The sequence below is a fragment of the Solanum verrucosum genome, unplaced genomic scaffold (genome assembly GCF_900185275.1).
Source record: "Solanum verrucosum unplaced genomic scaffold, falcon-dt-bn FXZP01000272.1, whole genome shotgun sequence".
Classification (NCBI taxonomy): domain Eukaryota; kingdom Viridiplantae; phylum Streptophyta; class Magnoliopsida; order Solanales; family Solanaceae; genus Solanum; species Solanum verrucosum.
In genome coordinates, this window is record NW_026019949.1 from 425,212 (window position 1) to 497,300 (window position 72,089).

The 72,089-nt window shown below is 36.2% G+C and overlaps 1 pseudogene; it reads left to right on the plus strand.

Annotated features, from left to right (window-relative positions):
• Nucleotides 1–3,024: 3,024 nt before the first annotated feature.
• On the plus strand, nucleotides 3,025–28,831 carry LOC125813667 (uncharacterized; annotated as a pseudogene).
• Nucleotides 28,832–72,089: the final 43,258 nt, after the last annotated feature.

Below are 72,089 nucleotides of genomic sequence, written 5' to 3' on the forward strand. Positions count from 1 at the left end.
CCTTCCTGACCGCCCTTTGTTTGCACCCCTGAACCTTAATTGCACTGTAACTTTCAACGGGCTAATCCTTGCTCGCCGAATGTTGTCAACGATTCATTGAAATGCCCTTCCATCGCCGACATGCCAAATTTTTCAGAGATTTTCGAGCCAATCCTTTTGGCAAGCCAGATCTAGCTCGCAAAAGAGATTCGGTGACTCGTCGACCGATTCAGCGAGTCTGTCTGCACCTATTTTTATGTGCTTTTGATTGAATTATTTCTAACTTTTCTTATGTTCTTGCAGACATGGCTAGACCAAAGGTTGCTGGTAGGGACATGCCACCCCAAAAAAGGGCAAAAGGAATAAAAATCAATGACGATGCAGCTACATCCAAAGACAAGGCCACCAAACTTCCCATAACTGGTGGGAAAGGCAAGGGAAAAGGAAAGTCACCTGGGTCACCGAAGGCTAGCTCCGACAATGACGGTATCCACGACACGTACCTCACTACTTCTGAGTGTCATGGTGAGCACCGGAATGATCTGGTTGCAGCTTCAGAGCCTGAAGATGATGAACTATTGGCAGCACAGAGGGTTGAGCTGCGATAAAAAAGGATGAACGATCCATCTAGGATCAGGACTCCTCAACCCACCACTACTCCTCCAATTCCAAAGCAAGTTGTGATCCTAGAACCACCAGTACAGGGTCCTCCTGCCAAGTCTATCAACAGACTGAAGACTGAGGGGCTAAGGAACATTATCGAAGCGTCAGTCCACTGATAGGGTGATTGACAGGTACCCAGAGATTATGAGTTGTCTGAAGTCCCAAAAATCCAGCTTTTCATAAAGCCTCGTGGCCCATACATCCCAAGTTGGGTTTGAAAGTTCTACAGTGCTTACAGTACATTGGTAACGATTTTTTTATCTTTTTCTGATGTCTTGCTATAACCCCAATTCTTGGGGTGTGATTATGGTTTGATTTAGCTGCTGGGTTTTGTTAATTCATAGTTTAAATGTTGTTTAAAAGTGATTTCATTCAATAAATGTGGTTGAATATAAAGGGTTGTAGTTGTAAATGCAACTCTACCTTTGGGTTTTTGGCTTGCTGGAGGGAGAGGTTTTAAAACCAAGATTACTAATTTAATGGTCGGTCGGTACTGGATTTTCATGGGTTAAGCTCGAGAGAGTGAATCCTAAACCCTTTTCCACACATTCAGCTCGAAAGAGTGAATGGACTAAAGCATATGTTGTTCTTAATTGTTGCTTATTGGTGTTCGAGATAAACCAATTTGATTCAGGCAAAATTGTTCGAGAGAAAGTTTATCCCCACTAAAGTCTAGCTTTATCACTGACTTACAACTATTTAATATCAGTTGCAATCACCCATTTTTCTACCTTAGCCCATAATCCAATCACATCCCAAGAACCCGTTTCTTTATTTGTTTTATTCGTGTTGTTTGTTGTTGTAGTTGATAATTACAATCAAAATACACTGTTATTTGACAATTCTGTCACCCCAAACTTGAACCATGCTTTTATTCGTAAATGTTTTTACCTATGATTGACTTGAACATATTCATGTTTTTTTATTGATTCTCAAATACGTACCACTCCCTTTGGGATTCGACCCCAACTCACTTAGTTGGGTTACATTACTGACTAACGATCGTTGGCACTTAGTATTGGATGAAGTGTCCTGATACGTGAAATCAGAATGCAGCTCGTGTGACTTAGGAGTGTTTTACCATAGCTTTTCTGGATAGGTTCTTCCCAAGAGACTTGAGGGAGGCTAAAGCTTAGGAATTCATGAATTTGAGGCAAGGTACGATGTCAGTCCATGAGTACGGACTTAACTTCACCTAGCTCTCCCAGTATGCTCCATATATGGTTGTCGATCCCAGGGCACAAATGAGTAAGTTCCTATTTTGGGTATCCAACTTGGTGAAGACGGAGAGCAGGAGTGCTATGTTGTTAGAAGACATGAATATCTCTAGGCTTATGACTCATGCTTAGCAGGTTGGAGAGATAAGCTTAGGGAAATGTCTAAGGAGAATAAGAATGCTAACATGGAAATATGATTACTCTGAGCAGAAATCGGGTGGTGGAAATTGCTCGCAATTTCAGCAAAGGTATACAGCCCCAACACCTTCATCAGCTAGTGCTCCATCCCCAAGGTTTCAACAAGATCAGAAAGGTAGGGAACTATGTGTTAAGTCTCAGGGGAATTCTTCTGGTAATAGAACCTACCCGGCTTGTCCATAGTGTGGTAAGAACCATCAGGGCGAGTGTCTTGCAGACAAGGTAGGATGTTTTGGGTGTGGTCAGTCTGGTCATAGGTTGAGATATTGCCCTTGTTCTAGACAAGGACAAGGAGGGAACAATAACAGGGCTCAGTCTACAGCTCCAGCAGCACAAATAGGTCAACCAACTCAGCAGGGTGATTTATCGAGTAAAGGTGGCGGGCGATCAACACCATAACAGGTTGTATGCTCTCAAGGATCGTAGGGAGCATGAAGATTCTCCTGATGTAGTCACTGGTAAGTTATGAGTCTTTAATGTAGATGTTTATGCTTTGTTAGATCGAGGGGATACTCTTTCCTTTGTGAGTCTCTATATATCAGTAAACTTCAATGTCTGTCTAGAAACTCTTTCATAACCCTTCCTAGTGTCTACCCCACTTGGTGATCCAGTTATGGCTAGATGGGTAAACAGTAATTGCCATGTCTTCATCTCTCAGAAAGTCACCTCAGCAGATCTTGTAGAGTTAGAAATGGTAGACTTTGATATCATTCTAGGCATGAATTTGTTACATTCTTTCTATGCCTCAGTCGATTGTAGGATTAGGATCATTCGATTTCAGTTTCCAAATGAGTCAATCATAGTCTGGAAGGGTAGTAGCTCAGTGCGTCTAGGTCGGTTTATCTCTTACCTTATGGCCAAAAAGATGATCTCTAAAGGGTATGTCTATCATCTTTTTTGGGATAAGGATTTAAACACCGAAACCCCAACTATTGAGTAATTTCTAGTAGGTATCAACTTTCCAGATATGTTTCTCAAAGATCTTCCTGGAGTTCCTCCTAAAAGGATAACCGACTTCACAATTGATTTCCTTCGAGATACCCAACCAATTTCAATTCGTCCTTGCAAAATGGCTCCAGCTGAGCTCAAGGCATTGAAAGAACAATTGAAAGGTCTTCTAGATAAAGGCTTCATAAGAACGAGTATCTCTCCATGGGGTGCTCTAGTGTTATTCATGCAAAAGAAAGATGGTTCTCTCGGGATGTGCATTGACTATCGTCATTTGAACAAATTCATAATAAAGAAAAAGTACCCTATCCCCTGAATTGATGACTTAGTCAACCAACTTCAGGGTGCTAGTCATTTTTTTGAAGATAGACAAGACAGTCTCCTATATTGCTTCAATCGAAGGGTGCAGTTCATCAGCAGAAAGTTGAGCTTTTCTCCTAAGGGGGAGATGGTGTGCTTCGCTACCTAGGTCTCTTATGTGTTCCTAAGGTGGGTGAGTTAAGGCAGCAGATCCTTACAGAAGGCCATAACTTTATGCATTCTATTCATCCATGTGCCACTAAGATGTACCGTGATCTGAGAGAAGTCTTTTGGTGGAATGGTATGAAGAGGGATATAGCAGATTTCGTGGCTAAGTGCCTTAATTGTCAACACGTGAAGGTAAAACATAAGAAATGCGAAGGTATGACTCAAGAGGTTAACATTCCTACGTGGAAGTGGAAAGTGATAAACATGGACTTCAATACGGATTTACCTCGTACTCGCAAACTACATGACTCCATTTGGATGATAGTAGAAAGAGTTACTAAGTCCGATTACTTTTTGGCTGTCAAGACTACAGACTCAACGGTGGACTATGCTAAACTCTACATTAATGATATAGTTAGGTAACATGGGGTTCGTTTTTCTAGTATATCAGATAGAGGTGTTTTGTTTACCTCTCATTTTCTGGAAATCATTTTAGCACAACATTTCATCCGTAGACGAATGGTCTGGCAGAGCGTACCATTCATACCTTAGAGGACATGTTGAGAGTTTGCGTTACTGTTTTCAAGGGCAGTTGGGATGATCACCTACCTCTCATAGAGTTCACCTACAATAATAGCTACCATTCCAGTACTCAGATGGCCCTTTATGAGGTATTATATAGGAGTAGATGTAGATCTCCGATTGGTCGGTTTGAAGTAGGTGAAGCAGCATTGATTGGGCCAGATTCATTTCATGAGGCTATGGAAAAATTAAGCTCATCAAAGATAAACTTAAGACATCTTAGAGTTGTTAGAAGTCCTTAGCAGATGTTAGGCGAAGGGACTTAGAATTTGAAACCGATGATTTGGTTTTCCTGAAGGTGTAACCTATAAACGGGGTGATGAGATTTTGCAAGGAAGGGAAGCTCACTCCTAGATATGTAGGTCCTTACACAATATTAAAAGGGTTGTAAGTGGCTTATGAGTTAAAGTTGCCAGCAGAACTAGCAATGGTTCACCCAATCCTTACATTTCATTGTTGAAGAAGTGTGTGGGTGGTCCAACATGCATAGTACCATTAGAAATTGTGGTTGTGAAGGATAGTCTAACATATGATGATCTCCCAATTGAAATTCTTGATTGTTAGGTTCGTAGATTAAAAAACAAAGAAGCCGCTTCAGTTAAGGTTTTGTGGGAGAGTCAGTCTGTAGAGGGCGCAACTTAGGAAACAGAAGTAGCCATGAAGGCCAAGTATCCTCATCTCTTTCCTTACGATTCCGTTTCACCTTCAGGTAATAGTTCCTCTCTAGTCTCCAAGTTTACTGTTGCAAAAATTCAATCTCGGTATCTTGTTCCTTCGGTTGTTCTTGCATTTTCAACATATTTGCATGATCTTGGAACTCAGTTCAGTCATATTTCAGTTTCCAGTACTTAATGGTAGGGATTGCAGCTCCTTCCCTCCATATGCAGCTAGTTTAGACTTTATTCGGGGACGAATGTTCCCAAGGGGGAGATAATGTAACACTCCAGATTTAAAAAAACCAAATGATAGATTCTGCAGAACCTGCAGGTGCCACCGACGAAGGTCACCTACGGACCATTGGTTGGTCTATGGACCGTAGGTGGGGACCGTGGTTACCACCTCAGCTTTCCCTACAACTCCAAGAAAAGGGTTGACCATTAGAACGACCATAGGTAGGACCACTGTCTGTGGTCCAGGGCCGTAGTTTGACCCCCTAGCCTTCAGCTCCCAGACTCCAAAGGACGAGATGACAGGATGGATCGTAGGTCCATCCACGGTCCGTCAGTCAGGCCCATCGTTTGCCCCAACAACTTTTAAGTTAGGGTTGTTTTGGTCTTTTCCCCTATGCGTTGGACACCTAAACTAAGTAGTTTTGGTCAGTTTAAGCCTAGTAACTTAATCAGATCTTTCCCTAATCAATTTGTTCTCTAAAATTCACCAAAACTAGAGTAAAAAGAGAAGAAACAGTCGACCAAGCCCTCTCCAAGAACGCAACATGTTTTCTTCAGTTCCAGGCCTGAAATTGAAAGATTCCCTTCGTGAAATTCGTCATCAGGCATGTGGGATTTCACTAGTGGGTTCCTTTCACCCAATAGGTACCTAGAATTCAATCAAATTCTTGATTCTCTATATCATGCTTAGACCTAGGGTTTCTAAAACCTTAGATATTAGTTATGATTTAGTTGTTAAAGTATTCCTAATTAGATTAGCATGTCTTTGTGGAATCATTGCTTTGTTCCTTTCATGAAACTCAGAATACAAGTTGTGTAGATTCTTTTAGTTCATGAATTTCACATTCTAGGTTAGTTAAAACAGATATACATGCTCCAATTTTTAAATATCACATTATCAGTATATAATTGTTACATTCGCAGATTGTGCATGTCAGTATTTTGACCTATTCAACATTTAGTATTTCAGTCATGATGTGTCATATACATATTCAGTTGGGAGTAGACTTAACACCGAGTAGGACTAGGGTTCAGCGTACCCGCATACTCCCAGAACTAGTGCCCCAGTAGGTTTATAAGTCCCCTTTGTGGGCATCATATTTATTGATCACGCCAGTCATGCCTTTATACCCTCTACAACGTATATTGTTTCCTCTTGATTGGGTGTATGCATCGGACACCATGTTTAGCTCACACGATTTTATGTCGGTTAGTAGTAGCTCCCACAGTCAGACTCTACTGCATTTGACCAGGTTTTCAGTTATATTTCAGTATTCAGTCTCAGAATATTATGTACTTGGTCATTGCATTCAGTTTAGTTCATTTCTGTATATTTCAGTATATACATTTAGTTAACTAAACTCTTAGAATTTTATATAAATTTAGATCAGTATTGGGTATTCCCCACCATTCAGTTATCTCATAATTTAACTTCCGTATTAGTTTATTTTTCATAGATATATTCAGTTTGCTTATGATATGCTAGCTCAGGGTTAGCTTGGGGTCACTCGTGATCCTAGATCCTGTGTTTAAGCCCAGGGCATAGCCTTGGGGCGTAACAAAAATGATTGATTGCATCAGTTATTGAGCATTTCGTAGACTCTATTGGTTCGAAGTTGAAGGTAGTAGGGTTTTTCCCCTTTGAGTATAGAAATGATGATGCAAGGTTGATTGATTCAGTACAATCTTATAACGGGCTTATCAACGACTTTTATGAAGATTAGGTTTGGTCTAGGCGACTAACGGTGATGTATGGAAGATTGTGTGTAATTGTATGGGGTTATGCTGTTCAAATTATGGTGATTAACTCTACTAACGGATGGGATATAGTTCTACATGATTATTAAGGATTTTGAGGGGATTTATACTATGACGTTGATAAAACTATATAGACTGTTGTGTTGTGTTACATAGACATTTGATGGTAAATAAAGGTTATATGCTTATAGTATACAAAATTATTAGGGTGACCAAGATCTCTTTAAGTTTTGACATGGGGTATATGATAGGTTGAATGATAATTGCAACTTGGTATGTGAAAGATTGCATGGAATTGACATTAGGTGTGATTCAATAGCTTTACCTCGATGAGAAAGTTCTTCCAAATTTGAAATTAGTATTATCATCCTTGGGTGTGACACTTAGCTACCATGAAGTTCTTACACGGAAAGAGAGGGAGCAATAGTTCAAAAATTTTGGAGGCGAGTATGTTTTTTTCTAAGAATACTTTGATACTAGAAACGGTTTGAGAGTAAGGTAAATGATCGGAGTGATTGTGATATTTTATTACTATAGAGAGTGTCGCCTTCCGTAATTTGATATGAAAAGTACGTGAGGTGTGATAAAATCGAGTATGGGTATGATCATAATGGGTATCATACCGATGAATTGCTGGTAGCTAAAAATCAAATAAATGGAGTCAACTGAATGGAAATGTTTTATATAGGGTTTTTGGAAAACATATCTAGTGTTATTCAACAATGGTTCTGTATATTCTTATGTGACCATATATTTTTTCATAGACATGAGTTGGAATATGATTCACTACCTATGCCCACACATGTTTTCATTTCTATGGGTGGATCCCTAATAGTGGATCATATATACCGAGCCTCGAATGTCCTCTTGATAGGGTATGATGTTGGGGCAGACTTGGTTACTTTAGATATGACACATTTGGTATTTTCTTGGAGCAGTTGAAGTATTCCGGTGGTTCTACATGTATTTCTTTACTTATGTGAATTTATAGAAGAACTACAATGAATATCTGTAGTTGTCCGGCAGTCTAAAGATTTATCTCGTCATTGATAACATTCAAATATAGTTCTTGAAAAGAAATATAAACGATCGTATGTAATATATATTACCCAACTATGAGTCGGGGTCGATCCCACAGAAAATATAGAAGAATATTGTCAATAGCAAATATTTAAGTCAATAGTCGTTATATAAAAATGGGTGGATTTAAATTGAAATAAAATAAAAACAATAAAAAGATAGCTTTGAACTAAGTATTTATTTATATTCAGATTATTAAAAGTAATTAGGAATGTGTTCCCCACAAGCTCATAACGCAGTAATCCTAATAATAGTAATATTTTTCTAGTGTATACATGCAAAGTGATAAGTTAGGTTTCTCTAAATCCTTGGTCCTGCATCTAGAGAATTTCACCCCGTACCTTGGTCCGACTACGTGTGTATAATTTACTTCCTTACCTTCACCTCATAATAGACATCATAATCGATGTTTGGCTTAGTTATTACTTCACACCAATTGACACTAGATTATTAGATAGTATCACACTAAATCTATGTTGATAATTTTTTTCTTGTTGATTACCTCCTTGGTCCGGCAAGTAGCAACAAGGCGAGTTCTAACGTTGGCCACTGTTAAAAAGACTTTTAAACGAAAGAATTATCAATGCATGCTTCAACACTATTCACGAATTACGTAGTTATTATTCATACTTTGTTAATCGCTTATGGTTCCCACAATCTTAGTTATGAAAGTTAGCTACTCATTATCTCAAAAACACAATCAAAATTCATTAAAATAAATATGTTTGTGTTAATCATAAAAAGTTAAGAACAATAGCTAAACTATCTTTTATTAATCATGAATACAAATAAATAATAAAGGAAAAGAAAGAATAAACCACAATTCTCCGCCCTCCACGGCGGCTCTTCCAAAGTTCCTAAGTTAGAAGAAAATTTATATTGCGTCTTGTATCTTGGTTCTTGGCTTCCATAATTATTTTTATGCACTATTTATAGATGTAGGAAACCCTAAATAAAATAATTGAATTCAAATTAAAGTAGGGGTCCAAAACCAAAAGGAATTGGAGTCGTTTTTCTTTTTCGCCGCGTGATTAGTAGTGCTTGATTCTGCACCGTCATTCATTAATTGGCCAGTGCATTGAGAGACTGCCATGTGGCAACTTATTCATTCAGCTTAATTCTTTTGCAATTCGCAATATGCCCCTGTTATATAAATATAATATTTTATTCACTTTAATCCATTAATTTGTCTGCTTGATTTCCCTTTTGAACCTTCAATCTTTAATTCGTTTTAGCTCCAAACTTCTCCAATTTTCCACCAGTTTAATCCTACAAATAAAATACACAATTTAGCACAATCCATCAAATTAATGCTCAAAAAGGACAAATATAAATAATAAATGTGAGGAAATAATGATTAAAAATATGTATTTTTAGCCTCATATGAACACACCACACTTAATCTTTTGTTTGTGCTCGAGCAAACATTAAAACTCATCCCAAGAAAAAAAAATCATACTAGTAATGTCATCACTTTGGTTTATACAAACAATTAGGCCATATACCAATTTCAAAATATCAAGTAGACTTCTCAATCATTATGCAAGATATCCAAATAAACAACAAACCTCTAACCTCCTAACCTCAAGGAAGGACAATGAACTCATTAAATTTAAGATTGCTCACCTACTCTCATCAAAGAAAGTTAATAAAATCACCTATCTATTATGAAATAAGTTCCCTCACAAGAAGAAATAGTCCACACACTCAAATCAAAAGATTGAATATAAATTAAGGACTTAGCATCAAAGAACACTCTCACACTCACAATGAAAATTCATATGTATGCGCAAAGAACCATATGCTATCCCATTATGTACATCTCCACTAATTAAGCCTGATTGAATAGAATCAAATAGGACTTTAACAGGTTGTAATGTAGGCTAGGGGACGGGTAGGAAAACTATATAATAGTATCTTACACTTGCTTAAGCACTTTGCAATTTTAGACTTCATCACCCATTATTTTCTTCTCTTTATTTTCATCCCTCTCTTCAATAATTATTTCACAAGTAATTCTCAGCATCTCAAGAATGTTTCAATCATTTTTATTTTTATTTATTTTTTTAGTTTTCCTTCATAATAGCCACCCTCAATTTACGTATTTTACATGTGTTAAGGTGCACGATGTCCTTGGAAGGACCAAGGCAATCATCAAGGTAACTTTTTTTTTTTCATGTCACATTCTTTTGTTTTTTTTTTGTTTTTTTTTCATATCACATTCTTTCAAAGAGGGATTTTAAGCACTTTGTAGCTATCATTGATTACTCAAACATCTCTTTTTCTGATAAGTGATAATTAGAATAAGTCTATGCTATAATTCTCAAGGAAGCAAGGTGTAAAAACTAGGGATTCAACAAAATAGTTGAGGGCAAAATATGGCTACCAATAAAAGGCTACAGGCTCAAAAGGGCTAACTAGTGATAAAATATCTGAAAAGGTAAAAATTTACTAGACAAATCAAAGAAAGCCTATTATCATCTCCTAAACAAAGCAACACTTTTTATTTCGCTTCAATAACATGCAGGGCAAGTTCTAGACTAAGATACAAAACATGGAATAAACAAAATCTCACCACACATGGCACAAGTATCAATTAACATGGATCAGTTCCACATCTAAGAGAGACAGGATCATAACAAACTACAAAATAAAATAAGTTATATACAAAGTTGCAACCATGAACCTAGATGTCAAAAAGTTTGCAATTTCACTAGCAATCAAGCATTCACAAGAAAGTACTACTCAAATTTAGGCCCAAATAGTAAGTATCACGTAACTCAAAAGTGTCTTTTCTTTTCTCTCCAAATAAAAATAAGAATAAAAATAAAAATAAAATTTTAAAATAAAATGTATTCCTAAAAAAATAAAAAACACTCGGTTCAAAGGGACTATCCTCAGGAAAAGAACCAAAAACAAAAGTCAAGGAACCCATCCTAAAAAAAGAAAAACTCAATAAAACGGTAAAAACTAAGAATTCATTCCTCCACCCCACACTTAAAAAGATACTATGTCCCCAAAGCATTAAATAAAATTTAAAAGAAGGGTTAGGAAAACTCCCTGAGGCCTTTAGGCCTACCTAGTAGCATGTTCTCTTAATTTTCATCAAGGGTCGTCATCCAACACTTAAGCTCAAATATGCTCCTTTTTTTTTTGGTACTCAGACTTCCCCTAATCTGCAAAAAACAAGAAAAGAAAAAAAAAGTGATACTAATAAAATTAAAATAAAATAAGAAGTTACACTCCTAATTGGGTTCCCTCCCAATAAGCGCTTAATTTAACGTCGCGGCACGACAGCATCAATTTTACTATTTTTCCTTCCACTTTGAAGATATGAATTGTACCCCTAATTTTACATCAATTTTTCTATTATGCTCAAGGGGTGGTGGACAAAAATAAAGGTCCCAAACAATAGATATCGCATTATGCACTTCTTAGATCCTAAGTGAGAAATGTAATTCTCCGATGTTGAAACAATAAATTCAAGAATATAGACACATTGTTCCTCCTCCGTACACTCTTCTATAGGCTTAGATGGCTCGATTAATTTCTCATCATCTAAACATAATGTGGAAAAATGATTGGAATGAGGTTCAATGCACCCTAACTTATGAATTGTATTATTTTTTTCACCCTCATGTTTACACATACTAAAGTTTTTTAAAATAATATTGTCTACTTCATTGCATAACTCTAGTGCACTCTTCTCAACAGTGACAAAATCAATAACAATATGATCAAGCAATTGTCCCTCAACTTTTAGCTCTTCAAGTTGACTTATAAGTATTTTTTCTTCCTCACACATATTATTATTAAATTGTTGGGTGTCATATGATTTAATCTTTGCACTAGACTCACAATATAAATAATAGAGATCAAATTCAAATTTATATTCATCACTGCACTTACATATTAATTTATAGCAAAGTATTAACAAATCTTCCATGTCACCCTACAACTTATCTTGTTAAGAAAAAATTCACCTATAAGAATGCATAATATCAAAAGTGCAAGAATTGCAAGCGCACTTAATACTACATACTTTTTCAGATGACATCTCAAGAAGAGTAAAAGAAATATGATAATAAAAAAAAAATTAAAACTAATCCTAAGAAACAAAAAAGGACTACAAGTCAAAATAAATACTAAAGACAATTTCTAAGCCACATTCCCCGACAGCGGCGCCATTCTTAATAACATTCAAATATACTTCTTGAAAAGAAATATAAACGATCGTATGTAATATATTTAACCAACTATGAGTTGGGGTCGATCCCACAGAGAATATAGAAGAATATTGCCAATAGCAAATATTTAACTCAATAGTCGTTATATAAAAATGGGTGGATTTAAATTGAAATAAAATAAAAACAATAAAAAGATAGCTTTGAACTAAGTATTTATTTATATTCAAATTATTAAAAGTAACTAGGAATCTGTTCCCCATAAGCTCATAACGCAGTAATCCTAATAATAGTAATCTTTTTCTAGTGTATACATGTAAAGTGGTAAGTTAGGTATCTCTAAATCCTTGATCTGGCATCTAGAGAATTTCACCCCATACCTTGGTCCGGCTACGTGTGTATAATTTACTAATCCTTACCTTTACCTCATATTAGACATCATAATCGATGTTTGACTTAGTTATTACAGCACACCAATCGACACTAGACTATTAGATGGTATCACACTAAATCTATGCTGATAATTCTTTTCTTTTTCATTACCTCCTTGGTCCGACAAGTAGCAACAAGACGAGTTCTAACGTTGGCCACTGTTAAAAAGACTTCTAAACGAAAGAATTATCAATGCATGCTTCAACACTATTCACAAATTATGTAGTTATTATTCATACTTTGTTAATCGCTTATGGTTCCCACAACCCTAGTTATGAAAGTTAGGTACTCATTATCTCAAAAACACTATCACAATTCATTAAAATAAATATTCTTGTGTTAATCATAAAAAGTTAAGAACAATAGCTAAATTATCTTTTATTAATCACGAATACAAATAAATAATAAAGGAGAAGAAAGAATAAACCACAATTCTCCGCCCTCCACGGCAGCTCTTCCAAAGTTCCTAAGTTAGAAGAAAATTTATATTGTGTCTTGTATCTTGGTTCTTGGCTTCCATAATTATTTTTATGCACTATTTATAGATGTAGGAAACCCTAAATAAAATAATTAAATTCAAACTAAAGTAGGAATCCAAAACCAAAAGGAATTGGATTCCTTTTTCTTTTTCGCCGCGTGAACAATAGTGCTTGATTCTGCACCGCCATTCATCAATTGGCCAGTGCATTGAGAAACTGCCACATGGCAGCTTATTCATTCATCTTAAATCTTTTGCAATTCGCAATATGCCCCTTTTATATAAATATAATATTTTATTCACTTTAATCCATTAAGTTATCTTCTTGATTTCCTTCTTCAACCTTCAATCTTTAATTCGTTTTAGCTCCAAACTTCTCCAATTTTCCACCAATTTAACCCTACAAATAAAATACACAATTTAGCACAATCCATCAAATTAATGCTCAAAAAGGAAAAATATAAATAATAAATGTGAGGAAATAATGATTAAAAATATGTATTTTTAGCCTCATATCAGTCATCGTAATCACGTTTTGACTATGTGTGATTGAATGTGGGAATTATTGTGTTTAGTTTTGTCGTTCTTAACGGTTGTCTACAATCTTAGGAACTGATCTAGCATTCATACTGTGTTATGAGAGGTTATATATACCTGGTTTTATCTTTCCCTGGGTAATCACTTGATCATGTCCTTCTTTGGCTTAGAGAAGTTGGATCCTCCCTTAATGAGTACATGATGTATAAATATCATTTTTTATAGTTTAAGCTCGTGGAAACATTATGCTCTAAGAATGAAAGTTTGATAAGATTTGTGATGGTTTCTACATTATTAGTATGTGATAGTTGTTCAGGTTCATTTCTGGTTGTAATCCATATTTATTTAGAATGTTATTGTGGCTATGTGAGAAAAGAGTAATCTTGATGGTTGAAGTAACATCTCGAACTACAACCAGTTTTTAGTATTGGGTCAACTTCAAATGACCATATCTTTTAGTACATAAAGAGTTAGGTGGCCCATGAGGTATCAAATCGAAGGTCTTTGAGTTTTCTTTCCAACACCACAAATTTTGTTAAATATCGAGGTCTATGTAAAAATTTATGGCTATTTGAATGAATCCTCTCTAGTTAAGGTTTTTCATCCTAAGGAAAGGGTATTTTAGTCTTTTCCATACCCCACTAGGCCTAAAACGTTTTCCCACTCAAATAAGGGTCTGATTTATACCACTTCTCAATGTTCTTAAATGCTTAAAATTTGAGAGAAGGGTTTCATGAGGAGAAAAGGAGAAGGGTTTCGAGAGTTCTTTCAAGAACCGAGGATTCCACTAAGAACGAGTGTTCTTTGGAGGTATGGAAGCCTCTCATGGTGTTGGGTTTGTTCTCCCTCAAACCAATCATGTAATTTCTTTCATGAATTCATCCATGAGATTCTTTATATTGAGTATCTGAAAGAAGTTCTTGATTTTTAACCCCATTCTTTAACAATAAAGGCTTTTAAGTTCTTGAGGTGAGGGTATTGAGAATAGGTGTGTTGTTTCTTAATGGATTTGATGTGGGATTTCATCAAAATTGTGTTGGTTTTATGAATCAAAGAGATTTTTAAAGAAATCACTCGATTCTAAATGAGTTAGGACCCGAAAAATTGAAGAAACATTCATCAGATTTCTAGGTACAGGTGTGGGGTGGTGCACCACAACTGTGCTAGGAATACTGGTCAGTAGTTTGATCCTGGCCCGGTGCGGTACACACAGCACCCCAAACACTGTCCAGTGGTTTTGGGGGAGGCACCCTACGCCACATAGTGCGCCAGGGTCGCAAAGTCCTTTTCTTTTCCATCCTTCATTTCGTATGTGTTATTTTAAATAGTACCTGCGATCTCTTCTTAATATGAAATCATAAAGTCTAAATTAATCCTTGAGAGATCATACATGTCATAATCACATTTCTTAATGCACATTTCAAATTAAAGTAAAGTTAAGAGGAAAGTTCAAGAGGACCTTTTTGAGTCTGTTTGAGAATTATTTAAATTGATTTTAGATTTGAACTGAATATTGAGTAAATGTGTATGAGAATGAGTAGAGTTGTCTTACATGTTTCAAAATGAGTATAAGGGAACTAAATATTCCCATGTGTAACATTTTTACATTTTCAACGAGAAAAACATCGATTTCTATATGAGTTATGAGTTTATAGAAGTTTCAGAGTATTACCTCTTTGAAGAGGATCTTTTGAGTAATTACCTCAATTGAGAAAGAGTTATGTTTTTAATCATTTGAGCATAAGTTATATGTTGTTGATATTTGTATGGAAAATCGATATTGGGATGAATTCAGACAACTCAGAATCCTCAGAACTTATGTATGCCAACATGGGTATAGGATCATTCTTTATAGATGATTCCTTATTCCTTTTAAGCATAGTCTTTGCATTCAAAAGGTTTTTTGGTTTTGATTTCTCTTTTTCCTTTTCTTTTGTATATTTAATTTATCATCTTCGTCTAGGATTACCAGGCCACCAGGTTTATTCAAGTCCTTAATCTCCTCAAGTATATTCCCAAATTCAATCAGACCTTCCCCTATTAATTGATATACATGTCCTCACTGTATGTGATAATGATTTATGATATGTTTTTCTCTTAAAGTAGGTAGAAATACTCATTTATGTTAGAAGCATTTTTATTTTCTTTTCTAGTCTATTTTAATTCCACGTTCTCTTCTATCGTATCGATAGTATCAGATTCATCTATCACCCTTCGTGTCCATCGTATCAGGAAGACCCGTGGCCACCCAACTTGAAAAGGGGGACCTCAGAAAAAGCTACCCACTTGTGGTAGAGTGAAAGGTACCTAGTGTGGAACCGTCGAGGATCTCCCACATTAATAGCTAGCTTTTGGGGAGTGAAAGAGTGGATTTAGAGTCCCAAAATTTATATAAGAAAGTTATTATCGATATATATTCTCTTGGGCAATGGACAACTTTTGTTTTGAGTTAGGTGCAAAAGTTCATTTTCTTTGTATAATAAAATGTAACATGGAAGTAAAATATATGGGTTGCTACTTATAAATAGTTAATGTAGAGTTGGCAAAGGGTTTAAACAGTCCTCTCGGTGCAATTATAGTAGTGGCCGAAGGAGATTCAGAAAAAATAAATTTTGAGATAAACACTAGAATGTATACCTAAGATTTGAATATATGATCTAAAATAGATTTTGAACCCCATTTGTCACTACACTAGTATCTTCCCATGTGTCAAGGAGATTCAACAATTTACATATAATTAGGAAGATTAGGTTTGCCTTAATTGCACAATATATTTTTTGAACGAAGGTGAACGAATTAACAACATTGACTTAACCTAGTTCTGCCACATAATTATAGTGCTAACTGCTAACTACCTATTCTAAATGGAACTATCTTCTATAAATAGTAGTAAGTTCAATAAAATATATAGCCAAGATGATTGGTTTCTTCTAAAATTAGTGGTGAAGTAAATTCAATTTTAAAGCTAACTGCTAACTACCATTCTAAAATTAGGGTTGAAGTAAAAATTCAAAACATAGCATTAATGGGTGGAAACCAAAAATGTGTTGTAGGTAACATTTTTTCCTCCTAGTAATTTGATTTCTAAAGAAATGGTTTTTGAAAGCTAAATATAAGTACATGTGATTGAGATTGTTTGTGCTTCTACATACTAGCATTTCTTAAAGAAGATTTATTTTTTATCCTTCTTTCATCATAACCTTAAATTTGTACCTACTGAAAAGATTTGAGACCATATTTGGACTGAACCATTGTAGGATCTATTAAAAAGAACCCTTCAAGGTAACAATTCATCTAATGCCACGAGTAATTGTTGATTTTTAAAAGTTATGAATGAAAATGGAAGAGTTATCACATTAATAGAGAGTTTTGACTTTTCTAACGAGTTGTGACTTTTATGAAAAGTTGCGACTTTTGTGAAGAGTTGTGATTTTTATGAAAAGTTGTTACTTTTTCGTAAGGTTGTGACTATTCTGAAGGGTTGTGGCTTTGTGAAAGGATTTTGACCTTTTCGATAAGGCACAATAAGCACTTGTTCACACTGCCCTCTGTTGTATATATATAGAAGGGTTTCCTCTTATTTTTCAATAACGGATAAGGACTATCTGGACTTCTTCTCTTTCTACTAAATCTTGAATTCTCAGTGTACTCTACTATTGTTGATGGTTTGCAGTGAGTAAGATCATTCTATTATGAGAGGATAGATTCCATTAACCTCGGATACTTGAGGGGAAGAATTTTCTTAAGGACACTATACATTCAGTGGACTCGATTTTCTTCTTTGGGAAAAGTTATTTTATTTATTATTTCTAATATGTTTCAGATTCTATTTTCTTTACGGGTTTAAAGTTTCTTGTTTTAAAACTATTCTTTAAACTAAGTATCTTAGTATTATTTGTTGAACAACAATAATAATTTCACCCTAAAGGTGGGTTGAAACTTAAGCTGTTTATGTGAAGCATGTTGCATTATACACAAACATTCAACTCGTCAACTTTGGTGTTTATTCTTTATTTTTCTTTTTTCCTTGGGAGGAAAATACTTCTGTAGGTCAGGATAAAAGGTCTAAATTTATCTTCATCTGAAGCATAGTTGTCTTGTTTTCATTTAGAGTAGGCCCAACTTTTGGATTTTCTCCTTCAACTACTTTTTTCTGTCTCAAATAGTTATTTCATATCCAAAAAAAGTTTGCTTTCTGATGTGGACTTCTGACACTTCTTTTTTATTTTTACCCAAAAAAAGGTGGTTTCATCGTTATCAATAGAGTTATAGTTTCCAGCTAAATGTTAGCCAAGGAGGAGGTTGGGGAGAGTCATACATTCTTTGTATATAATGGGAGTGCATCACGATTCAATGAAACTAGGGTTCAACTTTATCTAGTTTCAGAGTATGACTCCGGTAAAGGCTTACCATATGCTCCTGTAGATTGCACAAATATTGGTGATAAGTTGTAACACCAAGAAAACCAGACCTAGAAAAAATTGCAGAAAAATTACCTGAATAAGGGAACCACTGCAGGGTTCACAGACCGTGATAGGGTCCACGGTCCGTTGACCTGCCCGTGGTCATGACTTGGACTTCACCAGGCCCATACCTCAGACCACGGGCACCTTCATTGTCCATTGTCTTGACGACGGGCTGTGGTGGAGTCCATGACATATAGGCAGTAGCCCTCCTAGTTAGTCCCTTAGACCCCCACGCCCAAGCGAAGACCACGAGGACCTTCATAGACCATGGTTCTCAACACGAGTCATAGGGTGGTCCATGAAGGCTATCTAGTAGGCTCCCAGACCTCACCCCAAGTGAGGACCACGGGGACCTTCACGGTCAGTGGTCCTCTACACGCGCCGTGGTAGGGGCTCATGGATCAGACCCCAAAACCCCCAGCTCCTGGACCTCAGACCACGACCATCTTCACGGTCCGTGGTTTCTTTCACGGTCCGTAGAAGTGGCCGTGGTCAGCCCCGTCAACATTTTAAGTTAGGGGTCTTTTGGTGTTTTCCTATTTCATTGGACGCTTAAACTACAAGTAGCTGGTAAATTTTAGCCTAGAAACATAACTAGAACTTACCTAAGTCAATTTTTTATCAAAACTTAGAAATTTAGAGCGTAGAGAGAAAGAAGAGGCGACAAACCCTAGTTCGAGAACGTAACAAGATTCCATCAGTTCCAATCACGAAAACAAAAGATTTCTCTGTGAGATTCATCACCAGGTATGGGGGATTTCACTAGTGGGTTTCTTTCGCCCATTAGGTCCCTATAATTCAGTCAAATTCTGCATTCCCTATTATTAACTAGACTTAGGGTTTCTAGAACTTCAGAAGATTATCATGAACTAGTTAATTAAATGTTCCGAATCAAATTATCATGTTATTACTCTATTTCTTACATGAATTTCAGAACCCTAGTTATGTAGTTCTTTAGTTCATGAATTACACATGCTAAGCATGTATTTCTGTTATTTTAGATATACATGCCTCAGTTTTTGAATGTGTCATTATCAGTTTATTAATGTGCATTCTCAGTTTGCATGTCAGTTTTGAGCTATCTAGTATATTAAAGAAATTCAGTCTTAATGTGTTAATCATATAATCTATTGGGAGTAGCATAATATCGTGTTTGATTAGGGTCAGTCACCCATATAGTCCCAGAACTACGAGCCACGTAGGTTGTAAGTCCCCATTATGGGCATCATTATAATGATCACGCCAGTATGCCTGTACACCTTTGGCCGGGCGTATTGGGTCCTCTCAATGGGTAGTATACATCGGACTCCACATTTAGCTCATGTGGTTTTATGTCGGTTATTAGTAGCTCCCACAATTCAATCGGACTCGATTGCATTTATCTACATTTTCGTATAGTCAGTTTTAAGTATCAGCATGTTATAAAAGTGGTATTTACATTAAGTTAGTTCAGCATTTAGTATTCATATCATGTTCAGTTTATATCTTTGCTTTGTTGCTTGTTCAGTTATATGTTATTTCAGCTTTAATCTATCATGCATGCTCTGTACCTTTCCAGTACTGACGCATACTCTGCGCTACATCTTCTCGTGATGTAGGTTTAGGTCCTTAGCAGTCAGATCACGCATAGATCGGTTCCCGATCTCTAATTCAGCAACATCAATGATGAGTTCTCATTCTCCGAGGACAACAATAATGTTATTTACTTCAGTATTTCTGTCTTTTAGTTTCATTTTTGTTAGATTTAGGTGGGGCATGTCCCAACACTTCTAGTTAGTTAGAGGTCATTATCAGACATAGTTAGATTCAGCTTAGTACTTGAGTTTGATATTTCTCTTGTATTAGACTCTCAGATTTGATATATATTCAGTTTTAGAATGGGTATTCCCCTTCACTTTCATTTTCATCATATTTAAGTTTCCACAATAGTTATTGTTATTCTTAGTATGCTCATGTTATGCCAACAGGGTTAGCTTGGGTTCACTTGTGATCCTATGTCCCGTGTCCACGTTTCGGGGGTAGCTCAGGGCATGACAAACTTGGTATCAGAGCACTAGTTTTAAGTGTCCTAGGATGTCTGAAAGGCTGCACTACGTAGAGTCCTTTTCATAGGTGTGTAGTGTGCACCACCTCTAATGGTAGGGAGTCTACAAAGCGTTTTAGGAAAAATCTTAATTTCCTTATTACTCTTATTGTGCGTACGGTATGATCTAATTCCATTCTAACTCGACATTATACGTTTCAGTGATCATGCCTTCTCATAGAGCTAACGCTAGGAATGTGAATGCTAGGAATGCAAATGCAGCTCCACAAGTCCCAGATCAAGAAGTTTTGAATGTAGAGTTCCGCAATGCCATTCAGATGTTGGCTCAGAGCATGGCCAACCAGAACAATCAGCGGGTTCTAGTTCCGGCAAATGCTAATGTTGGGTCAGCTGCAACCAGAGTGCGAGATTTTGTTAGTATGAATCCGCTAGAGTTCTTAGAATAATAGATTACTTAGGATCCCCAGAACTTCATTGATGAGGTCAAAAAGATCTTTGAAGTGATGGAGGTAACTGGGAATGATCGAGTTAAGTTACCATCTTACCAACTTAAGGATGTGGCTCATATCTGGTATACTCAGTAGAAAGAGAACAGGGGTACAAATGTCGCTCCTATCACTTGGGATTGCTTTAGTGAGACTTTTCTGGACAGGTTCTTCCCAAGAGAGTTAAGAGAGGCAAAAGCTCAGGAATTTATGAACTTAAGGCAAGGTAGCATGACATTCTAAGAGTATGGACTCGAATTTACCCAACTATCCAGGTATTCTCCTCAAATGGTTGATGTCCAAAACCTAAATGAATAAGTTTCTATATGGAGTGTCAGACTTGATGAAGATAGAGTGTCGAAATGCTATGTTGCTGGAAAATATGAACATCTCTAGGCTCACGACTCATGCTCAGCAGGTTTAGAGAGATAAGCTTAGGAAACAGGCTAAGGAGAATAAGAAGGCAAGGACCGGCAACTATGACTATTCTTAACAGAAATTGGGTAGTGGTAATCGCTCGTAGTATCATCAAAAGTCTTCAACTCCAACACCTTCATTAGCTAGTGTTCCATTCTCAAAGTTCTGTAATGATCAGAAGGGTAAGGCATCAGGCTCTAAGACTCAAGGTAGTGTTTCAGGCACCAAAACCTACCCAACTTTCCCTAAGTGTGGTAAGAACCATCTGAGCGAGTGCCTTACAGGAAAGGACGGATGATTTGGGTGTGGTCAGTTTGGTCACAGGTTGAAAGATTGTCCTTCTAGACAGGGTCAATAAGGTAACAATGGAAGAGCTCAGTCCACAACTTCAGCACCACCAATAGGTTGCCCGAGTCAGAAGGGTGACTCATCTGTTACAGGTGGTGTACAACACCAAATTAGGTTGTATGCTCTTCAGGCTTGCCATCATCAGGAAGACTCTCCAGATGTAGTCATTGGTATGTTACGAGTCTTTGACTTAGATATTTATGCTTTGTTAGATCTAGGGGCTACTCTTTCCTTTGAAACTTGTTATATAGTAGTCAAATTCGATGTTAGGCCAGAAACTCTTTCAGAACCCTTCTCAGTCTATACTCCATTCGGTGACCTAGTTATAGCTAGACGGGTATAAGGAAATTGCCGTGTCACGGTCTCTTAGAAAGTCACCTCAACAAATCTTGTAGAGTTAGAAATGGTAGACTTCGATGGCATTCTAGGCATGGATTGGTTACATTCATGTTATACCTCAGTCGATTGTAGAACTAGGATTGTTCATTTTCAGTTTCCAAACAAACCAATCTTAGAATGGAAAGGTAGTAGCTTAGCGCCTATTGATCGATTCATTTCATAACTGAAGGCCAGAAAGATGATTTTGAAGGGTTATCTCTGTCATCTAGTTCAGGTTAAGGATTCAAGCTCCGAAACCCCAAATCTTGAGTCAGTTTCGGTAGTCAATGAGTTTCGAGAAGTGTTTCCATATGATCTTCCCAGAGTTCCTACCGGAAAGGAAATCGACTTTGGAATTGATCTCCTTTCAGATACCTAGCCTATTTCTATTCCTCCTTACAAAATGGCTCTAGCAGAGCTTAAGGAATTGAAAGAGTAGTTGAAAGACCTTCTAGATAAGGTTTCATCAGACCCGATATTTCCCCATAGGGTGCACCAGGGTTATTTGTGAAGAAGAAATATGGTTCTCTTAGAATGTGCATTGACTATAGGCAGTTGAACAAGGTCACAATCAAGAATAAGTATCCCATCCCCTGGATTAATGACTTGTTTGACCAAGTTCAGGGTGCTAGTCATTTCTCAAAGATAGACCTCAGATTGGGTTATCATTAGCTTAAAGTCAGAGATAGTGACATTCCAAAGACAGCCTTTAGAAGTCGGTATGGTCATTATGAATTTTTAGTTATGTCATTTGGACTAACCAAAGATCCTGTAGATTTCAACGATTTGATGAACAGAGTGTTCAAGCAGTACTTGGACTTCGTCGTTATCGTCTTTATTGACAATATCCTCATTTACTCTAGGAATGAGAAAGAACATGCGAACCATTTGAGGGTTGTCCTGCAAATTCTCAAAGATCGCCAGTTATTCACCAAATTTAACAAGTGCGAGTTTTGGTTACAATCAGTTGCTTTCCTTAGGCATATAGTATCTAGTGAAGGGATCCAAGTGGATTCCCAGAAATAGAAGCAGTGAAACAATGGCCTAGACCTACCTCTCCTACAGACATCAGAAGTTTCTTGGGTCTAGCAGGTTATAACAGAAGGTTTGTGGAAGGATTTTCATCCATAGTCTCTCCATTCACTAAGTTGACTCAGAAGAAAGTCAAGTTTCAGTGGTCAGATGATTGTGAGAGAAGCTTTGCAGAATTGAAAACTAGGTTGACTACAGCTCGTGTTTTGACTCTACTAGAGGGTTCAGACGGTTATGTGATCTATTGTGATGCATCCAGAGTCGGCCTAGGTTGTGTTTTGATGCATCAAGGTAAGGTTATAGCTTATGCTTCTAGATAGCTTAAGGTGCATGAGAAGAACTATCCAACTTATGGCCTTAAGCTTGAAGCAGTGGTGTTCGCACTTAAGATTTGGAGATATTACTTTCATGGTGTTCATGTAGATGTGTTCACAGACCATAAAATCCTTTAGTATGTGTTCACTCAGAAGGAGTTGAATTTTTTCCAGATGAGATGGCTTGAGTTCCTTAAGGACTACGATATGAGTGTGCATTACCATCCTGGTAAGGCCAATGTGGTAGAAGATGCTCTTAGCAGGATATTTATGGGTAGTGTAGCACATGTTGAGGAAGAAAGAAAGGAACTAGCAAAGGATGTTCACAGACTTGCTCTCTTAGGAGTTCGTTTTATGACCATATCACATCGTGGTGTAATAATTAAGAATGGGTTAGAATCTTCTTTGGTAGTAGAGGTAAAGGAAAAGCAAGAAAGTGATATGATATTACTTGAACTAAGTGTTCAATCCACCAGCAGAGGGTTGAGGTCTTCTCCCAAGGGGGAGATGGTGTGCTTCGCTATCAGGGTCGACTATGTGTTCCTAAGGTGGGAGAGTTGAAACAACAAATTCTTGCAGATACCCATAACTCCATATATTCTATTCATCCAAGCGCCACTAAGATGTACCGTGATCTGCGGGAAGTCTATTAGTGGAATGGCTTGAAAAGAGATATAGCAAATTTTGTGGCTAAGTGCCCCAATTGCAATCAAGTCAAGGTAAAACATCAGAAACCAGGAGGTATGACTCAAGAGATCGATATTCCTACTTGGAAGTGGGAAGTGATTAACATAGACTTCATCACAGGGTTACCTCGTACTCCCAGACAGCATGTCTCCATTTGGGTGATAGTTGATACAGTTAATAAGTCTTCACGCTTTTTGGTGGTTAAGACTACATATTCGGTGGAGGACTACGCCAAGCTTTACATTAATTATATAGTTAGGTTGCATAGGGTTCCTTTGTTTATCATCTCACATAGAGGTCCTCAGTTTACCTCTTATTTGTGGAAGTCATTTCAGAAGGGTCTTGGTACTCAGGTTAATCTTAGCACAACATCTCATCCACAAACAGATGGTCAGGCAAAGCGTACCATTCAAACCTTAGAGGACATGTTGAGAGATTGTGTGATCGACTTCAAGGGTAGTTGGAATAATCACCTTCCTCTTAGTGAGTTCGCCTACAACAATAGCTACCATTCCAACAATCAGATGGCCCCTTATGAGGCATTGTATGGGCGTAGATGTACATCCCTAGTTGGTTGGTTTGAAGTAAGTGAAGGAACCTTGATAGAGACAGATTCAGTTTATGATTCTATGGAGAAAGAGCAAGTCATTAGAGATATACTAAAGACAGCCCAGAGTCGCCAGAAATCTTATGCAGATGTAAGGTGAAGGGAAGTAGAGTTCCAAGTTGATGATTGGGTTTTCCTGAAAATGTCGCCTATGAAAATAGTGATGAGGTTTGGAAAAAAGGGAAAGCTCAGTCCTAGGTATGTAGGCCCTTAGAAGATCTTGAAAATGATTGGTAAAGTGGCTTATGAGTTAGAGTTGCCAACAGAACTAGTGCATCCGGTTTTCCACATTTTACTGTTGAAGAAGTGTGTGGGTGATCCAGCATCTATTGTACCTCTAAAAAGTGTGGTTGTGAAGGATAGTATCACCTATGAAGAGGTACCAGTTGAAATCCTTGATCGTCAGGTTTGAAGGTTGAGAAACAAAGAAGTCGCTTCAGATAAGGTTTTGTGGAGGAGTCAGTCCGTAGAGGGAGCTACTTGGGAAGCAAAAGCAACCATGACGGCCAAGTATCATCACCTCTTTCCTTCCGATTCCATACCACTTTCGGTAATAGTCCCTCTACAATTTTTTAGTCATTCATGAGTAAATTCTGTCTTAGTATCATGTTGCTTCAGTTTGTACTTGCATTTTTGGCATATTTGCATGTTCTTGGAACCGAGTTCAGTCAGAAGTCAGTTTCCAGTGTTTAGTGGTAGGGTTTGCAGCTCTCTCCCTCTATTTTAGCTAGTTTAGCCTTAATTTGAGAATGAATTTTCCCAAGGAGGAGATATTTTAACACCTCGAAAACTAGACCTAGAAATAATTACAAAGAAATTACCTGAACTAGTGAACCATAGCTAGGTTCACAAACCGTGATTGGGTCAACGGTCCGTTGACCTGCCCGTGGTTATGACTTGGACTTCACCAGGCCCTGACCTCAGACCACAGGCACCTTCATGGTCCATGGTCTTGACGATGGGCCATGGTGGCATCTGTGACGTTTACGCAGTAGCCCCATAGCTAGTCACTTAGACCCCACGCCCAAGTGAAGACCACGAGGACCTTCACGGTCCGTGGTCCTCCACACGGGCATGGGGTGGTCCGTGAAGACTATCCAATAGGCCCCCAGACTTGAGCCTCCAGATCTCACCCCAAGTGAGGACCACGGGGACCTTCACGGTCTGTGGTCCTCCACACGGGAAATGGTACAGGCTCGTGGATCAGACCCCAGAAGCCCCATCCCCTGGACCTCAGACCACAACCATCTTCAAGGTCCGTGGTCCATTTCATGGTCCGTGGAAGTGACCGTGGATCAGACCCCAGAAGCCCCATCTCCTGGACCTTAGACCACAACCATCTTCAAGGTCCGTGGTCCATTTCATGGTCCGTGGAAGTGATCGTGGCCAGCCCTGTAAGCAGTTTAAGTTAGGGGTCTTTTAGTCTTTTCCTATTTTGTTGGACACCTAAACTACGTCGTTTTAACCCTAAACTACGTGGTTTTGGTCAGTTTTAGCCTAGAAACATAACTAGAACTTACCTAAGTCAATATTTCATCAAAACTTAGAAATTTAGAGGAAGAGTCGACAAACCCTTGTTCTAGAACGCATCAAAATTCCATCAGTTCCAGCCCCGAAATATAAAGATTTCTCTATGGGATTAGTTACCATGTATGTGGGATTTCACTAGTGGGTTTCTTTCACCCATTAAGCCCCTAGAATTCAGCCAGATTCTTGATTCCCTATTATTAACTAGACCTAGGGTTTGAAGAACTTCAGCAGATTATCATGAACTAGTTAATTAAATATTCCAATTCAAAATATCATGTTATTACTTGGTTTCTTGCATGAATTTTAAAACCTTAGTTATGTAGTTCTTTAGTTCCTGAATTACACATGCTATGCCAGGTATTTTAGTTATTTTAGATATACTTGCCTCAGTTTTTGAATCTGTCATTATTAGTTTATTAATGCGTAGTCTCAGTTAGCATTTCAATTTTGAGCTATCTAGTATATTACCAAAATTCAGTCTTAATGTGTTAATCATTTAATCTATTGGGAGTAGCATAAAACCGATTTGGACTAAAGTAAGTCACCCATATAGTCCCAGAACTACGAGCCACGTAGATTGTAAGTACCATTTGTGGGAATCATTTTAGTCATCACGCCAGCATGCCTCTACAGCTTTGGCCGGGCATATTGGGTCCTCTTGATAGGGCATATACATCGGACTCCACATTTAGCTCATGTGGTTTTATGTCGGTTATTAGTAGCTCCCACAGTTCAATCAGACTTGATAGATTTGACCACATTTCAGCACAGTTAGTTTTTAATATCAGCTTGTTATAAAAGTGGTCTTTGTATTCAGTTAGTTCAACATTCAGTATCTATATCATGTTCAGTTTATATCTTTGCTTTGCTGCTCGTTCAGTTATATGTTATTTCAGCTTTAATATATCTTTTCCAGTACTGACGTATACTCTGCGCTACATCTTCTCGTGATGTAGGTTTAGGTCCTTAGCAGTCAGATCACGCATAGATCGGTTCCCGATCTGTAATTCATCAACATCAATGATGAGTCCTCATTCTCCGAGGACAACAATCATGTTATTTACTTCAGTATTTCTGTCTTTTAGTTTCAATTTTGGCCATTATCAGACATAGTTAGATTCAGCTTAGTATTTGACTATGATATTTCTCTTGTATTAGACTCTTAGATTTGATATATATTCAGTTTTAGAATGGGTATTCCTCTTCACTTTCATTTTCATGATATTTAAGCTTCCGCATCAGTTATTGTTATTCTTAGTACGCTCATGTCATGCCAGCAGGGTTATCTTCGGGTCACTTTTGATCCTAGGTCCCATGTCCGTGTCTCGAGGGTAGCTCGGGGCGTGAAATAAGTTGGTCTTGCAAGTAGAAAAAAGAGTTACAGGTCTAGGAACCTTTAGGGATAGATATTTATATCTTCCGAAGTATTTTCAGGCTTCGAAAGATGGAAAGAAAAATGTTTTCGAAGTACGATTTGAGTCAAGAAGTATCTCAAGTTTGAGTATCCTGGTAAGGAGATAAATCCATTCTTTGCCTCATTCAGTTGGGTAATTCCTTCGAAGTAGTCACCAAACTCAAAAGGTTAGCTTCGACAAGGCTCTTGGGTATATAGGATGTAGAGACTTATTAGGTTGTTTGCATCAATTTTAAAAAAAAACTTACAACATCTTTTTATTGACCTGATGCCAAATTTGTTTTTTTTTATATTGATTTTGACTCTGATATGAAAGAGAGGAATACATCTTCAAGGAAGGAAATGCAACCTTTACTATCTGATTCTCCTATCATAGCTATTCATGTAAGGCTGGTAACAAAATATGTAGGAGTTTGATAATCACTGAAGTTGTGTTGGGTAAACCAAAAGCACACATTTCTCCTACATTCCTAAAGCATGATTGGATTTCATGCTTATTTGGATTATGTCCACATATGTAGCCATCTAGTGTTTATTCACATCGAATTTAACTGTACCCTTTATATTACGAACTGAAAATCTTACATCAAAGGATACCTCAATAGTCTTGGCAAAAACAAGGCTTACTACAATAGATATCAAAAGGCAAGGTCTCTGGAAAAGTCTAACATTGCTCCTCCATTCCTCAGGTGTGATTAATTTTCGTGCTAATTTGAATTCTATTTTTAATGTTCTTCCTCTTCCTCTTGTAGAAACTTTCTTCTCTTCCAAATGGAGAAGCTAATAACTACAAGAGAGTTGGATTAGATAGAGTAGGAGGTGTTGGTATACCTTCCCTTCCTATTCGTGATCCACTTCCATCAGCTCGTGGGCCAAAATTAGCACTAAATGGAAGAGCTATGATATTTATGTTGACGCCTCGTGAAACACAACCTTAAAATAAAGGTAGTATGTAGATAAGAAGTTGGTGGATGTTATTATCGCTTCACAAGACTTCCCGAGCCACCAAACTTCAGACATGGAACTTTGAGAACTACAACCTCAAGTAGGCAGAATCATTGTATTGTTAATCCATTAACCTAGAAGAAATTCTTTATGATTCATTTTGTAATACAATTCTACCTACTTGAGGTTGCAATTCTCAAAGTTTCCATGTCCAGGGTTTGGTGGCTTGGGACGTTGTGGGAAGCGATAAATAACATCCACCAACTTCTTGTTTACATGCCACCTCTATTTTTAAGGTAGTGTTTCACAAGGCCTCATCAAAAATACCATAAATCTTATATTTGGTGCTAGCTCTTGCCCACGAGCTGATGGAAGTGGATCACGAATAGGAATGGAAGGTATACCACCTGCTCTAGAAAATCCAACTCCCTTGTAGTTATTAGCTTCTCTGTCTGGAAGAGAAGAAAGTTACTACAAAGGAAGGGGAAGAATAATAAAAACAGAATTCGAATAAGCATGAAATCCAAGCATACCTGAGGAATGCAGGAGCAATGTTAGCCTTTTCTGGAGACCATGTTTTGTGATATCTGTTTCAGTGAGCCTGGTTTTTACCGAGACTGTTGATGTATCCTTTGATGTAAACTTATTAGTTTTGACTATGATGGGTACAATTACATTTGATATGAAGCAACACTAGATGGCTACATATGTGGACATGTTTCCCATCTAAAATTGACAAAGATAAAATAACATGTAATCACTAACAAACAGTAAACAAAATGACCCATGATAAAATACACTAGATCAAAGTTTAACAAGATTTTGCATAAAATAGAGAAAAAAGTAAAAAATAATGAGGAAATTTACATAACTGAAACAATATACACATTTTTTGAGAATAAAATATGGCACTATAATAATAATTAAATTTTTAAAAACTAGACAAAGTAATAAGATGAAATCAAATAATAGCATTGACACATATTTGGTAGAAAACTTAAGCACATACTTAACTAAAAAGACCCTATTAATTCAAAATAACAAGAAAAATTACTAAGTCACTGGTGAATGACAAAATAATTAATGGAAAAAGAAATTGTGCAAAACCAACCTACTAACAACCATAATCAGTCATACGACAACACAACAAAAATGAAACAACATATGAAATAGAACGAGTAAAATCAAGGCACCCAACCGTTATGGAGTTTATTGGAGAAACACCAGGCTGCACTGCAAACTTAACAGCAAAAATAATACTTAAAAAAAGTAAAATAGAAATTCAAGAGTCACTAATGAAGAGGAAACAAAGGCAGTGAGCCGAATATAGTTCACCGATGATATTTGCGGTGGGGTCTAGTTGCTCGATGTGACGTTGTTGGTTGTTGTACAACAAAGATATGTTGCAGGTTTTATCTCGTTGGACTGCCTACAAAACAAACAAAAGACACAAAAATGGGGAAAGAGAAAGACAAGAGAATTGGAGTTTTGGTGGTTGCCGAGGTGATTTAGGGATTGATGGTTGTGCGTTTTGTTGGAGAAGGAGAGAAAAGGCAGGAAGAGTCTTTAGATGGTGGTGACTTCTTAGTTGAAGCTTGTCGAAGACTGTGAAAATGGAGGTGGTTTGGTTGGGGTTTCAGGTGTGGTTTTGTTGGCAGATTTGAAGCTTTGTGGTGGTGGTGGCTGAGAGGGAAAAACTGGAAGAGAAAGCCTTAAGGGTTTTATCAATTTTTGAAACTTTACACCATAAATGAAAATTATTTTACGGCCATTATTTTAATGACTAAGCAAGACTTATATAGAAAACAAACAACTTTTATACAATATAATGGGCTCAAGACCATGGCCCTAAATATTGGTTAATAAAATAGGTGTGTATCAATATACTAGGCTCTAGGAACATGTGTTGCATGTTTTATCTTTGTTAATGAGTTTTATATTGTATTTTTATTAATTATGAAAATATGTGCCCAACAATTCTCTAACCATTTTTATTTTGTTATTTTAATCTTCATCAAATGATTTTGTATTTTTAACTTACCTGTGATAAGATTATGTTTCTGTTATATAAAAGAATGTATTAGAAATGCACATGTCAAACTTTGAGAAAAGAGGTTGAAAGAAAATATAAAGAGGTTTAGATTAGTGATGTTTTTAAAAACTATTATCTCAAAGTAAAATATGATACACTTATCAAGGTGTTTTTATTCTTTGTTACGTAGCTTGACTTTTCATTTGTTAAAGATTATTTTTAAAGTGATAAAATTACTTACAAATTTGTGATATCTGTAATTTTCAAATTATGTTCTTTATAAATAAACTATGCACGAAGATAAAATTGGAAAACATAATTGTCTTTAATAACTAATTCTATGTAGAAGATTCTAAACTTATATTTTGGAAAGAAGATACTGAAATATTGTGGATAAAATACTACTACCTCCATCCACTTCTAATTGTCATTCTTTCTTTTTTTAAAGTCAAACTATAAAAACTTTGACTAACATTTTGCAATGTATTTTTTCATCATATTGGTATGCAAAAAATTACAATTTATAGTACTTTTCATATAGTTTTTGAATATCTAATTTTTTTGTTTAAAATATCAAATAAATATAATCTAATATAACTTTAAAAATTAGTTAAATCAACTTTTAAAAAGCAAAACATAACAAATAAAAGTGAACGGGGGAGGGGGGGAGTAAATAAGTGTACGAAAAGCAATGTTGATAAATAAAAGACCTGGTTATCAAAGACCAATTAATATATACATTGATCAACCATGAACTTAATTATGATACATAACTGAGACAAAATATATGAAATTGGCATTTGGGTGACTCATGCTTAACATTCATAAATATGTGTGTTTGGACATATTAGTTGTAAGTATTTAAGGATGGAAATCATAAAATTATGTCATAAAATAGTTGCTAAAAATCTATCTGTTAATTGACAAAAATAATGATAAACTCTCTTAGAAGAGATCTTTTGAGTAGCTTTGTGATATATTTATTGTTTATTATATCTTTTTCGAAGTTCAAATTGTATATTAAATTTTATATGTGACTGCTTCGTTGTCTTGCACATTTATGGTAATATGCACAACATTTACTAACCAATAAAGTAAGAAAAAAACGACATTAGCATCTATACAAGATGAGATTTATTAGTAAACTAAGATAAGAGATGGATTGAAAAAATAAACATGAATAGAGAATAATCTTGTTTTATTCATATGAATAATTATCTATGAGAATTGATACATGATGAGTCCACAAATTGGACTCATTTAGGGCTATATTTTAATAGAAATTGTGTCCTCAAATGTTTATTTTATCTCAATATCTAATGAAAACCCTTAAGTTTAAGGTATTTGATGTTTGAAGAAAAACATGGACACTACGTCGCAGAAAAGAACGAAAAGGCTGAAAACAACGAAGAAATGAAGGCCTGAGGATCGTCGAGTTCACTTGGCGAGTCCCCGAAGGGTCTTAATTCGCCTTTTGTTCCAGTGTGCTGAGCCCTGAAGAAAAGGATCAAGTCGGCAGAAAAAGAGAGCAATCGGCCCATCACCGAACAGTTTTGCTAAGAAGTACCATGTCGCCCTATGACCCAGAGCACGACGATGTTGAAGGCTGGTGCAAGATGGCGATGAACTACACCAAAGGGTGAATCGCCGAGTTGATCGACGATTTCGACTAACGACGCCGAATGATCCATTGCAGCACAAATCTGCGAAAGCTATAAATACTAGTTAGAGTTGTAGTTTTAAGTGTCGAAAAATAATTATAATTTTCATCTAGAATAGTACTTTTTGATTTTTTGCTCTAAGTTTGGGAGGGTTTTGAATACTCGAAGAAAAATAGGGTTTCATCTTCAAGGATTTGGACTTGGGTCTCTAAGATTCTTCATTATTGGCCTGTAACAAGACATAAATCTTCATACCCATTTGAATGCAAGCTCATTTAGGTATAAATCTCTATCTCTTGATGTGTGGCTAAAAACCCCAATTCTTGAGGTGTGAATTAGCGAATATGGGTTAAGATAATTGTTGGGTCTTGCTTGTTCATAGTTTAATCGTAGTTTAATTGTGATTTCGTTTAGTGGTTGTGGATAAATTTAACGAATTTATAGTTGCAAATACAAGTTTATTTATGTGTTTTCAGCTTGCTTGAGAGAGAGGTCGTAAAACTAAGACCACTAGATTGATGGCCAGTGTGAGTGGGTCGACATGAGGTTCAGCTTGAGAGAGTGAACCGTAGTCCCATGTTCACACACTCAGCTGAAAAGAGTGAGTGGGTTAAGGTGTAGGCTAGTCTTCATGCAGCAAGTGGGTGTCCGAGATGAACACATTTGAAATGGGGTAAGTTGCTCGAGAGAGAGCTTATCCCCCTTAAAGCTTAGTCTAGTCACAATTACTCTATGAATCTTCTATCAAAAGGATGTACGCAATAATCTAGCTTAACTTGTAATCCTGTCACATCCCAAGGATCCTCTCTCATTGCTTAGAAATCCTTATTGATTTTGCTATTTCTTACTTACAAGTGAAACCCCCCCCCCCTCGTTAATTGACACATTTGTGTCCCCCTTTAATTTACAATGTTTTTACTAGTTAATGTTTTTAGCTATGACTAGTTAGAACGAAATTTTATTTTTCTATAAATTCTCAAAACCACTCTCTTGGGACGATCCCAATCCTTGGTCGGGTTACTAAACTATTGTACGATCGCAGACACTATCATCGGAAGTTGTGTCTTGATTATGCAAACATCAAAATGGCGCCGCTGCCGGGGAGTGGTGTTATTTGAGAATTTTTAGATTAATATAATTTTTTATCCTTTTTAGTTTTACCTTTACTAATCTAAATTGTAGTTTTGTTTTGCTTTTTTAAATATCAAAGCAGGGAAATAATAATGGATGATCATTATGGGTACCACACGGGCCATCCCTTCCTGAAACTACTGAACCTCAGGGATAACCTCCTGACATTTCAACAGGTAGGGGATAAGACAATTCATGAAATGTGGCTGAAGCTTCAAGCGGTGTTGTAACCATGCCCATCTCATGGGATGATGGACAAGGCGCTACTGGAATGCTTCTATAGGGGTCTTGGACCCGAGAATAGAAGTGTAGCCAATCAACTTTGTGAGGGTAGCATGCTATACCAACCCTATGAAGCCGTAGCAAAACTACTTGATGGCATGGTAGAAGCCAACAAAGAAGCCAAAAAGAAGCTGGAGTGGGATGCACTAGTCACCTAGTTGGATGCTCTATCCAACCGAGTCACGGAATTGGAAGTACAAGCCATGGGAAAAGAAAAACACTTCTCCCTCTAAGAGTCTAGTTATGGGAAGATGCAGGTAGGTGTGCAGGATGATGAAGCTCTTTCACTCATTCAACAAAAAATTGAGGCACAGGAGAAGATGCTTAATGAGATGAAGGAAAACATCGAAATGCTAAATGAAGAGTCAACCTCTCACTCCATGACTATTCAGTTGCAGGATGCTCAAATCGGCCATTTGATATCAGGTCATTACCCACCATTCGATGAGGACTCACCTAATTACAAAATGGGTGTCTCTGAGGATGAAGAATAGTTGTTGACTTGCGTCATGCCACAACGTTATCTAAGACGCTGTTTGGGAGGCAACCCAAAACACCTTAATATTTTATATTCGCATATTGGTAAAATAATAGTGTGTCGTTTATACAAGTTGAAGTGTCAGAAGATGTTAGAAAAATTGTTGTATGGCGAGCAATAGGTCCAGTCGGCGAGTTGCCAAAGTGGTCAGTGCACCAAATCAATTCCTCTATTTTACTTAAGATAGCTTCAAATTGGAGTATGTAAAATTCGGTGAGCCCAGAAAAGTACTGGCGAATCGCCAATCATATCGGCGATCCCAATGTTTACCGCCGTTTGAACGTCCAAATTTGCGTAGGAAGTTCTCTAAAACTCGGCGAAGTCAACAGCTGTTCGGTGAAACGCCGACCGATTCAACAATCAAGACTACTACCGTCGAATGAGCATAGGAAAGGGTATTTTAGTCTTTTCCATACCCCACTAGGACTAAAACGTTTTCTTACCCAAATAAGGGTCTAATCTGATTTAGACCACTTTTCCACATTCTTAAACGCATAATATTTGATAGAAGGGTTTCATGAGGAGAAAAGGAGAAGGGTTTCAAGCATTCTTTCAAGAATTGAGGATTTCGCTAAGAACAAGTGTTCTTTCGAGGTATGTATGCTTCTCATAGTGTTGGTTTTGTTCTTCCTCAAACCAATCATGTAATTTCTTTCATGAATTCGTCTAACAGATTGTTTATATTGAGATTCTTGAGAAGTTCTTGAGTTTTAACCCCATTCTTTAACAATGGAGGTTTTTGATTTCTTGAGGTGAGGGTATTGCGCATAAGTATGTTGTTTCTTGATGTATTTTGTGTGGTTAATCGAAATTGTGTTGGGCTTATGAATCAAAGATATTTTGGAAGATATCACTCGATTCTAGATGATTTAGGAACTGAAAATTTGAAGAAACATTCGTCAGATTTCTGGGCACGGGTGTGGGGTGGCGCACCACCACTTCACCAGGACTACTGACTAGTAGTTAGGGACCTGGCGCAGCGCGTCGCTCAGTGCACTCCAAACACTATCCAAAAGTTTTAGGCAAGCACTTTTGTCACGACCCAAGCCTAGGGCCTAGACGTGACCGGCGAATGGGGAACCCGAAGGAACCCCAAACAAGCCTCATAGCGTATCATTACACATCCTTGGTCGCGGAAGAAATTAAAATGACCATAAGCAATAAGCATAATCAAAGGGGGAAATCGGGACTAAGGGAGCAAGAGAAAAAAAGAAGAAATGGTACATAAATACCATAGATGAGTCAAGCTCAAGCATAATACACAACTTGTCCAACACCACCTCTAAACATGAGTACTTAGCGGGGGCCAAGACAAACTACCGGGCTCACCCTCATAGTCAAAACATAACTAAAAAGAAAAGTCTTATACATAGCAAAAGATCATGAGCAACGTCCCCGGAATGGAGGACTCACCAATAACCTTGATAGGAAATCGTATTAGCCACGCGGAGGAGGATGGTCAAGCGGTGCTCCGGTCCCTACATGGTGACATCATGTAGGCATAGAGTATGCGTTAGTACGTTTGAATGTACTAAGTATGTGGGATGCAATGCAATGCTACAATAGATGGACATCATACGAAAAATGCATAATCATACCCGATAGATAGCACATAAATGAAATGATGTATATAATGACGCTTACATAAAAATCATATTTAGTGGGACGTAGTACATGTGTGGTGAGTGACCATCAATATAGTATTTTCCAAGGCCTACCACCCCCTTGGAGAGGCGAAAGAGGTACAAACCCCTCAATGTGGTTATCCGGGCCTACCACCCCCCGAGCTAGGGACCAAGGTACAAACCCCTCGATGTGGTTATACAAGCCTACTACCCCCCGTACTAGGCAACCAAGGTACCAACCCCTTGATACGGTTATACGGGCCTACTACCCCCCGTACTAGGCTTGGTCGACTCACAACACTTTTATAGAGAAAATCATATACATGTGTCCATTTCATCGTCATTTCAATAATTATATAACCATTCGATTCATAGGACGTACATTGGACCTTCCATTTCCTATGAATTCTATAAATGGCATTTTATCAAACACATGGTGGGCTATTGTTCATGTAGATAAAATTATGTCTTTCAAGAGTACTAAGTCCAACCAATTTCGAAATACATATAAATCAGCCCACCAACAACATACATATATATATCAACCTTCATAATTTGATCATGGAAGCATGAAAACCATAAACATCACATAATAATTTCATTTCATGATAATATGCAAAAATAGACCATAATAGAATGTGTAGTAGTAATTCCATAATTCAAGAGTTCATAGATGATCATAAGGACCCATAAACTTGAAGTAAAATAGAGGATAAATGGTTGGACTTGTGGAAAGGAAGGTTTCCACAATCAACCCACATACCTCAACTTTGGAGAATCCTTGATGAAGATTGGAATGGAGAATTGATGTTTGATATTGAGTCTTGAATCCGGAATTAGAACTTGAGATGTTTGAATTTGGTTGAAGATCTTGGTGGAATTTTGGAGAGGGATTAGAGAGTGTTTTTGAGTGTTTTGAAGCTAGAAAGAAATATAACTAAGTATGGGACAATCCTCTTTTTTATAAAAGAAAAACGTCTCTGCCCGCTACAGTAAATTAGCTCACTGGAAATTGCATTTCTGCCCGGACAGGTTTTACGAAAATGATCATAACTCCTTCGTCCTAACTCGGAATGAGGTGAAACCAATTGGATTGGAAAGCTAACTCGAAGGGCTTTAATTTAATGGGTAGAGGCCCTTCCAGTTCCTTGTGTGCTAAGAGATATGCCCCTTTAAAGTTGACCCTGAAAATCGCATTTTTTGCGATTTTCGAATTTTGATACGGTTGCTCTAAAATTCGGGTTAGACCCATTTCCCACTCAATTTGACCCCCTGAATAAGAATATGAAGTCGAATTTCCGAAATCATGCACGGATTTTGAGATATATGGAAATTACAATTATAGGTGTTTCCGAAGCACATTTTCGGGCATTTTTGGGGTCGTTTCAACTTTATGCCACTTAGTGTGCTAGGGTCGCAAAGTCCTTTTCTTTTCCGTCCTTCATTTCGTAAGTGTTATTTCGAATCGTACATGCATTCTCTTCTTAATATGAAATCATAAAGTCTTAATTAATCCTTGAGAGATCCTACATGTCATAATCACATCTCTTAATTCACATTTCAAATTAGAGTAAGGTTAAGAGGAAAGTTCATGAGGTCCTTTTTTGAGTCACTTTGAGAATTCATTAAATTGATTTTAGTTTTGAACTAAATATTGAGTAAATGTGTATGAGAATATGGAGAGTTTTCTTACATGTTTCAAAATGAGTATAAGGGAACTAAGTATTCCCATGTGTTACACTTTTACATTTTCAAAGAGAGAAACATCGACTTCTAAATGAGTTATGAGTTCAGAGAAGTTTAAGAGTATTAACTCTTTTAAGAGGATCTTTTGAGTAATTACCTCAATTAAGAAAGAGTTATGTTTTTAAACATTTGAGCATGAGTTATATTTACTTGGAGAAGTATTGAGCAACGACATGAAAATGAGTTCAGACAACTCAAAATCCTCATAAACAATGTATGCCAACATGGATAAAGTTTCATTCTTTTAGATGATTCCTTATTCCTTTTAAGAATAGCTATTGGATCCACTTAGTTGAGGTGTTCTATACCACGACAAGCTATAGGAAATTTTTGACAGTGTGGGTGAGATATTGTATCATCACTTAGCTCATTGTAATGCTTGTCGGTTAGAGAATCTCCCAAACAAGAGTAAAGAGTTTGGTATTGTATTAATATACATTCTGAGTTGATATCTACTTCTTTAAAAGCTTTAAATATTGCATCTCTTATTAATTATTTAATTTTAGTTGAGTTGGGGTAAGTATGTCTTCCAACCTTCTCAGTTCAGTTAACTTTTACTTTCATTTTTCCCTTACATGCTCGAACATTAAATGTACTGATGTCATTCAACCTGAATCTTTTCATGATACAGGTACAAGTGTTCAAGGTCATAAACATCCAGTGAGCCTCCTTGCTTTTCAGAGGGTTCCACATTTATTTTTAGCTCTGATAAGATGTTGTGGGTCTTGGCTCGACTTCTATCGTAGTATTTTGGAGGCTTGATAGACAGTAATAGTTGAGTAGTCTTTCACTATTTTCATAGTGATGTTCTGAGATTTTGGATTGTTTCCTTGAGTTTGTTTCAGTATTTCCATACATTTTTATGTTAATCTATTGTTTAGACTTTTGAGTTGAGTTTTGCATTTGAAGTTCCCATTATGTTTTAGTAAGTCTTCTGATGAGTAATGAGCCATGCCAATGGTTTTCTTAGGGATCAATGATGGTTCTAGAGTGTTGGCTACAATGAGGGTGTAGGCTCGCGGAGTGAGAGTTTTGTTATGGTCTAGAGGGTTTCAGTTCAGATTGGGTTCGTGTGCTAGTCTATGGGTTGGTAATCACTCATGATTTGTAGATCTACCAATTTCTTGTTCGAAATTTCAGTTCTTAGTAACTGATCTTGATGAAATGGTCATAAAAAGGATCACTCTTAGAGAGATGAACATCGACTGTAGAAAAACGTAACTCCGGCTTTTGATAATGTCGGTTATTCTTCCTTCTTCTTTGTTGTGTTCTAGCACGAATATGATATTTAGTGGTGGATAATGTAATGACCTGGAAGGTCATTGTTCGGAAACTTCCATAAAAATTTTGTACACCCCTCCTGATATTTGCATCGAGTCATGATTGATCAGTTTGTGAAGTTGGTTTGGGAATTTAAGAACTATTTGGTAACTACAATTATTTAATTGACGGGTATTTATTAAATAATAAATTTATTTAGTTTGTGGTTAATGGGCCAAGCCCATATTTTATTTTAGGGTAAATTACATAAATCCCATAGTTTTAACATGAAATTACAATTTATCCCTAATAAGTTTCTAATTACATTAATCCCTTAAACATTAAAAAAACCGGATATAATAATTGAAGCTCGGATACATTAATATGTAGCTCGGATACATAAATAATGTCTCGAATACATTAATATGTAGCTCAGATACATTAAAAACTAGCTTGGATACATTAAATACTGGCACGGATACATTAATGTGTAGCTCGGATACATAATATGTAGCTCGAATACATTACATACTGGCTCGGATGCATTCAAGAAATAAGGGATTTTCGAGATTTTTAAAAGTAATAGGGGATAATAGAAATAAGTGAAACAAAAGGTGTGTATTTCTGTAATTTGTCCTTTTTAATATAAAATTACAATATATCCCTAATAAGTTTCTAATTAAATTATTCCCTTAAACATTAAGAAAACCGGATACAATAATTGAAGCTCGGATACATTAATATGTAGTTCAAATACATTAAATAATGTCTCGGATGCATTAATATGTAGCTCAGATACATTAAAAACTAGCTCGGATACATTAAGTACTGGCTCGAATACATTAATGTGTAGCTCTGATAAATTAAAAACTAACTCGGATACATAATATGTAGGTCAAATATATTAAATAGTGGCTCGGATACATTAAAGAAATAAGGGATTTTGGAGATTTTTAAAAGTAATAGGGGATAATAGAAATAAGTGAAACAAAAGGTGCGTATTTCTGTAATTTGTCCATATCAATATGAGGTTCTAAAACAGTGTGTTCTCGTGATTTTTGTTTGTAACTTGACTTCGTTGTTTTTTATTTTATTTTATTGTTAGTATCATATTATGATTCAAGTGTTGATATAATTGTATATGTAATTAAATATTTGGTGTTTGGTATTATACCAATAAATTACGATATTGGAGGAATAAAGACTTAACCATAGACTTGAAATTTGGAAAATATGAGAGTTAACATGTTAATGGGCATCAAGATTAGGAACTTGATTAAAGATTTGCTAGTGTTTGTTGAGTTTTACTTTGTCATTGAACTATGTTGTTTGGAGGGGACAAGTTAAGAAGATTACTGCTAGATTGGTGAATATAGTTGTTGCCATAAACTTGAATCTCCTTAAAGAGAGCGAGATATCCGTGACTCAGCCTGAAAGTAATTTATTTTCTTCATTTTATTTTCAATTGTAATTTTGTAATTTAACCAACAAAAACTTCTTGACTATCCAATTTAAATACATATCATTCTACAATTGTTTAATTTTATTTTTAACAAATACTATACTATTTGATCACTCAAAGAATATATATATACGCGTAAATCTAAATTTTGTTTCTCTATTGCTATTTTGTTGTCATATTATTTCCTTACAACCATGTTCCAAACATTTCTTTTGAATCATGGGTCTATTAGAAATAATATTTTTATCACACAAAGATAGGAGTAAAATTTGTGTACATGTTAGTTCTTACCCTCTTCAAACTCACTTGTGAGATTATACTGAATATGTTTTTCACTACTAGAAAAAACAACTTCATAAGTGGTCTGAATAAACTCATCTTTTGAATTGTGGGTAAATTAGAAACAACCTCTTTATCCCACAAAGGTAAGGGTAAGATCTGTGTACATCATGTCTCCAAGATTCAACTATAAGATTATATCAAATACGTTTTTCACTAGTAAATTTGACATTGGGCAAGACTTTATTAGCATCAAGCTATGGTGATTTTAAAAAATAGGTCATAAATGGGAAAAAATTGCCATACAAAAGTTATGGTTATCGTAAGATTTTGTCAACAAACCTGGATGAATCATGATAAGCATTTTAGCATTAACGACAATATCTTATTGATTGAGTTATCTCTTTATATTTTTAGGATAGTTCTGAAGAAAGTGGAACTAATACACTCCGTACTAGTATTGTTTGAGCTCTGCCCATTTATACTTTGTAGTTTCAGGAAAATCAAATCATTATCTTGCTATTAAACTAAAACTATGTTCTTGAAAACTCAATGATTAATGTGTGTAGACCTTTCCCAGCCCATTTGATTGTGTTGCAAAAATATTGTGGATTAACTAGCATACAATCCCAAACAAAGAAAATAGAGAAGAAGAATAACACAAGGATTTAATGAGGTTTGGCTAGGCCTACTCCATCCAGTAAAAACAGAGAAAGTCTTCCACTATGAAAGAAAGAGAAAAAGTTTTACAATGCTTTCAAGCCCTTAGGACAACATTGTGTATCCTATTTCATGCTTTAGAATCCCTAATTGTATCCCCTATACATAGATCCCAAGTTATCTTATAAGGACAATATTTTCCTTTTCCAAATCTATTAGGCAGGGGCGGAGACACCTTGTTCTAAGAGGGTTCATCCAAACCCCCTTTGGTGGAAAATTATATTATTTATACATGGTTAAAATAATTTTTTATGTATATATAGTAGATTTTGAACCCCCTTTGGCTAATTCGTGTGTCCATTTCTAAAGATTTTGAACCCCCTTATTGAAAATCTTTGCTCTGCCACTACTATTAGGAGAAAGGGTCTCTTCAACTAATAGGAATTATAATTTCCATAAATATACAACGGAAAAATTCAAGACATAATTAATATTTTTTCTTTACTAATTGTGAATAGCTTGGTTCTAGGGGTTGAAACCTCCCTTTTCGAAAGGGATGAACACGGTGAAGTTTGACATTTTAGCTAAGTAACCTTTTGATAAATTAATGAATTATGGGATAACGAGTGATGAACCTGTAAAAGTTTGGAGCCATAAGAAAGAATAGTCGTGAAGCACGTTATGTTAGAAATTTGGAATGCTAGTTTATACATTAATTTTTTTCGTTAATAAGGTTAGTTAACATTTTTTATTATTGACTGTTTTAGTAAGATTGTAATGTAAAGAACTCTTAACTACCGTTCCTATATTTTGTTGTGCTAGTATATGAATTCTTCCTTTTTTCTTTTATTCTTTGTCCACAATTAATTGAAAGTTTTTGTTTCTCGAGTTATACCAACATGTTGTTTGTATATTTATGTGGAAGCATCTCCCTATATTTCTATGCAGTTTTCAATATTCTATTTTTAAAATGGTATTGTGAAATCACTTTGACCATAAAAAATGGTAAATGCTTCAAAATTTACTTCATCTCTATTAAAGACTCACTCCTCTTAACTTGCAATACAATTTTCTTATTTAAATAGTCTTTCCTATAGAAAATAAGATACGCCAATATTGAAGATGGAACTGTAGTTAAGGTAATAATTCTTCATATTCCGTTTAGCTGATGAAGAAATAGAATGTGTACCATTTTTCTGGAGATGATAGTTTTGTGCCTTCTTTATTTGAAGGGCGTAATTCCTTTTTGTAGCTCCAAAAAAACGTCGAATGTTTAACCGATAAGTAGGAGACCTCATACATACATATATATATATATATATATATCATCCTCATGTACTTTTACTTGTTTGCACATTCTTCATGCAACGTGATTCAAACCAAATGGAGGATTTTCAACCTTTAAGTCTGTTACATAAGTACTTGAACATGAAAATGGTTACAATGTTTACCAGACTCCTCTACTAGAGAAGTCTAATGGTTAGGGAGACGTTAATACTTTATATAATCTTGATTATTGTGTATCATAAAAACCCTAACTCTTTTCCAAAAGCGTAAACTGACCAAGTTCAGTTTAGACCTCAAGTAATTACCAAAAACCGAAATTATAATAATAGGGTATGGAAAAGACCAAAACACCCTTCCAAAATCCGGATTGGACTTTCCTTATCAAACCAGCCCAACTTCCAATGGCCATATATCGATCATACTAAATTGGAATCGTGCAAACTCAACAGCGTTGGAAATATAATTCCAAGATCTTTCCTACGGTATTTGGAAGCACACCTAACTCATCCTGAGCTAGGAGTTATGATCATTTGAAATTGACCAAAAACTCAAACTTAACTTAACTTAACAAATTTTACAGATTTTTCCTTCTTTTCTAAAATGACTCTTTCTAATTGTAGTTCTTTCAATTAGCTAAGTGTTACAATATCTCCCACGGAGTTTGTGGCTAAATGTCCTAATTGCCAACAAGTGAAAGTTGAGCATCATAAAACTGGAGGTTTTTCCCAAGACATTAGTATTCCTACTTGGAAGTGGGAAGATTTTAATATAGATTTCATAGTAGGGTGGCTACGTATTCGGCGACAATATGATTCGATTTTAGGTTAAAGTAGACCGAATGACGAAATTGGCTCATTTTATTCCCATTAATATTTCTTATAAATTGGAAGACTATGCCAATTTATATTTGAGGTATATGGTAAGGTTGCATGGAGTTCCCTTGTCCATTATATCTGATAGAGGTACCCAATTCAGTTCTCAGTTTTGGAAATCTTTCCAAAAAGGCCTTGCTACTCGTGTTAAGCTTAGCACGGGCTTTCACCCCCAAAGCGATAGGCAACCGGAGCGTACTATCCAAAAATTGGAAAAATATGTTAAGAGGTTGTGTAATTGACTTAAAGAGAAAATGTGATGATCATTTGCCTTTGATAGAATTTACCTATAACAATAGCTATCACTCAAGTATTGGTATGGCTTCTTTTGAAGCTTTGTATGGTAGGAGGTGTAGATCTCCTGTAGGCTGGCTTTAGGTGAGTGAAGTAGCCCTAATACTTCCCAAATTGGTACATGAGGCTATAGAGAAAGTTTGACTCATTCATGAGAGGTTTAGAATAGCCCAAAGTCGACAAAATCCATATGCTGATATTAGAAGGAGAGATATTGAGTTGGATGCACACAATTGAGTTTACTTGAAAATCTCACCCATGAAGAGTGTAATGAGTTTTGGTAAGAACGGGAAGCTTAGTCCATGTTTTGTAGGCCCATATCAAATTTTGAGATGTGTTGGTAAGGTTGCTTATGAACTTGATTTTCCAAATAAGTTGGCATCGGTGCATCCAGTTTTCCATATTTCTATGTAAAATATATGTGTTGTAGATCTAATATCCAAAGTTCCCTTAAAAGGTTTGGGAGTGAAAGAGAATCTTTCTTATGAAGAAATTTCGATTGAGATTTTTGTCACGCCCCATACACAAGAGGCGCAACTGGCTCCTATTGCCAAAACTCAGGCTTGAGCCGATCCTGTTGAACCATTTGCTACTAGCGCATGGCAGCCACACGCAATCAAGAAAAACAAACAAGTATATCTCAGCTTAAATTGAAGCCCTCGGCGGGCAAGGCCCCCGTCAACAGATTTACAAAAGAAAAAATTACACCCAAGAGTTCATATAATGAAATTGCTAACTAGCACAAAAGTCTTGATTGGGCCTTCAAGGCCACCATGATCTCTATACCAAAACTAAAAGTAGGTATATAACCAGACAATGCATCACACAACTAACAAGTTTCAGCAAACCAACAAACTAGGCCAGTATGGCCATAACGTAGCTATAAACCCCGCACACTAGTCTCCAAGCCTCTTAGAGTAGTAAATATTGGTGGGACAGGGCCCCAGCCTACCCATAAAAATATATATAACAAAAGCTAACAAACCTCCAAACTCTGGCAACTCCGGAGGAAAGGGGCTAGCCAACAGGATAGAAGTCAATCCTGCTACTTAAGAGGTCTACTCGATCGTCTGACGGGACCTGCATGCATGAATTCAGTGCCCTCAGGCAATGGGACGTCAGTACAAAATAATGTACAGAGTATGAAAGGTAATAGACTATGAGTAGGTATCCTAATATACTGGAATAATTTGATAGATAAATCAAGGATAACATAAGTGTACTGACCTATTCCTAAATCTAAACTTATCAAAAATAATAAAACAACAACCTAACCAAGCCCCCATAAGCTCGGCAGGTACAAAGAGCAGACAAAACCACCTACTCAGGACCATATAAGTCCGGAAGGTTTCAATCACTATATATACCCCTATCGGTAGTCCCCTTACCCCGTAAGTAGTCACATTGCCCTCTTAGGAATTAATATAGCCCCGTAGGCAGCACATAGCTCTCTTAGGCATCAACATAGCTTATAGACAACTCATAGCCCTCTTAGGGAACAACATAGCCATGTAGGAAGCACATACCCTTCTTAGGCGTCAATATAGCCCTGAAGGCAAGTCATAGCCCTTCTAGGAATCAATATAGCCTTAAAGGAATCTCATAGACCTTTTAGGAATCCATATAGCCCCGTAGGCAAAACATAGCCCTTCTAGGCATAAATCACATTCCTGCAGCTAACCACAATAGCCACAAGGGAAACAATAACAATCTAATCGCTAAAAGCGAGCAATCTAGTTAAAAGAAACCTATAAAATTCCCTCTAAGTCATTTCCAACATAGGGATGCTACTAACTGAATAAGAATCCCGAGAAGGGAGGATTATATCAACTCGAGCAGCCAACAATCAACAATCACGGCTATTAGTATATTGTAACGCCCCTTAAAATGAAGTAGGATAAAGTAGAGCCTAACATGGGTTTTATGCATTAATAACTTGTTAATATAATGAAGAATATCCTTTTTAGTCAGTTTTAAAGAGTTTGGAAGTCAAACGTCAAGGGACGACCAAGACGTTCGAAAACTAGTCTTTTACGTGTTGGTGTGTTCTAGTATGTTGTTCATGTTTTTATGTATTGTTTGGAGTCTAAAATCAGTGGAGGTGACCCTAGCATCTTAAATAAATGTTTTTAGGGTCAAAACGTTCGGGTACGACACCCTGGGACCACTCTAAGGTTCGCCAAGGAGGACCCCAACCCTTGGCAAACAAGCTGCCAAGGCAGCTTGATAATGCTCATGGAGGGAGCATGTCCGCATCGCATACTAGCTCCACCAAGGGGAAAAAGTTTGGTCCCCGTCGCGGACGTGTCACGGACTCTTCTATCTCGAAATGTAATTTCCGGAAACTTGTGGGAACACCTCCGTGTTGCGGACTTATTTCCCGACAAAATCTGCAAAAATAAAACACAAGTTTGACTTGTTTAAAAGGTCCAACTAAGTGAGGGATAGTTTGGGTACTTTGGGGAATTATTAAAAATGGTTATTCTACCTATTTTAGGGTATTTTAAGTTGGTTAAAACCCCAAGACCTAGAATTAGACCTCATTATCCAAATTTAACCTTCCCTCTCACATAAATTCTCTCTCTAGAACTCCATGGAAGACATTGATGAAGCTTAAAGCTAGAGGATGGGTTCCTACTGATTTCTCCTTCAAATTCCAAGGAAATTAATCATAAGGTGTGGTGATTTTATCTTTGATTCTCCTTTCAATCAAAGAGCCAAATCAAAGTGATATCAATGTTTTTCAAAAACACCAAAAACCCCAATTTCAATTCTAAGCTTGGGTTCTTGCATGAAAGTATTTCAAATGATGATTTATGTTAATATTGGTGGTTTTAAGATAAAAAACTCCATGAACCCTTGCATATCTTGAAATCCTAATTTTGGGTCTGTAGTGGGTCTATTGATTATGAGCTAATAATGTGATATTAATGTGTAGATTGTTATGGGATATTGATTTATGTATGGTTATATATTGAATTATGAGGAATTGATGGTCAATTGTGTTATATTGGATGTTGGCCTTGAATGGGCAATTGTGACCTAAGGTTTATGATGATGATGAAATTGTGAATAGATTATTGATTCTAGTATTTTAAATATATATATATATATATATTTATATATGTATATGTTGTAGATGTTAGAATTGTGAGGTTTGATCCCTTTGAAAGTGGGGAGGTGTTTACTTTATAAGCATGTTGTGATCATGGCCTTGTAGGCAAAGTTGGATGATTGTTGTTTTGAGTAATGTTGATTATGTGAAGGTAATGTGATATGATGTGAATTTGTGTATGGTCTAAAAGCATGAAAAGTGACCTTGTGTAGAGATTTTATGTGTTATGCTTGGTTGTTGTCTTCTTTGAATGACTTATAATGAAGGTGAGGTTAAGATAGACTATGTTTACCTCCTCTCACACCTAGTTTGAAGAATGAATGAAAGAATGTGTGAATGAATGAAAAGAATGGGAGTAGCTAATGAATGAAAGTTGGGTCTATTGTAAGGATAGTCTCATAAAGTACTCCTTTAAATGATTGGGGTTCCTAGATGAAAGGTTTTCTCATCTTTGAATCCAAGATCTTCCTAAATGAATGAATGTTGGCTAGGATGGGTACTCCTTCGTGAGTTGAGATAAGAGTACTTAGTAGCAATCCTTATCCCTAAATGAATGAATGAAATGAATTCCAAACTCCGTGGGGGAGTAATGTCTAGCACCGAGAGGATATGAAGATGGGTGGATACTCCTTTGTTAGTTGAGATGTGAGTACTTAGTAGCAACCCTTAAGATGGGTGCCCCTTCGTTAGGTGAGATGTGGGTACTTAGAAACAATCCTTCTATCCCTTAACTATGTGCCCACATAAGACTAGCTAGTGGTCTCTACCACGTAAAGGCTAAAAGAATGAACCTACCTTAGGCAAGTGTGGATCCCTCATCCGGTAAGGGTATTACCGGGATTCCATGTCAAGCTCCATGGTCTATGTCGGTTAAGGCTTTTCCCCCACATTAATAAATGAATGAACTAGGGTCTCTTAAGGGTGTACTACTTAGGATAGGTGGTGGAATGGGACATCATCTAGACATTGCACAAGTAGTCATTTAAGGGAGATCTTGGTTTGTTTTAGTAATGATAATGAACGAATGAGTCTCTTTGGGCTAATTAATGAAAGTGTTGGTGTTTGAGAATGCTAATGTGAAAGTGAGTCATAATGAATTGAATGTAAGTGCTTATGTTGAATTGAATGTAGGTGATGATCTTATGTCATTAGTGAATGAAGTTGTATAAATGCATTAAGTTAAATCAATGATTTATGTTGAGATGTCAGTGGAGCTTGTCTTGTGTAGCCTTAAGGATCACTTGGGTGTGGTATGGACAGGTAGTATGGGCTGCCTCACCATGTCTTAGTTAGGTGAGTCTTGGGATGACATTTGATGAGTGTTCTAGTTTTATGAAGTGACTTGTTGGCTTATGTGATTAATTGGTGAAGGTTGAGGTATGCATGGTAAATGCACTTTGGGTGACCTTAAGGTGGTGCCTTAGTGTGGGTGATGGTATGGGACGTTGCCCATACATTGCACAAAGGTATTGCTTAAGGGTTACTTAAGGTGGAGGACCAAGGCAAGAAGGTAAAGGTAAATGAGTTATGTATGTTTATGAGGTATTGTGAAGCATATGACTTTGTATTGTTGGTTGTGATTTGTAAGGTGCCTATTATGTTGATGTTCATGAGATTTTATCAAAATGGCATGAAAGCATAACATCCAAACAAATGTCCTTTTTAGCATGTTTTGCATATCCTCATACTTAGTACGTGTGTTGTATTAACCCCTTTCTTCTATTTTACTAAAAGTGTAGGTTGTGGTAACTAGGAGGAGATTGTGCTTTGGAGTTGCTTGGATTGCTTCACTCTTCCATGTTTTTGGTATGTCCTCAAGATTTGAGGACTATGTTCAGAAGTTTCTTAGTCATTGTAATAGACACTTAAGTTTCATTTTGATTTGTGAAGGGCCGTGTCCCTTAGTACGTTTTAAGTTCTTCTCTAAGATTGGGTAAAGAGACTTAGCAGTTCCGCTTGCGTATTGATATTTTCAAATGTTGTTGACTCTTGAAGTCTTATGGTTTTATTGTATAAAAGTTTTAAATTCTTAGTAATTTTTATGATATATGAAATGAATGAATACTAAGGCTTGTATAAGACCTCCGAGAGGTCGAACACGCATGTAACGGCTAGGGGGTGCTCTCGGGTCGTTACATATATCAAGGATAACAACCCAAATACATTGCTTCTAAGCCTTAACGAAACATGCCGCAAGTAGGGAATAACCTTAACATACCTTTTTTTTCATTGAATTCATGTGGCCTAACGACTTTTACTCATAACCTCCTCGATACTACAACAAGGCAGGACCGTAATCAACACGCAAAAATAGAAGATACCACGACAATCCGATAAAAGATATGTATTTCTGTCGCAAATTGCTATTTGCTGCTTATAAAAGCTAGATTCGATGAAAGAACGGTCTTACCTCGATCTTAAGTCCGTAATATGCCTCAAAACCTTCAAATATGTCCAAACCCTTGCTGTCCCAACACTAAAGTGTGATATGCTACGAAATCGATAAAACAAATTATACCACGTTAATGAGCCCAACGCGTAGAACAACTTTCATCAAGGACTGAAGTCGAGAAAATCTATACTTTGGCTGATCCTAGAAGTGGGCTTTGTGAGTTTTCCGTTTCTTCCCTAAGAAAAATGAAGAAAAAATGAAGAAAAGTCGAAGAAGATGATATATATAAAGTTCCACCGACCTAGGACCCCACTTCACGTGTCTGCTTGCGCAGTCCCACGAAAACGTGAATATCTCTCTATTCTGAAGTTGTATGAACAAATAGTTTGATACGTTGGATACTAGACTCGTAGACCTTCAATTTCATAGGTCGTACACCCCATAAATGTTTATATATTTGGAGAAAACCGCAATGACATTTGACCCAAATTTTAGAGAAATCTTTAAAAAGGAACTTATGGTAACTTTCACCAACTTTCATTTTGCCACTTACCTAACTTCAAAACTTGAGATACAACCCTTGAACACTTAAAATATGACATAACACATCATTCTTAATTTATTACCCACCCTCCTGGTCTTTCCGTGAAGATACGAGTAATTTTATACGTTTCAAAAAGGCAGGGTGTTACATCTTTCCCCCCTTAGGAACATTCGTCCTCGAATGAAAAATCTAAGTCACGCGGTTAAGTCCTTTGGAGTTGCCAAAATTTAGGCAGAGTATCATTTGTAAATGTCACTATCCAGGATCCTAGAACGTAAAATTTCTAACCTAAGCGTCTCACATTATGACATAAATAGCTAAGCACTATAGCTCCACAATAACAGTGCGAGCAAATTTACAACAACAACAATAATAATAATAAGCAACAAAAAAATATATAAATCAAATAGGTATCTTACCTCACTAGCCTAATATAAATTGATATGCCATCACCCCGGGGTATGAAACAAGTGAGGATATTTTGACCTCATGCCATCCTCAGCTTCCCATGTCACATCTTCTCTATTCTTGTTTCTCCACAATACTTTAACCGAAGCCACCTCTTTGGTCCTCAATTTACAGACCTATCGATCTAATATGACAACAGGAGTTTCCTCGTAGGACAAATCCTCTATGATCTGAACATCCTCAACTTGGACAACCCGATAAGGGTCTCCTACGCACTTCCGTAGGATCGATAAATGGAAAACTGGATGAACAGATTTTAGCCCTGAAGGCAATTCTAACTCATAAGCCACTTGTCCTACCCTCTGAAGGATCTAGTATGGCCCAATGAATCTTGGACTAAGCTCGCCTTTCTTGCGAAATCTCATAACACCTTTCATATGAGAGACTTTTAAGAATACCCAGTCATCAACACAAAACTCTAAGTCCCTTTGTCGCACATTTGAGTATTACTTCTGTCGGCTTTTAGTTGTTAGCAACCTCTCCCGAATGAGCTTAACCTGCTCCACTGGTCTTTCCGTGAAGATACCAGTAATTTTATACACTTCAAAAAGGCAGGGTGTTACAATTTTAGACTGGGAAGTCAACAAATTAAGGAACAAAACTTGCGAACCTGGCGGTCTAGAATATGAACCGGAATCTCATCATAGGATAAGCTATTCTTGATACCAATATCTTTAGTTGGTATGATAAGCGAAGAATCTCCCATGCAGTTCTTCAACATGGATATACGAAAATATTGGATGAACCGCAACTAACTCTTGAGGTAGCTCTAACTCATAAGCTACATTACCAACTCTTTTGGATATTCTGTAAAGGCCAATATACTTGGGGCTAAGCTTCCCCTTCTTACCAAACCTCATAATAGGGTTCATGCTGAATTATAGACATGAACAAATCCACTCAAGGATCTCAATAAATATATAGAAACTCGATAATTAGGAATACAATTTTTAAAAGAACCATGAACTCAAGAACTCAAATCAACTTATCTCAAGAATACTCAAATCTCGGAGTAGAATCATAGATTTCTCTTTTACTTTTTTGAAAGAAGATGTAAGGCATGAGGACAAACTAGTCCAACACTATGATAGTTTTACATACCTGGAAGAACAAGGTTCTTGAAGCCTTGAAACCATAACTTGACGGTAAACGATCAAGAAAATCTTTCTTAAGATTCTTGAATTAGTTTCTTGAAATCTCTATTGCCAAGAATTAAGATTTTCATCAGGGATTCATAATTGTACGGAGAAATTTGAGTTGAAAAGAATGAAATTCTTGGAGAAAGACTTACCTTGAAGAAGAATCTTGAAAAAATTAAAAGACTCTTGAATGAAGTCTTCTACTTTGATTTTTCTGTAGGGTTTTGACCTAGGTTTTGAGAGAGAAGAGAGTTATGTATTAAAACATGAAAATCTATTTGTTTTGAGCCTTTTATTAGTCAAAAAATTCATCTAGTGTTTTCTTGGAGGTAAAAAGACAAAAATGACCCTTTTTAATATTTTCTGTCGGCTAATTCGTAACAGCACTGTATTAGGTTACTAAAATGGTCATAACTTTTTACTCAGAAATTGGATTGATGCAAACTTTGTGGCTTTGGAAAATAGATTCAAATACCTTTAATTTGATAGGCTATGGGCCACCTAACTCTTTATATTCTAAGAGATATGGTTGTTTGAAGTTGACTCAATTAGAATCTTACATCAAAACTTTATAGATGGCCTTTGACTCTTCGGACGGGTATGCTAGAAAAGATGTTCAGACATTTACTTGGATCATATGTCTATAATGTGTTTTCCAAGTAAACATTTGATGTTCCTTTTATGAAGGAAAAGAAAACTTCAAGAACACTTACCAAGAACTTACCAAGAAATTAAATTGCTCAATATTTATGGATAGATTCGCAAAAGAAACTCATGATTGGCATGTGGGTGAACAAACCCAAAACTATGGAAGCTTATATACCTCAAAGAACTAGGTTCTTCGTGAAATCTTCAATTTCTTAAACGAACGCTTGAAACTTTAAACTTTTTCTCCTTTTCAATCTTCTCTCTAAAACCCTAATGCTTTTAGGGATGAATGAAAATGATTCTAATCAGTTTAGACCCTTAATTGGGTGTAATTCGCGTTTATAATAAGTGGGGTAAGGAAAAGACTAAAATACCTCTCCTATTTCGGGTAACTTGCCTTAAATGGACAGCCTAACTTCAAAAGGGAATTTCTCCCTCACACGAGCTCAAAAATTAGCAAACTCGGTGGCGTTGGAAAGAGGACTCGGATATATTTCATGTGATATATTATGGGTCTCCTAACTCATTATATACTAAAAGTTATGGTTATTTGAAGTTGACCTAAAACATAAAAGAACTTAGGAATGACTTGAATGAACTCTATTAAGTTCTATTTTGGAAGTCAAGGTGCTACATCTAGTGATCTTAGAAAATTTTAAATTCCTCTATAAAATCTACTCAAAACGAAGGATGGTCCGAGTCTTAGTTCAAAAATTTTTGGGGTGTTACTTGAAAAGTCACTTAAAATACCTGGATGTATCCTACCTCACCCTGAGCCTACGTTACAAGATAAGAAAGTCCTATAGTGATCCTAGTGACTAGTATGTAGAGTCTCTGCAGTGAAAATAAGGGCAAGCCTATGGTATTGAGAACTAATTGTATTTGAATTCACTTCAAAGCATGAGCGTTTACTGAATCCTTAAACTTAAATATCTGATTATTGTGTGAAAAATGATTTCTTTGAGGCTAGGGCACTAGTTACATTGTTGGAGAGTTGGTACCTTGGTGATTGTTGAAAGTTTATGTGATGATATCTCTTGGTCTGTCTATGTCATGTTTTGATCCGCATGAATTAGCTTATTGAGTCTAAATTGAGAGATTTGCACTGAGTGAAGGACTTGATTGAGAAAGCCATGTGATTGCTCGAGTTTGTATGTTTGCTTCTACACAAGTGTCGTTTAGAGTGTTAGTATGTGACTTGAGGACAAACAACAATTTTAAGTTGAGTGTGTTGGTATACCATGAGTATACCGTATTTTTGATGCATTTCACTTAGAGTTTGTGTGAGTCTTGGGCTGTTGTGTTGTTAGATATAATGGTTTTTGTGTAATCTTTGCAGGAAATTTGTTAGAAAGCGGTTGAGATAGAAAAGAACTGAAATGGCAGCAGAAGCAGTCGACGGAGCCAACACGGACAGTAGGTCTAGTGACAGGTTGTAGGTGGAGGCTCGTGGATGTGAGTTCAAGGAATTCTGACCAACTGTAGAATCACGGAGGCAAACAACGCCCCGTAGAGTGAATGACGGACTGTCCTGCACGTCCGCCGTTCCTGATTAGAAAGTTGATTTCCAGTACTTGAACCATGTAGGCAGTTGATGCACCATAGTCCAATCCACAAACTGTAGGTGGCAACCGTCATTTGAAGAGTCTGAAATATTTTCTAAGTGCTGAACCACGGGTATAGTTTTTGTTATATTTAATTGGAAAGGAGGAATCCTCCTTATTAATTTCTATATATTTTTAACTCAAAGGAGATTTGGACTCAACTTCAACTTCTTTTGTACAATTTCAACAAGTGTAAAACACATTGATATCCGAATTTACTTCGAAAATTTAAAAATTGCTTTCATACTTCGAAGAACTTGAATTAATTATGTGTTCATGGGAACTAAATTAAGACATGACATACACCTTCTTTTGCTTAAAAAAGTCGACGCTACTTGAATAAAAGAACACTTATTATCAATTTGGGATAGAAAGTATGACCTTGAAATCACAAGAAGTGCAGATCCAAACAAATTTATAAGACAAATTGTGAAAAAAGACTGCCATCAATTGCACAAAATTCTTAAAATGGTGTTATTTGTTGTTAGCTTTGGGAAAAACTTGCACAATTTCCTCCTAAATGCCTCAAATCATTAATTAAGTGTATCACTTCAGTTTATACCTCTCTCTTTTTCTTATCAACTTCGAATGTGAGACTTTCTTCATACACCTAACTGACATAACACTGAGGTATTCCGTCGCGATTATCATATGCAGCTCATAAATGCAGATTTAACTCCAAAAACAACTTTCTACTTTATCACTTCCAAAATTGTGGAAAGCTGAATCTGGAAAAGTAACTAGCATTATTGAACAAGTTCCCTGATATATTAATTTTCCAGCTTTAAGAATTTGACATAAATCATGTTAATTATTTTGGCCACTTTCTGTATTCTCTGTATACAAATTAATTCCCTGAGATGTGGGAACACAAAGTAGATGAAGCTAAGGACATTTTCATTAGCCAATCATACATACAAATTAATACTTTTATTTGTTGGGAAAAATTGAATTTGCAAGTGTATCCTGAGAGAAGAAGCTGGAAAAAAAGAAAGAAGAGAAAACAGTTTTTGTTTTTGTTGTTAAGACAAAATGCATGTGTTATTACAAGTGTTTTGCGATTTTCATTTGAATCTTTCTTGAACTGACTTGAGAAAGACTAAATAATAGTCTTTATATAATGTAAGACATTCCTGGAAATGATTACCCCACAGAGAGAATTAAATGTATATAGTAAATTTCTTTGCGCAATTTTTGTTATATATACCTCATCAAAATTGTTGAATATAGACGAGTGAAGCTTGATTGGTGATGGTTCTGTGGCCATGGACGAGTGAATGCTTTGTGTTTTTTTTTTAGTAGTTATTAAATAAAACATGTACAGATAGTTGTTTACATGAGTTTTTCTTTTTGTTAGTTAGCATTAATTAGTTTTCTAATTCATTATTGAATTGAATTTGAATTTGATTTTGTCTTAGTTAAATAATATTTTTTATATTTTATTTGCTTGCTGGAAAAAGAGAAAAAATCTGCATTTTATTAAAATCATTGATTACATGGACATATTATTTGTATTTTGATCTTGGATATTTGAGCTGATTTTTAAATTTGGAAAAGTTATGGAGGGATTTTTTTTGGTAGGTCAAAAACTAAACCCTATTATGTGTTTATATTAAACTAGGACTTAAATTGGTCTAGTGAATAAATAATACAATTGCTATTAGTTTATATTCTAATAGGTTTTGTATACTAAACCTTATTATGTGCTTATATTAATCTAAGACTTAAATTGGTCTAGTGAATTAAAAATACAATTACTATTAGTTTGCATTCTAATAGGTTTTGTATATTTTTATTTTTCCTTTACGAATGATAGTTGAATTAGTTGAATTTTTTGAGTGTAGTAAGAATATAAAATATAGTGTACTGAAAAGTTATTGAATATCTATTTGATATTGTACACTAGTTAATGTCCTTTTTTTACTTGCAAAAATATCAAGTAACGTAACACAAGTTATTTGTATAAGCACGAAAAAAATGCATTGGTATTCTATGTGCATGTGTTTATTAATTTATTAATTACATAGTAGAAGATGGTTAACAATTTATTATACTATCTTACTTTGTAATAAAGGTTTAATAGATATTTCTTTCATTTTATTTGAAGATACTGACAATTCTAAAAGCATATTATCTAATTATGAAGACATTTATTTGATTGATTACGATACAACACATACAATATTTTAAAAATGAGAAATATTTCTCTCATTTAAGCATGAGCAAAATAAATGTTACTACAATTTTTGATAGTACTATTATGATTGAGGGCTTTGGAAGAGCCATTATAATTTTTCCTAGGGTAACTAAATTCATCATAAATAATGTATGTTTTCTCCCAAATCTCAAAGAAACTTGTTGAGTTTTAAAAATATCCGGGAAAATGATTATCAGATCCAATCAATGGATGAAATAAATCTCGATATCTTGGTATCACCAAGAATGTCTCCGGCCAGACATGTGTCATAGAACAGTTTCTTGCTTTATCTTCTGGCTTGTATTGGATAATAATTAGTGCAATTGAGGCACATTCTACAGTAAATAAGAAATTTACTGATTCCAATACTTTTGTACTTTGGCATGATCGTCTGGGACATCCTTGGTCTATAATGATGTGACGAATTATAGAAAATTCAAATGGACATCAACTAAAGGACCTAACAATTTTTTTAGACAGTGAATTTTCTTGGACTACTTGTTATCATTGCAAGTTAATTGTGAGACCATCACCAACGAAAGTTGAGATTGAATCCATTGTGTTCTTGAAACATATACATGGGGATATTTTTAGACCTATTCACCCACCTAGTAGGTTGTTTAGAAACTTTATGGTCCTAATAGATGCTTCTTCTAGGTGGTCTCATATCTTCCTATTGTCATCTTGTAACTTGGCATTTACAAAATTGTTGGCACAAATAATAAGATTAAGGGCACAATTTTCTGATAATCAGTTTAAGTCTATTTGCCTTGATAATGTTGTAGAGTTTTCATGTCAATCATTTAATGATTAGTGTCTATCAATTGAGATAAGAGAACACCCTGTTGCTCATATTCATATTCAGAATGGCCTCATTGAATCACTAATTAAACGTATATAGTTAATAGCATGACCATTTATATGAAAAATAGGTTTCCCACTTTTGTGTGGGTCATGCAATTTTGCATGCTGCAACACTTAATCGTCTCAAACTGACAAAATGTCATAAGTTTTCTCCATTGCAATTTGTTATGGTTCAAGAACCTAATATATCCCATATTCTAATTTTTGAATGTTGTGTACATGTGCCTATGGCACCACCAAACCGCACTAAGATGGGCCCTCAAAGAAGGTTAGGAATATATGTTGGGTTTGAATCGTCCTTCATTATTCACTATCTTAAACCATTAACCAGAGACATGTTTACTTCTCTATTTGCAGATAGTCGGTTTGCTGAGACAGTTTTCTCAAAATTAGGGGGAGAAGATAGTGAAATAAAAAGAAAATTTTTGGTGAAAAGGTTATCATTGTCTCATCTTGATCCATGTTCTTCGATTTGTGAGCAAGAAGTACAAAAGATTATTTATCTGCAGACAATTGCAAATCAAATGCCAGACGCATTTACAGATTTGAAAAGGATTACTAAATCACATGTTCCTGCAAAGAATGTCCCGATTCGAATTGACGTCCCTATAGGACCATACATTAGTTTCATAGCTAATGAGTCAAAAGTACACCTAAAGCGTGGTAGACCATTGATCAGCTCTAAGGATCAAAATCTAAGAAGAAGAAAGATTAAATGCCAAGATGACACTATGAAATTAAAGAATCTCATATAGAAGTTCAAAATTTGAATAATTTTCATATCAATGAAGGAATCAATGAACTTGAAACTCAAGGAAATTATGAACTATCCATGAATTTAAGAGTCAAACTAATCTAAATTGATTAGAAATAGTGGTTGATTATGTCTTTGCATACAATATTGCTACAAAAATAATGCAAGATAGTGTGGATCTTGGACCTCAATTAGTTGTAGAATGTCAACGAATAAATGATTGGTAAAAATGGCAAGAAGCAATTCAATCAGAGTTGAATTCACTTGTCAGACGTGAAGTTATTCGACCTATAGTTAAAACACCTAATAATATTAAACATGTTGACTGTAAATGGATTTTTGTGCGAAAAAGAAATGAGAAAAATAAAATACAAAGGTATTAATCATGCTTATGGTACAAGGATTTTCCGAAAGTCCTGGTGTCGATTATGAAGAGACATACTCACCCATCAAAGATGCAATAACATTGCGTTATCTCATTAGTTTCACAGTCTATGAAAGACTTGAAATGCATTTAATGGATGTGTTTACAACATATTGATCACTTGATAATGTGATATATATGAAAATTCTTGAAGGATTTATGATGCCTAAAGCATGTAATTCAAAACTAGGGGAAATGTATTCAAATAAATTGTAAAAGATCATTGTTCTGTTTGAGACAATCTGGACGCATGTGGTATAACCGTCTTAGTGAGTATTTATTTGTGGAAGGTTATACAAATGATGCAATTTGCCCATGTGTATTTTATAAAGAGAACAACATCAAAATTTGTTGTACTTATTGTTTATGTTGATGAAATAAACTTTATTGAAACTCCAATAGATCTTCAAAACACAATTGATAATTTAAAGAATGAATTTGAGATGAAAGATCTTGGCAGGACAAAATTATGTCTTATTTTGCAAATTGAACATTTGACAAATGGTATTCTTGTCCATCAATTTGTCTAAACAGAAAAAGTGTTGTAAAGATTTTTTATGGATGAAGTGCATCCATTAAGTACTCTAGTGGTTGTTCGTTCACATGATGTGAATTAGGATCCATTCCGACCTCAAGAAAAGAATGAGGAAATCCTTTGTTCTGAAATACCATATCTTAGTGCAGTTGGTGCTTTAATGTATCTTGCTAATACTACAAGGCTTGATATAGCCTTTTCAGTTAATTTGATAGCAAGATATAACTCTGCTCCTAATAACAGACATTGGAATGGGATCAAACACATATTGCGATATCTTAAAGGGACAACTGATATGGGCTTATTTTATTCTATCAATTGCAGTCTCAATCTTATTGGTTATGTTGATGCATGATATTTATATGATCCACACAAAGCTCGATCTCAAACAAGCTATCTATTTATATGTAGAGGTACTACCATATCTTGAAGTTCTATAAAGCAGTCTATTGTAGCCACTTCCTCAAATCATGCTAAGATAATAGCTATTCATGAAGCAAGTATAGAAAGTGTGTGGTTGATGTCTATGATACATCTCATTTGACAAAAATGTGGTTTGGAGTTTGATAAAGTACCAATCAGTTTATATGAAGATAATGCATCATGCATAACACAACTAAAAGAAGGATTCATACAAGGAGATAGAACAAAGAACATCTCAACAAAGATTTTCTATACACATAAACTCCAAAAGAATGGTGATATTAATGTTCAACAGATTCGTTCAAGTGATAATGTGGCTTACCTATTCACCAAGTCTCTACCAACTGCAACTTTCGAGAAGATGGTGCACAAGCTTGGGATGTGAAGATTCAAGTTGCTGGATTGATGTCCTCATTAGTGAGAGTTGATCCACGTTGTACTCTTTTTCTCATATGAGGTTTTGTCCCACTGGGTTTTCCTTGTAAGGTTTTTGATGAGGCAGCCAGATAAATATTAATAGATATGTGTACTCTTTTCCTTCACTAGAGTTTTTTTTTGAAGTTTTTTCAAGTAAGGTTTTTAACGAGGCACATCATTTATGAATTAGACATTCAAGGGGGAGGGAGGTGTTATAAATATATTGAATGTCTATCAATTAGAGAATATTTAGGAACCGTAACTTTGGGATAAACAATCTAAGGAATATACAATAATACTTGGATCACCAACAACCTTGCAATTTCTTTAAACATCAAAATGATTACAAAAAATAATTGAGAGTATCATCTTAAACATAGAGTAGTCTTGAGATTCTATATTTTCTTGTTAGTATCATGAGCCTAATTATTATGGGGATGAGCTTGTCTGCGATTGTGAAAAGAAAATGTTTTTGTCGAAACAAATAATTAGAATAGAAACAATTAGAATATACTCAAACACGGATTTACATAAAATGTGCACTCTTTATTCACCTTTTAAAGATTTTACTTAAAAGGCTTATAATTAAACTACATTAATGAAAAAATGACCATTAATACCGATTTGCATTTATTTACTTTTGTAACTCCTTAGCTCTCCATATTTCTTAAATATTAAAAAATAGTGGAATTTGAAAGAATTAATATATCTTTTGAAATGACACTTCATTTCATTCTGCAATTTACAAAAGAGACGGAAGAGTTAAAAGCAGTAAAAATAAATACATTTTGTGGCATGAAACTCAAGAACAACAAAAATTAATGTTCAATAAGTACAATAGATGTAAGAGTCACTACCATATACTAATCGTACAACTAATTTCAAATAATTACATATATAATAGCAATTTTGATATTTTATACCATATATTTTGAAAGATAAATCAAATACACACATCCCTTTAAACCAAGATTGCTGAATTATTTTTATATTTAATGTCACAAACTGATTTCTTGAGTCATGCCGACACATACGATAATCCACCGGTAGGTAAGATAACCCGTAACCCAAAACAACAAGCAAGAGATATAAGGGTAGAAACAAAGAGGAAGCAATAATTTAACAACAAAAATAAAATAACAGGTATAAATAAAACAAAACGGTATGTATACTATAAGATCTCTCCCAGAACCTAGAAGTCACAAATACAGAGCTTAAAAAACAAAAGAGTACAAGTCTCAAAAGTGGACCCAAAATACAAGGCTTGTCCCAAACATACAAAAGACAAGCCAACAAAATATAGATAAAGACAGGTAAGTCCAGGACTTCATGTGCTTACCCTCGCCATGGAACAAAAGCTGCAATAGGCTTGAATATAAATGCTGGTAATTGGTGCTCGGACCAGCATCACAAAACAAATGACAGATGTAGTATGAGTACCAAAAAAATAGATACTCAGTAGGTATCATAGGCCTATTGAGCATGTCATAACCCAAAGTATATGTCACGCCCCGAGCCTACACCCTGGGCGGGACTAGCACTTGAGAACCATTGTTGGCCGCAAGCGAACCCTTGGCCTGGACAACTACTCAGTGAAAGACTTACTCAAGATTAAAGTAATTTAAAAAGTAAACTAAAAGCCCAGTAGATAACTTAGAATGTATAAAGAAACATTCACTAGCCAAAATGGCAAATCAAGTCTTAAACATCAAAATTGAAATGGAATAGACTCATGAACTAACATCAACTAACAGTCTATGAAGCCTCTAACAACTGAGATGGACGTCGGGACAAGACCCACAACATCCTAATGAACTAGAATAAGTAAGTAATGAAAAGGGATCCTCCGGAAGCAAGGAGGATCACCAACAACTCTAAAGCTCAACTAAATCAACGAAGCATTGGATGCTTATTCTGGTTACCTGTATATGCATCATAAAAAGATGCAGGACAAATGGCATCGGTACATTGAATGTACGACCATGCGAGGGGAATTCTAAAGCAAGACATAAGTTTGAAAGGGAACTGAAAGAACATACATGGTCTCAACTAAACTCAACTCATTTCAATATAAAGCAGTAATATAAACGTAATATAAGAAAAGCTTTTAAAGCATGTGAATAACAACTTTTTGTATTGAAAAATACAATAGTAACTAAGTTTGTATGCAAGGATACAATTTAAACTCTATTGTACATGCAAATACAAAGTAAACTCTATATACAAATTATACAAGAATCTACTCAAAAACAACTTCCAATCTCATTAAATTAACTCAAGAACTTCTCAAGAACTCAACAATCAAGATCCCAATAGAAACTTCAACAAAATCCATCAATTACTCTACTTTCAAGAACATAAATACGCTGAAATAAATTATGATTGATGCGTGGGTGAACGAACCCAACTTTATGTGATCTCACATACCTCGTAGGGATTAACCTTTTGGCGAATTCTGCAAGGGAAACTCAAGAACGCGACGAAACCTTGGCTTTTCTCCTCTTTTCTCTTCTCTCAAAGCCCTAGTGTAATGTTGTAAAGCATAAACTGCACCAAATCAGTTTAGACCCCTAATTAATTAATAAAAACGAAATAACTTGATTGGGTATGGAAAAGACCAAAATACCCCTCTTAAATCCAGGTAACTTTCCATATCTAGACAGCCCAACTTCAAATGGGCATATCTCCCTCGTACGAGCTCAAAAATTAGCAAACTTGGTGGCGTTGGAAAGATAATTCAAAGAACTTTCATTTGATATCTTATAGCCCACTTAACTCCTCCTCTACTGAATGCTATGGTCGTTTGAAGTTGACCCAAAACTTATACTTAGCATAACTTGCCAATATTTCCAAATTTAATCTTTCCAAAAATGGTGTTCTTTCTAATTCTAGTTCTTTCAAATAGCGAGGTGTTACAGTATACCCTAGGCAAAACATGTCGTATAAAACTCTAAAAGGCCCTAAACAAGTCACTTAGTATACATCATACAAGATAATAGAGATCTAGAGTTTAAAAGGTAATTCTAAATCATAAGAGTTTATAAAATGTAGGGGAAGTCTAACATAGTCTCAAAGACATCTAGTACATCAAGAGTGATCGGGACGTAACCCGTACATCACATACAACGCATAAAAGAAGTAAAGTTAATAAGCAATAAAATTCGGTCCTCGGAACATGAGGACTCACCAATCTTCAATCTACTAAGTGATCCCTAGCCATGGGCATGCAAATAAGGAGTGTCAGACCCTACATTAACGAAAGAATGTAGGAAAGAGTATGCATTAGTACATGAACTGTATCAAGTATGATAGCATTGAATAAAAGTATGAAATAATGCAAAAAGGAATAACCAAGCTAAATCGTGATATATAAGAGTTAGAAAACATAAATCATAAAAACATGGTCAATGCAAGCTAATATCCTAAACGCATTCGTTAGATACTTCTAGAAGTAAGCTTAGTTCATTATTGTGGGAGATTTACCTTTAACCGACATAGAGACCATGGGAGATATTAACATGGAATTTGGTGTTTACCCCACATCGAAAAAGGGTGTCCTTCTTGCCAAGGTAAGACCATGAACATCTAGCTTATGTGGATCCACTAGCTAATGTCTATTTAAGACAATCATCCTATGGGGGGGGGGGGTACATAGGTATGGGATAAGGAAATTGCTACTAGTAACCCAACCTCAAGTCACGCGAGAGCTTCTATCTAAATATCCTCTCGGTGCCTAGCTAAATCCCACGAAATAGTCATTATTCTTAACTAGTCTTATTATCTATGGAATGGCACATCAAGTAGCCAATCAAAGCTAAATTCATATTATCATCCATGGAAAGGTACAATTAAGCAACCAATTCAAGCTAGGTTTCATTAGAATAGCTCCTCAATCTTGATTCAAAGTTTAGTTGAGAAAACCTTTCTACCTTAATAATTCTCTATATAAGAAATCCTTTCACTATAACAACAACAACATTGATGCTTCACTCTCAAAGGAAATCTTAAATCATTTTCATCAATTTCATAAGAACATGCATATCTTCGTAAAACTCATCTTTCATGATTCAAAAAGTTCATCATTTGATCAATTCTAGGAAACAAGGGTTTCACATAGGTTAATGGGGATTCAACTGAGAAGCATGCAATTTCTTCAATTAATGCACAAAAGCACATAAATCAATCAATAATATCATAATTGAAAAGAACCCATGAGGTTGAGTAAAAACCCTAAGTTCCATTGGAGATTCTATATGATGAAAATAGGAGAATTTGGGAACCCTACAAAGGAAAGGTCTCCATAGGTGAATACTATCATAACTTGATGCTAACAAATTACAATCAATGGTGAAATTGGAGATTTGACTTGAAACACTAATCTTCTTATTCTAACTTCTAGAGAGAGAAATATTTTAGAGGATGAACTTGTTCTTCTTTTAGGAATTTGAGATAATGAATTGAATTAAGAGAATTCAGCGGTAAAAGAGTTTATATAGGGCCTCTAATTAAAGTGAAAATGACATAATATTAAGTTAGAATAATTAGGAAAAGACCCAAAAGCCCCTCTTAAAAATAATGACCGACCACACCAACGATCAAACCTATGGTGCGTTAGTCAGACCACGGACCATCCTGGTTGGCCATGGTGAGATAAGAGACCACTAAATTTTGGACCCCCAACGACAGACCCATCTACATTATGTGGGTCCATCTATGGCCCGTACACCTCAGTCGTGGGTCCCAACTTTTGACTATAAAATTTCTCTAAGTTCGCGACTCATCTACGAGACCTACCTAGGACTCATGCATAGGGTAATGTACCATCCTGGAAAATCGTATGTAAATACTGAAACATCTAAAATTTTAGAAAATCTGGACTAGCCATCCACGAGCCGATCTACGAACCGTGTGTCAAACCACATGTTGTTGGTTGTTCCGTTGGTTCTAGCACCAGATCCTTCAAACCTGCAACTTTCTATCTATTTGAATCTGAGGTGTTCTTTTATCTCTCCCTTGGGAATGTTCGTCTTCGAATGAGTTTCAAGATATCATAAGGAGGGTAGGAATTTAACCTAACATCCCAATATGAATGCAATCACATAAATGCACATATTCGAGGAGGAAATAGCAACTCTAGGCTAAAGCATGTTCAAAACGTCCTATCATGAAGTCTATATGCAACTCATACTCAAATGCACATAAACATGTATAAATCAATCAAGTGAACTCTTTTTTCTCAAAATTTAAGCTTCACATGAATCATGCATAATGAGGAAATCTTGTGAATATCTAAGAGACATGACCCCAAAAGAGTAAACCATGAGGACTAAATACCTCAAACTAGAGTAGGGACGGAGGGAAAAAGATGAGGTGAACATGACATCATAGAGGCATCGGCCTATCAAATAGCACCCTCAACTAATTGATTCTTCCAATGAACCTTCACGGAAGAAACTTTTTTTTTCAATCTTTTAACTTGTCAGTCCAAAACCTCAATCGAACTTCCTCGTAAGAAAGATTCTCCTTAACTATGAGACCTTTTAAGGGAACTATAGGTGTCGGATCTCCAACACATTTCTTTAATAAAGATACATGGAAAACCGGATGAATCGATGCCAAATCATTAGGCAAATCAAGCTCATAAGCGACCTTACCATATTGTCTCAAAATCTGATATGGGCCCTCATGGCGGGGATTAAACTTCCCTTTCCCAAATCTCATTATACCCTTCGTGGGTTAAATTTTCATTTAGACCCAATCATGAACATCAAACTCAAGGTCTTTCCTTCTAACATCGGCATAAGACTTTTTCTGATATTGAGCCATTTTCAACCTTTCTCTAATAAGCCAAATTCTCTCCATAGCCTCATGCACCAACTCGAGACCTATCAAAGTGACTTCACCCACTTCAAACCAAACTATATGAGATCTACACCTCCTACCATATATAGCCTCGAATGGAGCCATACAAATGCTAGATTTGTTACTTTTGTTGTATGCAAACTCCATTAAAGGCAAGTGATCATTCAAATTACCCTCGAAGTCAATTACATAAGCACTCAACATATCTTCCAAAGTTTGGATAGTACGATCCACTTGCCCATCAGTTTGTGGATGAAATGTCGTACTAAGCATAACACGAGTACCAAGACCCTTTTGGAAATATTTCCAAAACTGAGAAATGTATTGGGTACCACGATCTGAGATAATGGATAAAGTCAATCCATGCAGGCTAACCATTTTTTCAAGTACAACTTAGCTTAGTCCTCCACTTAATAAGAAGCTTTGACAGGAATGAATTGAGCCGATTTCGTCATTCAATATGCAATAACCAAATTGAGTCATGTTTGCGCCAAGAGCATTGTAAACCAACAACAAAGTCCATATTCAAATCTTCCCACTTCCAAGTAGAAATGCTAATGTCTTGATATAAACCTTCTGTAGTTTGATGCTGAACTTTTACTTGTTGACAATTAGGACACTTAGTCACAAATTGCGCAATATCCTTCTTCATCCATTCCACGCAAACCCATATTAAAAGTTCTTGTGGTTGGTAAAAACATCTACATGATCATCGTAAAAGTAATGCCTCCGAATCTTTAGAGAAAACACAACCACCGCTAGTTCAAGATCATCGGTAGGATAATTATTCTCATAAATATTAAGTTGCCTTCAGTAATAGGCAATGACTTTCCCATTATACATATCGACACATCCTAACCCAATTCTTGAGGAATCACAATAAATCACAATTCCATCAGTTCCATCTAGTAAGGTCAACACTAGAGCAGAATTAAGTCTACCTTTCAATTCTTGGGAACTCTTTTCACATGCTTCAGACCATATGAACTTAACCTTCTTTTGGGTCAATGGTTCAACAGAGAGACAATTGAAGAAAATCCTTCAACAAACCTTCTTCAATAACCAGCCAAACCCAAGAAACTTTTAAAATCCGAAGGGAATAGAGGTCCAGGCTACGTTTTGACCACATCTGTCTTCTTAGGATCTACCTCAATACCCTTACCAAAAACAATGACCAAGAAAAGCCACAAACTTTAGCCAGAATCGCATTTGCTAAACTTTTAAAAGAGTTGTTTGTCCTTGAAGACTTGCAACACAATCCTCAAATGATCAATACGCTTGCCTTCACTAATCGAATACATAAATATATCATCAATGAACAATATCTCAAACATATCAAGATATTTTCTAAACACCCTATTCATAAAATCCATAAATACATCCAGAGCATTATCAAACCAAACAACATTAAGAAAAACTCATAATGACCATACTGAGTTCGAAAAGTCATCTTCAGAATGTCGTCTTCCTTCACCCTCAATTGGTGATAACTAGATCGAAGGTGAATCTTCGAGAAGTAACTTGCTCCTTGAAGTTGATCAAACAAGTTATCTATCCTTGGGAGAAGATATTTGTTCTTAAGGCTAACCATGTTTAATTGGCAGTAGTCAATAATATATGGAGTGGACCATCTTTCTTTCTAACAAACAAAAAAGAGCACCCTATTGAGAGATACTCGGTCAGATGAATCCCTTATCCAACAAATCTTTCAATTGCTCCTTTAATTGTTTGAGTTCTACTGGAGCCATTCCGTAAGGAGAAGAAGAGATATGGTGCATCTCTAGGAGGAGGTCAATATCAAAGTATATTTACCTTTCGGGAGGACTACATAGTAGATCATCGGGAAACACTTTTGAAAACACATTAACAATGGGGAGCGAATCAAGGATAGGGGTTTCAGAATCCGTATCCCTAACACACAAAAGATGCTATATGCAACACTTAGAGATTGTCTTTCTAGTTTTAAGATAAGAAACAAACTAATTCTTAGGCATTGAATTTCCCCCTTTCCACTGTAGGATGGGTTCATTGGAAACTAAAACTTGACTACTCGGGTTTTACAATCAACAGAAGCATAACATGAATGCAACCAATTCATACCAAGGATAACATCAAAATCTAGCATATCAATGTCTAAAAGATCAACATGAGTGACTCTATGGGACAAGGACACAAGACACTTTCTATAAACTCTCTTAGCCACAACAAAATCACCAAATAGAGTAGAGACAAAAAAAAGGATCTAACAACACATATGAAATAATATCAAACCTTATAGCCACATGTATCGTAAAAAATACAAGGTAATACCGGGGTCAAGTAAAGGATAAACATCAAGTTTGAAGACTTTCAATATACCGGTAACCACATCGGGAGAACCCTATTTCTCATGATGAGTCTGAAGTGCATAGAACCAGTTATTTTCTTTGGAGCACTGATTCTTATCGTGACCAACGACACTAACCTATGTTCGAGTGTCTACGATCCTCTATAATATAGTAACCTAACCAAGGGTTAGGGTCGTGTCCCAAGGGAGTGGTAGTGAAAATAGTAGTTGAACTAGAATTTCCTTCTAATTAGTTGTAGTTTAAAAGAAATTTTCGAATAGAAACAAAGTAAATTCAAGTGGGTGACACAAAATTTTCAAGTATCAAAGGGGGTTTTGTCACAAGTAGCTAAAACAACAAAAATAAAAAGAAAATCAAGTATGGGGAAAAGTTCTTGGGGTGTGACGGCAATATATATTGATATAAATTGTTGGGTGCATGCTTTCGATAGGAAATTTGCAAGATAATAGTGACTAGGCTAAGCTTTAAATGGTAATAAGTTCCCTCTCGGGCAACTTACCCCGTTTCAAATAGGTTCCTATCAGACACCCATTTACCGCATGAACGCCAGCCTAAGCCTTACCCCACTCACTCTCTCAAGCTGAGTGTTAGGATATGGGACTAAAGCTCACCCTCTCGAGCTGAACCTCATGTCGACCTACTCCTTAGGCCATCAGTCTAGCGGTCTTGGTTTCGCGACCTCTCTCTCGAGCAAGTCGAAAACACATGGGTGGTTTTGTATTTGCAAATACAAACCCATTAAATTAAGCCACAACCACTAGGTGAAATCACCATTAAAATGCATCTAACCTATCAGTAAACAAGACCCAATAATAATATCAACACATATTTGATAAATCACACCCCAAGAATGGGGGTTTTTAGCCACATATCAAGAAATAAGAAATTATACCTAAAATGATAGAGAAACCAAATGGGTATAAGAAATTAAACCATGCTTTAAGAAAAAGAAGAATAATAGAGAAGACCCACTTCCAACTAGGGGAAAATGAACTCCTTTCTTCAAGTCTCCCGAAAACCCTCTCCAAACTTGAGAGAAAAATGCAAAAGCTAATATTCTAAGTCTCAAGATTACAAAAATGTTCGGATCCTAAAAACTAGTAAAGAGCTAGTATTTATAGATTCAGAAAATAGTACTGTGGTGGATCGTTCGGCGAGGTTAGTCGTGATCGCCGAATGACTCGGCAATTCGCCCTTCTTCTGGTTCATTGCCTTTTGTGCTTTGCCTTCAGCATCTCTACGTTCTGGATCATTGGGAAATATATTTCTGCTTTGCTAAACTATTCAGTGACACGCCGACTTCTCATTTCAATGCCTTTTGAACCACTTCCTTCAGGGCTTCGCGTACTGGAACAAAAGGCAGAGTGTGTCCCTTTGGCAATTCGGCAAGTATGCTTGGCAATGCTCAGGCTTCCTGATACGCTCAAATTACACCTCTTTTCCGAAGTATAAGCAATAGTTATCAAGTAAAGAACCCAACTTGTAGGTTGGGATCGATCCCACGAGGAAAATGGTTTAGACTTTACTTTTAACCAACAATTATATTCAATTAGTCAAATTATTTCCAAAAACAGGTAATAAAAAAGGGGGTTGTGCTCGTGTGAAACAAATAGTAAGAATTTAATAGGTAATCAATGATCAAACTCAACTTTGGTTGTTATCAAGATAAGAGAAATAACTAGGGTATACGTGTTCCCCATAATCTCATAACGCAATAATCCTAGTAATAGCAATCCTTTTCTAGTGTATTACATGCAAAGTGATAAATTAGGTATCTCTAAATCCTTGGTCCGACATCTAGAGAATTTCACCCTGCACCTTGGTCCGGCTACGTGTGTATAATTTACTAACCCTTACCTTTACCTCATATTAGACATCATAATCGATGTTTGGCTTAGTTATTACTTCGCACCAATCGACACTAGCCTATTAGATAGTATCACACTAAATCTATGTTGATAATTCTTTTCTTGTTAATTACCTCCTTGGTCCGGCAAGTAGTAACAAGGCGAGTTCTAACGTTGGCCACCGTTAAAAAGACTTCTAAACGAAAGAATTATCAATGCATGCAAAATTCTAGTCAAGAATTGCTTATTTACTATTCATACTTTGTTAATTGATCATGGTTCCCACAACCCTAGTTGTGGATTTAGTTACTCATATTGGCAAGAACACAATTCATAATTGTAGATGAAGAAATCATGAACTTACGTAAAGAGAATAATAAACCCAGAAAATTAACTTGAATTGCGAAGACAAAATCTTCAAAACGAACTTGGGAAATCAATAATTGCTAGGGTTGCAAATTAATCTCCAAAGTTACGAAGCAAAAATAGAATAATAGTGTCTAACCCCCAAAAACGAGGTTTACATGTCCTATTTATAGAAAACAAATCCTAAATCAAAAAGGAAACAGATTAAGGAAAGTTTTGTTCAGGTACGCGTCTTCAATCCATGAGACCGATTTACGGACCGTCGATGGATCTATGGTTCGTAAGTCCCTTCCGTCACTCGAGACTTAGAAAATATTTCAGCTTCCAAAACTCAGCTTCTCTGAAGCAACCGACAGACCAGCAGTACGGACCGTAGATCGATCTACGGTCCATCAATCCCCTCCGTAGCTCCATACTTAGAATCTTCAAAAATCAGGTACTGGAACCCTCGCAGTTTCAATCTACGGATCAACAGTACAGTCCGTAGATCAATCTACGGACCGTCAATGGGCACCGTGGTTCCACACTTGGTCAGACTTCCCTGATTTATCCTCAATAGCATACCTGCTGATCTACATTCCTAACCTACGGACCGTGGATGGATCTACGGTCCGTAGATCACCTCCGTAGATGCCTTTTATCTGCATTTCCTTCATCTGTCTCGAAACTTTCGCGCCTGAACACCTTTCCTGCAAAACATGATAAAAACTATAAAAACACAATATAAAAAGGCCCTAGACACACACAACTTGTAATTGAAATGTATTAGAAATACCGTAAACTCACGGTATATCAACACCCTCAACTTAAATTCGTTGTTTGTCCTCAAGCGACGCACTAGAACTCTAAACGACACTTGTATAGAAGCAAACATTTTTAACTCAAGCAATCACATGGCTCTCTACCTCCTCATTGTTCGGGTGCACATTCGTTCTCTTAGACTCGACAAGCCAACTCATGTGGATCACATCATGACACAGACCAACCAACTAACACACAACAGACACCTTCTCACTGTCACCCAGGTACCAACTTTTCGACGATGTAACTAGTGCCCTTAATTCAAACGAAATCCTCTTTTCGCAAAAATTTAATTTCATTCATGGTACAAGGATTTATTCAACACTCACACTCAAAAATGATTTCAAATACAGTTAGTGCTTACTGCCATAAGCTTGCCCTTATTTTCACTGCTTAGACTCTCCAAACTAGACTCTAGGATCACTATAGGACTTTATTGGCTTGTAACGTAGGCTCAGGGTCAGGTGTGGTACATTTGGGTACTGCTTAGTGACTTTCTGCCCTCCTTGTCATTACACTAGGCTTTTAACCTCTTTTTGCCCTATTTTTGTCATATTATTGCATTACCTTCTTCCCTTCATTTTCTTCAACCACGGATGTGACTTTAGACTTTATAGCTCATTTTCCTTTTACCTTATTGTTCCTTTCGCTTTTCCCAAGTCACATCCTTTCCTCACGTTTTCCCCTTCTTTTTTTTTATTATTATTTTTTCTTTTTTCATACCCATTTTTCTTTTAGTTTCCTCATTCATAGCCACCCTCAACTTATGGATTTTCCGTTAGTTGAGGTGCACAATACCCGATATCAGGTCAGGGCCAAGATTGAAGTTACTTTTTACATTAGCCACCCTCAACTTAGGCTTTTGGCCTAAGTCAAAGTGCACATGTCCAAGGAGGGACCGGGGCCAACATAGTAGATTATGGGAAAGTGAGTTCGGGGTTTTAGAAAGAAATGGTTTATTTTTATTTTTTAGGCTCAAAGTTGGATCAAAGGGGACAGTTATTTCATTTGGTTAAATCTTTCTAGGCAATTTGTGGATTTTCAGAACAATGGCCTATGATCACTTGCTATCCTCTAGATTGAATTATTTTAGCAGGATTAACCGGGCAAGTTCTAGTTTTGCACAAAAACCGTTTGAACAGTCAATGATTCTCACTCACTCTTGGCACATAGTTTCATTATCAGATTATCAGTTTACCCAGTTCAAGTTTCAGGTCTAATCATGTCATATGGTCGATTGTTACTATGTCATACTCAGAGCCAACACAATCAACTAATCGTAGCCTACTTCTAGCATACAACCTAGAATCTGACGGGTATCATTTTTATAAGTCATCATGCTTCATTCTGTATCATGCTTCTACACATACAATCCTAAGACATGCCGGTTCAACAAAAAAATTAAACAGTCTCTTGGGGGAAAAGAACACAGGCAAGAAAACCCCAAGAGAGGATTCATGAGTTGGGTTACTGTCACGACCCAAGCCTAGGGCCTAGACGTGACATGGCGAATGAGGAACCCGAAGGAACCCCAAACAAGCCTCTCAAACTTGTCATCACACTTCATCGGTCGCGGAAGTACATTCAACATTAATTAACGGGAAATAGGGACTAAGGGCAAACCATTTCAAAATGACATCATAGAACAAGAGTCAAGCTCATTTACAAAATACTCGTCCAACGCACACCTCTACATACATAGATAGGACGGGGCCATGACATTCTACCGGCTCCCTCATAGTCAAAATACAATTGCAAGCTAAAGTCTCAAAACATAGGAGTAGAAAACATAACATAGCCCTCGAATCATTGAGGACTCACCAACAACTCGGATAAGCACCGTACTAGCCACGTGAATGAAGAGAAGGATCAAGAGTAACTCCGGTCCCTACATGGTGACATCATGTAGGCAAAATATGCGTTAGTACTTGGAATGTACTAAGTATGCGGGGTGCAACACAACAATAGACAAGGACACAATCGAAATACAAGAAATAGTTTCATAGGCATTATGAATAACAATATGAGGATACATGATCAAAGTGAAGTCAAAACATGTTTAAGTAAATTATACTAATAGTAGATATCATATGTGTATACATGATCCAACCAATTTATAACCCCAACTTAG